At 44.0% G+C, this 70,876-nt stretch overlaps 3 protein-coding genes and 1 long non-coding RNA gene across 8 annotated transcripts in view; 2 read left to right on the top strand and 2 right to left on the bottom strand.

Moving 5' to 3' along the window:
• Positions 1–9,492: 9,492 nt before the first annotated feature.
• Positions 9,493–11,228, bottom strand: ASCL4 (achaete-scute family bHLH transcription factor 4). Its single transcript, XM_036019532.1, has one exon. It carries the CDS (start codon positions 10,416–10,418, stop codon positions 9,927–9,929), a length of 492 nt encoding a protein of 163 aa, XP_035875425.1. The 5' UTR covers positions 10,419–11,228; the 3' UTR covers positions 9,493–9,926.
• A 10,760-nt stretch (positions 11,229–21,988) lies between these two features.
• Positions 21,989–49,166, top strand: PRDM4 (PR/SET domain 4). 5 transcript variants are annotated; one of them, XM_028532535.2, is made up of 12 exons: positions 21,989–22,097; positions 22,446–22,712; positions 26,507–26,640; positions 29,953–30,138; positions 31,504–32,298; positions 36,504–36,653; positions 37,910–38,028; positions 38,908–38,993; positions 39,803–39,930; positions 40,574–40,888; positions 41,973–42,141; positions 47,524–48,462. In XM_028532535.2, exons 2-12 carry the CDS (start codon positions 22,702–22,704, stop codon positions 47,834–47,836), a joined length of 2,406 nt encoding a protein of 801 aa, XP_028388336.1. In that variant the 5' UTR covers positions 21,989–22,097; positions 22,446–22,701; the 3' UTR covers positions 47,837–48,462. The 5 variants fall into 5 exon arrangements, with proteins under 5 accessions (XP_028388336.1, XP_035875422.1, XP_035875421.1 ...); XM_036019529.1 differs by having other exon boundaries at positions 22,030–22,097; positions 37,889–38,028; positions 47,524–47,836; XM_036019528.1 differs by lacking the exon at positions 21,989–22,097 and adding an exon at positions 22,104–22,260 and having other exon boundaries at positions 37,889–38,028; positions 47,524–49,166.
• Positions 42,785–44,821, top strand: LOC118499177. Its single transcript, XR_004901703.1, has 2 exons — positions 42,785–42,920; positions 43,276–44,821. It is a non-coding gene; the product is annotated as an uncharacterized LOC118499177 (long non-coding RNA).
• Positions 49,167–58,986: 9,820 nt separating the features above from the next.
• Positions 58,987–70,876, bottom strand: part of PWP1 (PWP1 homolog, endonuclein) — a 19,443-nt gene continuing 7,553 nt past the window's right edge. The window contains exons 7-15 of the mRNA XM_028532100.2: positions 70,700–70,830; positions 69,635–69,696; positions 65,677–65,773; positions 65,061–65,122; positions 63,756–63,867; positions 61,668–61,758; positions 61,458–61,579; positions 60,462–60,567; positions 58,987–59,596 (exon numbers count right to left, since the gene is read on the bottom strand). Coding sequence (XP_028387901.1) covers positions 59,487–59,596; positions 60,462–60,567; positions 61,458–61,579; positions 61,668–61,758; positions 63,756–63,867; positions 65,061–65,122; positions 65,677–65,773; positions 69,635–69,696; positions 70,700–70,830 — 893 coding nt within the window. The 3' untranslated portion in view covers positions 58,987–59,486. The remainder of the gene's footprint in view (positions 59,597–60,461; positions 60,568–61,457; positions 61,580–61,667; positions 61,759–63,755; positions 63,868–65,060; positions 65,123–65,676; positions 65,774–69,634; positions 69,697–70,699; positions 70,831–70,876) is intronic.

The raw sequence follows: 70,876 nt of genomic DNA, 5'->3' as shown, positions 1-70,876 counted from the left end.
GAAAAGCAGGGACGTGCAGCCAAGATTGCTCTACCCAGCAAAGATATCAATCATTTAGAATCGAAGGGCAGATAAAGTGCTTCCCAGACAAGAAAAAAAAAGGAATTTATTATCACCAAACCATTATTATATGAAATGTTAAAGGGACTAACTTAAGAAAAAGATCAAATCTATGAACAATAAAATTACAAAAAATACATATCTATCAACAATTGAATCTAAAAAGCAGACTAAGCAAACAAGAAGAACAAAGAATCGTGGATACAGAGAACGTTTTGAAGGCTGCCAGATGGGAGGAGGTGGGGGAGAAGGGGTGAAGAGGTGCAGGGACTAAGAAGTACAGATAGGTAGGTACAGAATAGCCAGGGGAATGTAGAGTACAGTACAGGAAATGGAGCAGCCAAAGAACTTACACCCATGACCCATGGACATGAACAATGGTGTGGGGGTTGCCTAAGGGAGTGGGGGGTGCTGGATGGAGGGGGGCAAAGGGGAACAAATCAGGACAACTGTAATAGCATGATCAATAAAATATAATTTAAAAAAAAAGAAGCCCAGACCACCTTAAGTATGGAGGACCACAAGGAGAGAGACCACCTTAGACCATCCAGCAATTCTAATTATTTCTCAATTGTGAGAAATAATAAATCATGGTGGTTGTAAGTTTTGGAATGAGTCATTACACACATTAGAAAACCTAGCATGTTACTATTTCCATCATTATGCTGAAGAATTGAATCAACATCCACTGACTATGAAGAGAACATTTCCTCAGACTAAATAAAGTAGTTGGAGGCCTGGCTGGTGTGGCTCAGTGGACTGAACTCTAGCCTGTGAACCAAGAGGTTGCCGATTTGATTCCTGGCCAGGGCACATGCCTGGGTTGTGGGCTGGGTCTCCAGTGGGGGGCACATGAGAGGCAGCCGCACATTGGTGTTTCCCTCTCTTTCTCCCTCCCCTCTGTCTAAAAATAAATAAATATTTTTAAAATATAAATAAATAAAGAGTAGTTGTGGTTCTCTGCAAAGCTCTTCCTCTCTTCCATCAGAGAGGAAGAGATAGCACTCTCTTCCTGGATTGATAGTGAGATAGCACTTTCTAGTTTGTAGAGATCTTGCACCGATGTAGCCTCACGTCACCTTTACCATAGCCTGTGAGATGAAGTAGGTGCTACTATCTTTACTTGTAAGGATGAAGACACAGGTTCAGAGCAGCCATGGCACTTGTCCGAGGAAACACATCCCGGAGGTGCTGAAGTCAGGACCAGGATCCAGGTGGTTTCTGCCCTGTCAAAGGACAGCTGACGCCAGGGGCCTTCTGTGGAGAACACTTGCTCTCCCTCCAGATGTCAAACCAGTGTCACATCAGGAAGTGTTCCAATGTTCCCAATCAACCTTGGTCCCTGTGAATGCACATGGGGGCTGAGGGGGCTCCCCTAAACAGCCAGGACCCCGAATGCACTTACTCTACTTGTCCCTGGTTTTGTTTGTGTTGGTGTTTCTTATGTGGGTATTGAGCTGGGAGTATAGTCACCATGGGTCCCCAGAGCATGTACAGGGCAGACTTAATGTCAGTCTCCACAGACTTGTATGCTGTTAGAATCAAAAGTTATCCAGTCGTTTGAATCCGCACAGGGCTGCTTCAGAACCATGAAAGAAGAGATGGTCGAAAATAAGGGTGAAAAGTAATTGAATTACAAAAATCCTGCCTTTATTTTTCTTATTCATGATTACCACCCACAACATTATGTGTTTATGCTTGTTCGTTCACTCTCTTTCTAATATTAAACTCCACGTAGGCAGTCAGTAAATACTTGCCGACTGATGAATGTTTGAATGGACAGATGGCGGGATGGAGACCAACCGAACACAGTTTGCTGCCACTTCTCTGTATAAATTACTTCACCTCTAAGCTTCAGTTTCCTCGTCTTTAAAACAGAAGTGATATATAATACAGTACACACTTCACAGGAGTTTTGTGACGATCAGATGAGAATAATGCATTTAAGGGCCAGCCTGCCTTCTGGTGGGCCTTCGGGAAATGTTAGCTGGTGGACAATTTCCATCATTAGAGGTGTTTTCAGAGAAATGCTTCTGCCCCTTCATGGCTTAATCCTGCATTTCACCAACACCCCCAGGGTTGAGTCATTTCCCAAGGCGCTTTCCATCCCTATGACTCTGAGACAGGACTCCTTCCCCAGAGGTTTTTCCACCGTCAGGGAAATGAGAAGTGTCTTCAGGAGCGGCCCCCCGCAAGCCTCGCTCTGTAGGCAAAAACCAGTCCGGAGGGTTTCACCGTCTGCAGGCACCTCCTTCTGCAGCATCTGCGGTTTCACTGCGGCCACGGGTAATGACAGCGCGTTATACCCAACATGAAAAGGCGCTGCTGACAGGTTTTCACAAAGGGACGCAGCTAAATAGCCACGAAAGGATCAAAAACCCATCTCGCCACCCAGACAGCCTGGTGCGTCGAACGCGCACACAGCTCAGCGGCAATAATCAAAGAGCTGGAAATAGTTCTATGGCTTCATGGACCAAGAAAGAAAATATATAAAGCACCTTTAGGCCCTCTCCCAGCATCCCGTCGGCCTGATGGGATGAAAGGGTCGGCGATGGCTGACGGAGAAGGGTCGAGAGCCCTAGCCTCGGGGCAGAGCCTGCCTTTTTAGAGATCACTCTGCCAAGAAGGATGCCGCCACTTGGCCCACATTTCCATCAAAAGTCTCATTCCCAGGGTGACAAGTGGGCTTCTTCATCTATTTTTGCAGATGACAATGATAACTTGGGGAGCTTTGAAGAAAATCTTTGTCTAGACAGAAACCGCTCTGAAGTGTTTTGATATGTACCACCTGACAACGTGGTTGGCTTGCTCATAGCTGAGAAGCGAGCGCTGACGCATCCTAGGAAATGCTTTTCCAGTCTGATGGGACTTCGCTCTCAAATTCAGTTTCAGGCTGAGAGCACCTGGGGGCAGGAGAATGACAGTTCAGACCAACTGTCTGGGGTTCGAGGTATGCTACTGAGAGATCAGACATTGCGGCCAAAGGGGCAGACAGGAGCTAGATGAATAGGGAGCATCTCAATTCTACTCTCTTCCAGATGCCGTTCATTTTTCCCAGGTTATGTTACTGTGCTTCCCCTCCTGTCCCCAGAAATTCCACAAAGGGAAGAAAAGAAGGTACTGTTTTCTTTTTCTCTAGCCCTTGATCCTTACTCTGCCCTGGTTGCTCTGTTGAAGTTTTTCTACATGAGAAGAATATTTTTTTAACCTCAGAAGCCACAGACAAAAGGAAATTAATAAATTATTGAGCATCTATTATTTGCCTGACTCTTGGGCAAGATGCGTTGTGTTATTACCGTTATTTCATATAATAAATACTGGAGAACTTTCCAGAGTTCCCCATCATCATGAAACTATAAAATATGAAATAAGCATGACCATCATTTAAAATTGTGTCATCACAAGAGGAGACTTGTGCCAACTTTTTAACCCAAGTCATTAAAAACTGTTAATACTTTTGAAACTAGACATCACCTAAGGGACAGTACTAAACCCTGCCCATTACAGTCATACTGTTCATACAGCCTTCTTCTCGCTTTTTTTCCCTTCACCCATTTTTTTTAATTGGGCGGTAGCTTCTTATTTATTTATTTATTTATTTATTTATTTTTAGAGAGGGAAGGGAGGGAGAAAGAGAGAGAGAGAGAGAAACATCAATGTGCGGTTGCTAAGGACCGTGGCCTGCAACCCAAGCATGTGCTCTGACTGGGAATCGAACCTGCGATGCTTTGGTTCACAGCCCGCGCTCAATCCACTGAGCTATGCCAGCCAGGGCTCCTTCACCCATTTTTTAATCAGCTTTTTTTTTTTTTTTTTGCAGTTGAGTTGTAGAAGTTCTTTATTTTCTTACTTTTTTATTTTTCAATTTTTTTTCACTTACAGATGAAAAAAGTGAAGGGATGGAGACGTACAGACTGGTAGTTACAAAACAGTCATGGGGATGTAAACACAGGGAATGTAGTCGATAATGTTGTGATGATAACTGTGTGTGGTGCCAGGTGGGGGCTGGAAATGCAAGGGGGGACACTGTGTAAAGTATGTGACCGTGTAACCACTGTGCCCCACACCTGAAACTAACACGAAATAGTATCAAAGGTAAACCCTCTTCTCATTTTCATCGCTGTTTCCTGCCAGTGACAGACCCTGCCCCATCTTCTTCCCGACCTCAGCACCTACCTCGGTCTTTCCCCAAACCTGTGGCTCCCCACCCCAGTTACTAGGACCTTCAGCTCCACTTGACTTCAGACTCCTTGAAGCCTTGTCACCTATGAGTCTCTGAATCAACCAGAACTTTCACCTCTAAGGTCTTAGGCTCAGCCCTATCTTTAATATACTATCTTTTCCCCCAAATGGTTTCCCCTTAGATCATCTCAGCTCTCTTTCGTTATTCACCATGAAGCATCTTGAAAGGGCAGTCTTGCCTGGCTGGCGTAGCTCAGTGGATTGAGTGCGGGCTGTGAACCAAAGCATCTCAGGTTCGATTACCAGTCAGGGCACATGCCTGGGTTGCAGGCCATGACCCCCAGCAACCGCACATTGATGTTTCTCTCTCTCTCCGTTTCTCCGTCCCTTTCCTCTCTAAAAATAAATAAATAAAATCCCCCCCCACCAAAAAAAGAAAGGGCAGTCTTCACCCTACTTCTGCTTCCTCATCCCACCCCTTTGATGCTCTGACAAGTGCCTCCAAGTGACTTTTTATTGGCTAAGTCCAATGGGTCCCTCCCACACAAACTCCCTGACACATCTCCTTCATAGGATATTGTCACCCACTCCCTCCTTATAAAATGGTATCCACGTTTCATTGCCAGGATCTCATACCAGCTTGCTTCTCCTTCTAACTTCTTCGCCCTCGTGGAAGACACTTCTTCCCCTGCACTCCTGCAGAGCGGGCCTGCCCCAGCTCTTCTCCCTGGGAGAGCTCAGCCAGTCCTGTTTCTACCTAAACGTGTATGAGTCAAGTCTGCAGTTGTTCTCGACTTCCCTCCTGACCTTGACATCAGCATTTCCAATTGTTGTTGGAGAGGAGGGCCTATCGGTATTTCAAACCCGGCACCTCCAAAGCAACACTTGTACCCTTTAAATCTGCTTCTCTGTCCGTGTTCCCCATTTCACTTGATGGGAACTTACTGGAGTTGTCTTTAACGTCTCCCTCTTCCTCGCCCGCCTTCCCCGTCTTCTGAGTTGCCAAGACCGCTCAGTGCTACCCCCACGCGGTCTCCCAGTCCATCCGCTCCTTCCTGTTCCCGCAGCCCCGGGTCAGGCTTTCACTTCCTCTCCCAGCTACTGCAACATCCTGCTGGCCTGCTGCTGGAGTGGTCCTCAACCTCAGGACTGGACAGTTCGCCCTCTTTCCAAACACACAGAAAGATAGTTTTTTTTTTTCAACAGTTCCCCATTGTCTAAAACATCAAGTTCAAGATTTTTTAACCCGGCCTTCAGTGCCATCTAGACCCTTGGCTCGGCCATCCTGTTACTCAGCTTCTACCCTGTGAGCACAGTCCCTGCTTTGAGACATCTCTGTGCCCCGTGCACCCTCTGCCTGTAATTCTCACCCATGTGCACCCCTCAGTGCTGCAGCCCCGCAAGCTTCTCCTCCTAGTTCTCTACCCACTTGAAGCTGCTCTGTATCCTCGTAGCATTTTTCATTTTGGACATCAGTCATACCGCTTACACCTTTTTTCCTTGTGTCAGGGCAAAGCGGTCCATGCTTCCTCTAGATTGTAGGATTCTTTGAATTCTATTCAACAAAAAATTACAGAGCTTGTTTTTTCAAAAATGAGGCATTGTGACAGCAACTAGAAGAATAAGCTGCCGCTCTGGGACTGGATCTTTCTGGTAGGAAAGAGGTTTCAGAAAAAGAGAGCTGCTGTATTATGCGCAGGAAGTGGCCATGTGGGCACGTCTTCCTGACGTTTGTTTCCCCCAGTCTCGGAGTCTCGGACTTCACACGTGTCAGATGAATGGCATTTTCAAGCTGGAAGGCCTAAAACATGATGCAATCGAATCTTCACATGTCCTAGCCAGGGAACTGAGACTACAGAAGTTAGGGACTCTTCCAATGTCAGCAGGTCACTAAGTGGCAGAGCTAGGCCAGGGCACACTCTGCCACACCCCGACACTAAACCCTCCTTCTGTGTATGCTTGGGGCTGGGGTTGGGGTGTCACAGCAATTAATTAGGGAATGTTAGAAAAGCAATAAATTATCTTCAATGGCTATGTCTGGGCTGAGTGGCCCAAAAAACAGGGAAAATCTTGAAGGCCATGTAAATGTGTCTCTTTTCATGAATGCATCATTTCCATAGAACTCCCCTCTACTGCTGGTACCTAGCTTGTTGGTCATTAGTTTTGTGCATGCCTGGTATTTTCGCTGCAGCATCTTTGCCATGGATATCTGCCCCAAGCATTTTTACTGCAAACATGTTCACTGCCTAATTAATTGGCCATAAGCCAATTTTGCCATAAAAAGGATACAAGCACAAAAAGTAAAAGGGAGACATGAAAAAGGACATAACAAAATTTAAAAGTTTATTGAGAACTACAACATATGTAAATACATTAAAACGTGTGTAGATTCATGGTAATAGTGTGTCAATAACTGATTTTTATTTTGCAGGTCGCACCTAAGCTCTTGGCTTTGTTCTGTGGGAGATGTGGGCTGAACTCTCTTCTCCCTGCATAGCGGGTTTCAGAGTAAGAAACCAGCTCTCGGGGCAAATCATCCTCATCTGGGAGAAATGCTGTTGGCAGAGCATGGCCACCAGCACACCTGCTCGACACCGAATAGACCAGGATGAGGCCTAGGTGAAATTTACATGTAACATAGGGATGGGAGTCACTGTGGAAACTTATCAATGGAGAAATGAAACCAAACTGACGACTGGCTTAAATGCATTAAGCTCAGGGCTGAGCGTGGTTGATTCGTCAATGGGGAAATGAAACCAAATAAGCAAAAACCAAAAGTGTCAACCAGTTATTTTAGCTTGTTTACAGCAAAGTCGCCTTATGGCCAATTAGTTCTGCGGTGAAAATATTTACAGCAAAAAATGACTGTGGCAAGGATGCTGTGATGAAAGTACAGCACCTAGAACCAATTTTCTTCTTTTTGACAGTAAATGGTGCTATGGTTCATTAAGCGTTCATTCACAGGAAAAGGGAAGATCGAACATTTTAAAAGGCTTCATTCCTGGGTTGGTGCTCCTCCTGTGAGCCATCAGGAAGGTTCCAAAAAAAACTGCTTGATTTTTGTCTCCCTCTAAAAAGGTTATATAATTGAGCTGGGATTTTATTTTTATTAAAGGTTTCTCAAAATCATTGTCTTAGTCTCAATAGGGCTTCAAACAAAACCACATTAAAAGTCTCTCAAGGCATTTTATCCAAAATAAAGGTTTCTTTAAAAAAAATAAAATAAAATAAAATTGCCCTTGTCCTTCTCTTTATAAGTCACTTATCTCAGCAAAGTATATTTATTCACAGATTTTATACATTTATTTTAAAGAAGTAAATGAATAAAAAGTATTCATTTTTTTCCTGCAGTTAAAAAGTAATCACATGGTCTGTGTAGATGAAAGAAAATACACTCTTATTATTACTATTCCTACTTTGGAAGAGAGAGTAGAATAAAGGAATGGGAAGTGTGACTACTGCCCCACCAAGACCCCTAAAACAGTCTCTCAAGGTTCTTAGCAACTTGGTTAATTATCATTTCCTCCAACTCACCTAGGAGGGTAACATGGGTGTTCTCCCCCGCCCCCACCCCAACTTTTATTTTTCCTCATTAGTAAATGTATCTGACTTAGGCTTGCTCCACTGAAACCCCCACACGGAATAACAGCCTGCCTGGAGACCATAATGGACATATTCCAGGAGAGTGCAAGGCTGGAATTCAGTGACGAGTAGGAAAAACGGCTCTTACATTTTGTTCACTCAAACTGATAGGCTCTTTCCCTGTTCTTAAGAAAGAGGAAAGTCTGGTTGTGAATCATTGCACATCATTTATCCGTGCAGCTGAAAGCGATAGAATACCATTATAGTCATCGTTATACATATTAGTAATTATACTTTCTAACATGGGTTCAGCATCCCACGGGTCAAGTGACATTTGCTGGGAGAAAGGGAAGGCATGATAAAAGAGACAGCAAGTCTGGGCTTTGGGGTCAGACAGAGCCAGGACTGGCTCTCAGCTCAACTAATTGTAGCAACGCTAATCGGGGCAACGCAAGTAAATATCTTTGGGCTTCATTTTTTTTTTCAAACCACAAAGTATGTGTAACACTCATTTCACAGATTTATGAAAATTAAACAGAACAAATGTTTAAAAAAACCACTCAGTATAATTCCTGGCATGTAAAAGATGTTCACTGAATATTAGCTTCCCTCCATCGACACATCTGTAAAAAGCAGGTAATAAAACCGACCTCATAAGGCCGAAGTGGGGGTGAAGGGAAACAGATTTCTGCAAGGGCTCGCCCTTGACAGTTTTGCCCCCTTCTGTACTTCCTAACCCCACTCCCCAGCCCCGGACCAAAGCTGCCTGCATGATCAGCATGTTGGAAAATAACTTTAGAGAGAGGAAGTTTAACTTCTTGTGTCAGGTTTTTTTTTTAAGATTTTATTCATTTATTTTTAGAGAGAGGGCAAGGGAGAGAGAGAGGGAGAGAAGAAGCATCAGTGCGAGAAACACTGAGCCTCTCTAACTCACCCCCACCTGGACCAACTGCAGCCCAGGCCCAGGCCCCAACCGGTGCCCCCTCGCTTTGAGGGACAAGGCTCAGCCAACACAGCCACAACAATATGTCATATTTTTTTACTTATTTCTGGATTTATAATTGTTTCTCAGAGAAAAAAAAACGACCAGAGCTAAGTATTTTTAAAAGACTAGAACAAGCCACAATACGTCGCTAGATGATTCCAATACACTTGGAAGCTGTCCTTGTGATGAACGTTTGAGAACCGACCAACCCCAGTCCGCCCGTTCAACCATCTAAGCATTTACTTTTAAAAAAAGTCACAGTGTCACTTCAATTTAACCAAAAATTGAATAAGAACTACAAGGGACGATGCAAGGAAAAGGAAAAACAAAACAAAACAAAACCAAAAAGCCAGTGGAGAAAAACAACTGAAAGGAAAAATGTGTTCACGCAACTCTGAATCCTCTTCCAAAAAGATGATTGGCACTGACATCTGACCTGCTAAATTCTATGAAGTTTCCAAATAAACACTTCTTGATAAAACAGGATGTATCACATACAGAATGTCTGTGTCTTCTCTAGACCCACGGTTCACGTACTCCGTCAGCAGCGCAGACTGGTCTGGCAGCACACGCTGACAAAGGTGTTGTCTGGTGTCAGCTTCGAGTCCCCTTGACCCAATGCATGGTGCCGATTACATTTCTAAAATAACTCCCAAAGGAAGGACTGCAGGAAAACATTCCTCTCATCTTAACAACTGCCATTTACTTATTTATTTTTGGAAAGTTCTTCTTCGGTTAAGGTTGGGTTTATTTCAGTATTTATGTACATTAGTTACGCACCAATGACGGCGGGAAATTCCCACTGTCACTGCCCTTTGAGTTTTTAGAATGAGGTGCTCCGAATCTGGTGCAGTTTGCATTGGAGAAGTACAGAAGAGTTTCCTGAATAAGCACCTTTAAATTGCAGGCACACAGCCAATAAAATGGAAAAAATCCAACCAGAATGTCAGAATATCATTTTCCCCTTAAAGTACTAATTTCTTTTTCCTACGATTTTTCCCCCCTGGAGGAACAACCAGATTAAAAATGCAACCACCTTCAGAGAGACCCTTAGACCAGGCTGCAAAGGCGCGCAGTGCAACGGGCGCCCGGGACCCGGCGGGGGTGCCGGTGCTCGCTACCTGCCCCCTTCCTCGGGCTCGCTGCAGGGCGACGGCACCGAGGAGGCCTTGGACTCGCCGTCGCTGTTGCATTCGGGCCTGCGCGGAGGGCCGGCTGGGGCCTCCTGCCCCTGCGCATGGAGCTCCAGCAACTCCTGGAGGTGCTTGATGTAGCCGATGGCGGCGCGGAGTGTCTCCACCTTGCTGAGGCGCTTGCCGGCCAGCTCCCGCGGCAGGTGGTCTCGGAGGCGCGCGTACCCTTCATTCACGCAGCGCACGCGTTGCCGCTCGCGCTCGTTGCGCTTGCGGAGAAAGGCGGGCTCGAAGGCGCCGTCCAGCGGCAGGGGCAGGTAGGGTCGTCTCCGGGCGCAGCACGCGTCATCCACATGCAAGGGGACCCTGAAAGGGTCCCTCAGAGGGAGGCGGGACAGGGTCCCTGGCAGGCTCAGGGGCACCGGGTGGAGGTGGTACGGCAAGGTCAGCAGTCCGGCTGGTTTCCGTTTCTCCATCCTTCGCCGCCAAGCCAACAGATCACCCAAGAAGTTAGTCTGTCAACAGAGAATAAGGTTGCAAATCTTCAAAGCTGAGAAGACGGTCCATTCAGACTGCCTGGCGCAGAAGGTCTGTTTTGGGAGAAGTTTCTGGTCCAGAAGCTACGTTCCAGAACAGGCTTCAAGGAAACTTTGCATGATTTCGTAAATTCACTGCACTCCTCGATCTCTTTATAAAGTTCCAGACGGAGGTGCTAGGCGAAGATTGAGGAGCGCTAATCCACACTTCAAAACCCCGTCTTCCTCTCTGATCTTCTTCTTTCAAAAAATAACAAAAGGGGTTCCTCCGCTCCGTCCCCTAGCCTGGAAATGTGAGCGCACACCAAACAGAGTAATCTTCCGACGCCACCTAAGGTTTACAATTACTGTAATCCACTGATCTGGGTCTTCAAGAGCACAGGAATCTTCAAGGATTCAGAGGAGCTCCTCCCAGGAACCAACAGACCTCCTGGCGGCTGAGCGAAAGTTTACCAGAGGCTTTCTCCTTGAAAATCAAAACTTGAACTGCCCTTTGTGGTTTCCGGCGTCCAGCGCTAATGGAAAGGGCTTTTAGATTGTTTGCAAACTTACACTTGCTCTTTCATTTCTGGGGAGGTGGAGGGAAGACCTCATCAAAAGAAAGACTGCTCCCTTGTGGTTATAAAATGTGTCAAATCAAGGACAACCCAGGGGAAGAAGGCTCGAGAGTTTTCTTCTCCAAAACCAAATCTTTAGAAAACCCAATTAGGCATTGTTTGAAGGGAACAGGAATGAAATGCATTTTTTTGCAACAAATGTAAGGGCCTGCTTATTATGTTCCAAGTTATGGTACATGCAGGGTGCTTTAAGTATTTGTGCTCCTTTTCAGGAGCGAATCAAAAGACTGAAGAGGAACAAACACCTTTCGCCAGAGTTGTATCTCCCAGTGCTTACTGTAAACACAGTTTAAACACCGCTTTCCGACCTCTTCTAATCCCACCCAGGATATAAGGACATCATCTTTCCATAGTGTAAAGAGTATATATTTCTATTGTATTCTTTTTGTCTTAAAAAAAAAAAGATGCAATTCATTTTCTCCCTTAGGGGCAGGAAAGCAACATTTGAAAGGTGGCTAGCCCCCATTCCAAGGAGAAACGATGAGGCTTTGAAGAGTTTTCTTTTTAACACACAACCAAAAAAATGAATAATTAATCCACCAGGGTTGGTGAAGGGCTTTGAAGATAAAAGTGTCATTAAAAATCCGACTGTACTGGTTAATGTCAAAGGACGTGTTATCACACCGAAAAATCAGATTTCCTGTTCTGCGAACCAGCACATTAAAGGCAGCTTCTACTTGAAAAGTCCAACTTAAAAACAAGAGAAGCAAAAACCCCCTGCATTTATGATCAGACTTTGTACCTACTCCTCCGGGGCCAAGGTGTCGCCCTAACATGTTTTTTTTTTTGACAAGTCCTGTACTCCCCTGTTTACTCTAAGTGCTCTGCCCGCAGCAACTGGAAAAACACTTCCATCAAGGCAAATAAAATAGAAATAATTATTCCTTTCAGGCATACGTCAGTCGCATTTTTAAAGGCATAACTTTCCATGAGGCTTGTTCCAGCAAACAAGAGAATGTCATCTTCATTTCTCAGTCGAGTTAGATCTGGAGAAAGTCCTTCCCGTTGGGAGAAACACCTACCAGAGAGGCGGGTGGACGATTATATCACAAGGTGCTTTTTTGTTGTTGTTGTGTCAAAGATACTGACCTTTATTCTAAGAGTGACAGGAAATAAATGAGGTATTTGAGCAGGGAGTTGAAGTAGTAAATTTGTTTTACAAGAAGATCACTGTTTGCAGAGTGGAGGATAGATTGATTGGGGCGGGGAACAAAGGGAAGAACAGTTAGAAGATATTTTTCATCCTCAGATTGGCAAAATGAAAAAGGTTGCTAACATCCAGGGCAGGCAAAGATTTGGAGAAGGGGCAGAGGCATACATTACTACATGCTTTTGGGAATGTAATTATTGAAATTAATACTGCCCATCGCGTATTCTTTGACCCAGAGATCCCTACAGTTTTGTCCAAAATGCATGCACCAATATGGATTTCTAGTACACTAATATCTAGCGCAGCATTGTTTGCAGTGATTTTTTAAAAGAAAAAAAAAGAAAACAGCCTGAATGTCCATCAATAGGAAAAGAACCAATCCTTTTAGGATATTATGCTATTATTAAAAATAATAAGTTAGATCTACACATAAGAACTTGCAGGGATGTCCATAATGTGTTCAGGGAAAAAGAGCAAACTGCCAGGGTGATGTGTGCAGATTGAAGTCAGGACGAACTCACCTCCGTGACACATGTGTCCTTACACGTGTTGGCGTGAGCACGGACAGTGAAGTGGAAAGACAAACAGTGAACTTCTGCCATTGGTCACTTTAAAAGGGTGGCGTTGGGGATGGGGTGTGTTTATTTTTCCTTATGGGTGTCTCTACTCTTTCACTCATCACAAAAAAAAAAAAAAACATTATTTTTGTAGTTTTTCATGTAATGGGGTTTCAAATAGTAAGAGAAGGTATAGAAAAATGTAAGGGATGCCTTGATCTGACCCAAATCAACAGACTTATTATTATAATTGAAAGCTCTTGGATGAGGTTTCCTGGCTCTTTATAAACCTGTCTCAGAGAATAAATACCGAAAGAACTAAGTTCCTCCCCTCTGCCCCCACTAACACCACAATCTAAAATTGTCACATCCTGACCCAGGGTGGTCTTTGTGTAGGGTCCCGGCGGTGCCATGATGTATCTACACGGTCACAAAGAATACTGATAAAAGTTTTTCTTACGCGTTTTGAAGGCGTAAATGCATTGGAAATAAGTGGTGTTTCCAGTGAGGAGTGTTGTTTCACTCACACGCTGTGAACGTGGTGGTGGGGGGCTGCCTTCTTTAAGACAAAAGAGATCAAAACAGGGGATTCTCACTCCTAATCATTCTCCAGTCGGTTTTGACACAGACAAACGTTCTCCCCAACGTTAAAGATGTCTGCCATGAGACTGGCTACATCGATCTACAGGCGTGCTGCACCTCCAAGGACGCCGGGACTACGTTTGTGTAGTCCTGTGGGGATCTGCTTGTGAAAGGGGGAATGCGAGTCCCTCATGATCAGGTTCGGTGGATTTAAAGGTATCTCTAAGGCCAAGGAAAACTTCCACCCCTGAAACTCAGACCCGTCCCCCGTCACCTGCTTGAAACAGGGGAGGTGAAGACACTTGGATCCGCACTCATAAATACTTGATACCACGTTATAGACTGGGGTTTCCTAGGCTCACGGCACCGAGGCGTGCCTCCTCTTGGGGCCCCATGGCTGCAGTGTGCCTGGGCTGTCACGAGAGGGAACAGGGACGCATGCGCAGTAGTATGACCTCCTGAGAGCACTCAGATTTCCCACCGGTGTAGTTCACTACATCTCAAATCGATTATCAAACACAATTCTGTCCCATTAGTCTGTTTCTATGTAGCCCCCGTGTAAACTAGCCATATCACCATGTGCAACATCCACCAGGGGTCTTCTTAGGTACAACTAAACACCGAGGTTCGCTAAGACAACCACGGGCCACATGTAGCACCAGATGCACTTGGACGGATAAAGATCAGGGACAACAGCTGAGGAGCAGGGCCGAAGAGGCATTCCCCATCCCTGGGAGCACTTGTAACGATCACACAGCTGCTCCTTCCTAACCTGCCTGCAGCCTAGTGACAGCTCAGGGGCGAGGAAAGGAGACTTCCACCGGATCCCTGCGGCAGCTGCCCTGACTGGGAGCCAGCGTTTCCAGCACCCACCTCACAGACACGGCTTCCAGCGACCCACCAGGGCCCAACTACAGAGTCTTCCCGCTCAGGAAAGCCCACAGCTATGCTCTCCCATTGGGTAATTATAGTGTTGCCAGTCCAGATGCAATTTACCAATCAGGTAATTGGTCTCGTATAAGTAATGCTTGTTGGCCGAGGTAATAGTGGACAATTCTGACTTTATCAGGCTTCCGAGGGACAGGTAAGAGGAAGTAAACTGAAGGTTGAACTGCCCTGCAGAAGGGTGAAAGCTTATTAATCCTCTGCCCGCAGCACTACATTCTACTTTAAAGATAATATACTTTACAGCAAAATGTGAACAACGGCCCATATTTAGATACAATTTAGTACTGCTTATTGCTGTTCTTCTCAAACGCTGTTTGCATTTTAACCTTATCTGTGTGGTCTCTTTCATCATATAGAAATGTGAAATTTTGGTGTAGTCAAATACACTGTTTCCTTATGGTTTTTGTCTTTTCTTTCTTATTCAAGGTGACCTTCTCCAATGACAGGTTTCACAAGGCTTTTCCCTGGCCATGCGGCACCTCGGTGTGAATTAGAGAAAGGACCAAATTCAGGGCTTGGGGAATGGATGGCTGACTACAGTTCACCTGGAAGAACCACTGAGCAAGGATGCCCAAATTTGGGAAAGAAGAACAAAGAATGTCACCTGCTCTTTTAATATCCAGGAGAAACAAACAAACAAACAAACAAACTTAGGATTCTAATTGGAATTGTGTGAAATACACAGATTAATTTGGTGGGAATTGACTTGTTAAAAAACATTGAACTCTCTTCTATGAACATAGAACTCTTTTACTCAGATCCATTTTTCCCCTTTAATAAAGTTCCACAGATTTCTTCATATAGATCTTACATGTTTCATGTTATATTTATCTCAAGATGTCTCACAGGTTTGGTTGCTTTTGTGAATGGAATATTTTTATACTCTTCGAAGCTGTTGATTTATTTCACGTTAATCTTTAATCCAGTCAGACATTTCTATGATCTCTCTTATTAGTTCTAATGGTTTTTGAGGTAAAATCTACATACAGTTAAATGCACATATATCAAATATACAGTTCAATATGCTTTGTTAAAGGTATACACTTGTAAAACAACATCCCACTCAAGATAGTTCTAATCATTATTTTTGAAAGATGATTTTGCAGCATTTTAAACTATAATCATATTGTCTACTAATATACTAATACCGATAGTTTTGTTTCTTCCCTGCTAATATAACTCATTTATTTTTGTTATTAAATTTCACTGCCTAAGATCTTCAATCCAATGTTAATTGTAGTAATAGCTAGCATCCCAATATTTTTTTTTATGGGACAACTTCTAATGTTTCACCAAGTAGAAGATATTTTTTATCAGATTAAGGGAATTTTCTTCTACTCTGTGTTTGCTAAGAGTATTATCAGGAACGGCTATTAAATTTTATCAAGTGCACCTCTAAAGGCAATCACACATATTTTATTCTTCATTTTATCATTGCAGTACATTACAATAATAGCTTTGCTAATGTTAAGCCTTTTTACATTCCTGAGATTAAGCCCTATGGAGTCATAATTCTTTCAGTACACTGCTAGATTCAGTTTGTTAATATTTTATTGAGAGATTTTGTTCCTACAGTCTCAGGTTACACTGGCTCACAGTTTTATATTCTTGTGCTCTCCTTTTTGGGTTTAAGCATTATTTTAGACTCTTAAAAATAAGTTGAGTAGCTTCCCATCTATTCCTAGGCTCTGGAACCACTGGTAAAACATGGAAATTACCTATTCTCTGAAGGCTTGGTAAAACACATCCTAATAACCACATGGATGTTCTTGAGTGCTCAATTTTCAGTTTCTTTTTAATTTCTTTTACTGTTGGAGTTTTTACCCTTCTTCATTGGCTACTACTGTCATGTGCCATCCCAGAGTCATAGATGGGCAGTTTAGTTTTTGTCCCTTAAAATCTCTAAAATAGGTCAGAACAATACAGTAGTTAAATTAACCCCAAAGTCTAGTGGTCCCTAGGCCAAAAACTCATTCTTGGTTCTCTTCCTATCTCTGATGAAGATTCCAATATAAGCTGGCTAGAGGTTATACAATCAAATAAATTATTAATAGAGTAGTAGCCTAAATTTCTAATTACTCCCCCCATTATTAAATTACTAAGGGTATATTAAAACCCAGAGTTTAAGAAACCTTACCTTTGTAGGTTAAAATTTAAAGTTATCAACATCCAAATTTCTTTGTTTAAATTTTACAGATTGCCCTGGCCAGCGTAGCTCAGTGAATTGAGCGCAGGCTGTGAACCAAAGTGTCGCAGGTTCGATTCCCAGTCAGGGTACATGCCTGGGTTGTAGGCCATGGCCCCCAGCAACTGCACATTGATGTTTCTCTCTCTCTCTCTCTTTCTCCCTCCCTTCCCTCCCTAAAAATAAATAAATAAAATCTTTAAAAAAATTTTACAGATCATTCCCCCAATTTCCCTCCCTCCCTCCCTCCCTTCCTTCCTCCCTTCCTTCCTTCCTTCCTTCCTTCCTTCCTCTTTTTCTTTTTTCCCTTCCTCCCTCCTTTCCTTTTCCTCACCCGAGGAAATGCTTACTGATGAGAGAGAGAGAGAGGGGAAGGGAGACAGAAAAGGAGAACAACACCAATGTGAGAGAGAAACACCAACCTGTTGCCTCTTATATGCGTGAATGGGGACCGGACCCATAGCCTAGGCATGTGCCCTGACCGGGAATTGGGCCCATGATCCTTCGGTTTACCGGACAATGCTCCAACCAGCTGGGACACACCGCCCAGGGCTCCCCCAATTTCTGATTCCACTCAGTCCCAACTAGCAGGGTACTCCAAAGCCTGAGCAGAGTCAGGGTTCCTCAGAAGTTATAGCTTAGGCGGTCCTCCACCAAAATGACTATGATTCCTTCAGATCTGATAAATTGAATTAGTTTAACATCACCTGTGTTCCACTTTTTAAGTCCAAAGAGGTTACCAGAACACACAAGATTATCCCAGTTCCAGTCCCACAGCTACTCTGTTGAGAAGACAAGCCATTCTGCAGCCTTTAGAAGAGTTACCCCAGGGATTTGCAACATTAACCCGGGAGAAATAATGCTCCAAATACTTAATGCTTAACGTTCTGTACTCATGTAACAGTTTCCCAAGATCAGAGCAGAGAGCCAGTGGTATCCAGGACAAGGAAGGCAGCCTCCTCAGAATGGCCATCAGTCAAACCACCCTAAGACTCAGCAGCTTAATCCAAAAATCATGTATTTAGTTCGTGAGCCGGAGCAGGCAGTGATGGAGGCTGTGTTTGGCTGAGTTCGAGAACGTCTGGTGTGGCCAACTCAGAATCACGGGGGAGGAAAAAGGCTCCACCTCTTCCTGGGATGACCTGTAAAGTCACCTTGCAAAGGGCATGGTTACCAGGAAGAGTAAAGAACTGGGGCCGTTAACACAATCCCTCTATTTTACTCTCCACCCTAAGAGTCCCATACTTTGAACCATGCACATGTCAGGGCTCGGTGACCACATGTGGCTAGTGGCTAGAGGCTACCATATTGGACAGTACAGTTTAGTGTCACCGGCCTCCTTGCAATTCCTCAGGCATGTCAGCCATTCTCCTTCCCAGGGGCCTTTGCTCTTGTCCTTCTCTGGGACTGAAACACTCTTCTTCTAGATGTCCCCATGGATTACTCCCTCACGTCCTTCGGTTCAAATGTCACTTTTCTTTTTTTTTTAGATTTTATTTATTTATTTTTAGAGAGGGAAGGAAGGGAGAAAGAGAGAGAGAGAGAGAAACATCAATGTGCAGTTGCTGAGGGTCATGGCCTGCAACCCAGGCATGTACCCTGACTGGGAATCGAACCTGCGACACTTTGGTTCACAGCCCGTGCTCAATCCACTGAGCTACGCCAGCCAAGGCCAGATGTCACCTTTTCAATGAGGACTTCTCTGTCTATCCTACTTGAAATCACAGCCCCCATCCCCCAAGTGCTTTCTAACTATCCTCTCTGCCACATTTTTTCATGGTGTTTATCGCTATCTGGTATATTTTATATTTGAATTATTTCTTTGTTTATTATTTATCTTCTTCCACTATAATGTAAGCTCCACAAGGACTGGTATTTTTTTTTAGTCACTCTTGTATCCCCAGTGCCTAGAGCAATGCCTGGCACATAATAAGCACTTAACAAATATTTGTTGAATAAGCTCTACCCTTTTGATGCCTTTTCTGCAAATATTAAATAAAGAAATGAGTCAGAATCTCATACAATAAATTATAATAATATCAGGCTTATGGAAGAGAATCCAAAGAATGTCAAAGAACAGGCTTACCCACATGAAAAGTCCTATTTCCAGACCTTCCTTAAAATGAGCCATCGGAAGCAGGATTTGAAACCATAATTAGAGTCAATTGAAAGAAAGATATCCTAAGTGGGCCAATTTACCCATTCCTGTCCTTGTCTTGGGGCTATAACATTTAAAGATAGTTTGTTCTCTACATCTCTCTTTGCCACTCAGCAAAAATGTTAATGCTTGTTATCTGGTTTATCTCATCTACAGTTATCTCCAAGGTCTACCCTACCTCTTTGTTCCACAGTCTTCCTACTACTTGGGTTTTTAATATTAAAAGAGCAGCAACACTCTTTATTTCTACCTGTTTGATTGGTCAGTACTCCCACTGTTTTTGTTGTCTACTGGCACCTTGGTGTCTTTTTAAACTGGCAAGTCACCTAAATCAGCTCCCCAGGAACATTTTAGGCATCCATCTGCCATACATCTCCAAATAAATAGGTATGCGAGTCAGTAAGCACAGCTTACAACTATGCCAGTTTGGCCTGCATTTACTGAGCACCTTGTATATGCTAGGTGTTATGCTGTGTCATAGAGCGTTACATAAGATAGACATGGATCTTGTCCCCAAAAATTAAAATCTATTTGGCAAGACAGAAAAGTAAACAATTACTTAGGATAAACATAAGAGCAATGAGAGAGCATATGGTAGACCTAATGTAGTCTGGGGAATGGGGTTAGGATGCTTCCATTTTTCATGACCCTCATTTTTTTTAAGTTGACTTTCTGAGGTATGTTTACATATAACAAAACTCACCCACTTTGAGCGTACTGTGCATTCTGATAAAAATATACAATTGTGTAACCACCACCACAATCGACAGAATTCCCACCATTCCTGGGTTCCCTCATGCCCCTTAGCAGGCAGTCTCATCCCTCCCAGGCATCTGCAATTCCCGACAATCACTTAGCGCTTTCTCTTACTATAATTTTGCCTTTTCTACAATTTCATGTACATGACACACATACTATGTAGTCTTTTGTATGTGGTTTGTTTCACTTAGCTTAATGCTTTTGAGATTGATCTATGAATCAATAGCTTGTTCTTTTTTTTATTTCTGTAGTATTCCAATATGTGGATATACCCTAGAATTTGTTTGTTCATTCATTCACCGGGTGATGGGCTTTTGGATTGTTTCCAGTTTGTGTCTATTACAAATGAAGCTTTTATGAGCATTTGTCTGTAATATAGTTTTATTTTCTCTTAGGTAAATACCTAGGAGTGTAATTATTGAACTGCATGGTATAAGAAATTGCTAAGTTATTTTCTAAAATAGTTGTAGTGTTTTTGTGCTCCCACCAGCAACGTATGAGAGCTCCAGCTGCTTCATATCTGGACCAACACTTGTTATGGTTGGTACTTTTAAAAAAGGTTTTCTTTATTTATTTTTAGAGAGGGAAGGGAGGGAGATAGATAGAGAGAGAGAGAGAGAGAGAGAGAAACATCAATGTGTGGTTGCTGGGGGTCATGGCCTGCAACCCAGGCATGTGCCCTGACTGGGAATCGAACCTGCAATGCTTTGGTTCGCAGGCCGAGCTCAATACACTGAGCTATACCAGCCAGGGACATGGTTGGTATTTTTAATTTTGGTAATTCTAATAGGTAGGTAATGTCACCTTTTTGTGTTTTGATTTGCATTTCCCTAATTACTAATGGTGTTCCTCATCTTTTTGTATGCTTAATTGCCATCCACATATCTGATTGATGAAACAGCTATTCAGATATTTGGCCCATTTTAAATAGTGGGTTGTTTGCCTTTTTATTTTTTTTTAGTTTAAAGGGTTCTTTACAATGTTCCAGACAAAAGTCCTTTGCCAGATATGTGTCTTGCAAGTATTTTCTCCGTGTCGCTGGCTTGACTTTTCATTTTGTTGACAGTATCTTTTCAAGACCAAATTTTTAATTTTAATGAAGTTTGGTTCTCGATTTTTGTATCCTATAAAGTTTACAAAGATTTTCTTCTATATTTTGGACTATAAACATTATAGTTTTAGCTCTTAGGTTTATCTGACCTAATTTTAATATACACCTCTGATATTAATAAAATTGTTCAAAAAGAATGGTCATGGAAAGCCAGAGTGAACTCCTCAGCCTTTTATGAGACACATCATAATTCCCTTGACTCTAGGTTTGAAGTCTCATTTTAGGAAACACTCTCACTTACTTGTGATATGGTGACTTTCTTGATTTAGACTGACCTACCTTCCTTTCCTTCCTTCCTTCCTTCCTTCCTTCCTCCCTCCCTCTCTTCCTCTCCCTTTCTCTCTCTAACAAAAGAGACCTTAACTTACTTTAGAGGGGAAGGAGGAAGAAAGAAAAGGAGAGAAACAACAATGCATGAGAGAAACACATTGTTTGCCTCTAGCACGCCGCCAACTGGGGACCTGGCCCAGTAACACATGCCTATGCCCTGATCAGGAAATCGAGTGCCGACGCTCAATCTATTTAGCCACAGCAGCCGGGAAGATTTAGATTTCTATTTGTTGTCAACAAGAAAGCAAAACCAATGTGACCTACTAACGTTTAGTGATTAAGTTCCCTCATTTGGAATGTGCTTTCTCTTTATGAGAGGTAAAGGGAGAGAAACAGTAAGTTGGTCGACACCACTCCCCACCCTAGTCCAGAACGTTGTGTGTCTCTGCCCTGCTGCAGGAGACTGAATTCTCAGAACTCACCAGTCCCCACCTGACTGCAAGCTGTTGAAGGTCAAGACTTGTGTCTTATTTTGCACGTCTGTGTTTGAGATATAATTCAGTAAATGTTGTCTGAATGAAAGAAAGAACTCCTTGGTCGCTGCTATTCCGCTGGTGTATGAGAAGCTATCAGGTAGGTAGTGTGCTGTGGGTTTCAAAGTCCAATCCTCATGAACTTGGAACCATTTAAAGCCATCTCAGTGTCCCCAGGGCTTAGCACAGTGCCTGGCCTGCAATAGGGAACGAAGGACGAAGAGAGAAGGGAAAGGAAATTTGTATAAAATCCTGAACACCATTTATGACTTGAAACAGGGAATTTGGACAACCCTCATGGGTAGCATATGGTGAAAAATATTGGGAATACAATCCCAATGCTACGTGGGTAACACTGCCATCTCTGTGCTAAGTCCCTCATTTCGAATCTTCTGGGCTTGCGTGGACCCACGTTTCCTTAGCAGATGTAAGCCTTGAAGACGGAAACTCGGAGTCCGATGTACTTCGGGGGCTCAGGGGAACCTACTGCCTGCGCGCCCGTCAGCGCTGGTCGCCTAGCAACTGGGTAGCTCGCAGTGCTCTCGAGCGGAACCCGCCCGACAGAGACGCGCCCCGCCCCGTTCTGTCCCGCCTCCCCGCGGAGCGCACGCGCCGAAGGGACTCGGCTGGGGGAGGGTCGAGGCGGAGCGGCGGCGCTGCCGCCGGCCTCGGCGGGGAGGGGCGCACGCACAAGGGGCGGAGCGGCGGGCGCGGAGAGTGGCTGAGGATCCGGAAACGCGCCTCGGAGGGTGCGGCCCGGAGGAGACTGCGGGCTGGGCCCGGCGGGAAACGTTAGGCGAGCGGCCCCCGGGGCGCGGGGGGTCGAGCGGGCGGGGAGGGTCCCGAGGAGAGCGCCGCCTGGATGAGGAACAAAGCGGCGGGGCAGGCGCGCGCCCCGCGTACGGCCGGCAGGTGGGCTGCGCGCGGACCCGCCCGGGGGGCGGTGAGGACGCAGGCCCCCTGCCCGCGGGCAGGCGAGTGGGCGGCCCTTGGTAGGAGCTGTCCCCAGGCCTGGGCTCTGCTGTGATCGAGGGGCCGAGACTGCGTTCTCCCCGTGTTTGCTGACTGCTCTTGTCCCGCCCCCCACCCCTCCACAGGTTGGGCAGCACCGCTCCCGAAGCTCCTGGAGGAAACGCCCCGGGTGTCCCCCGGCATGTCCCCTCTCGCCACGGCGTGCGCGGCCGCCGGCTCTCGGGAGAAGTTGGGCGGCCCCGGGAGGCCCCGGGGACGAGTGTCCGCTTTTGTGCAGCGGTTGTAGGCAAGATGCGGTAGCACGTGACCCTGGAACGTAAACCCTGATGCGGGTTCCCTGGCCCCCCTGTGCTCTTTTCTCTGAAGCTCGACCCCAAGCAGATGCATCACAGGTAAGTCCTGAGCTGGGCTCAGCGCTGATGACGTCTTTGGAAAACATCTGGCACGAGAGTCCAGAATGCCTTGTGTTGGGTGCCATTGGGAAGGTTACAGGTGCGGTTTGCAAGTGAATCTGTGCACCAAAGCGAACAAGAATTCCACAAACTGGAGTGGGGTTGAATATACTCTCATTCAACCTAATTTACTCCACTTGTGAATAGTTGTTCCAAATAGCCATGCGTCGACTGTTTGGCTCGTTGACAGCTTTATTCTATGCCTTTGACTTATTTGAGCATTTAATAATATCGTCGTCTGGGTTCCGAAGTGTATTTTTAGCTCATCTCCATGCATCACCTTGAATTTTGCTGGTTACCCTCTGGCTGAGATGGTAAGGTGGAGAAATTAAGTTCTTAATTCTAAAAACTTACTGCTAACGCTTCAAGTTAGGTACTTTTCAGTACTATGTCAGTGCAGTACAGAAATAGTTACACTTGGCTGCTTACATGTCACTCTAAGTAAAGTTGTAAGATAAGCAACTGGCATACCGTTCACACATGCCTCGGTTAGAAACACAGGGCAGTAGAAGGAAATGATTTTGTAAGGTACCAGTAGGGAAGAAGAGAGTCCTTGGTGCCTTTGTCCCGAGATTGCTCGCTAAGATCTCATATGAGGAAGGTAGTTAGAATAGAATTGCACGTTAGGATGAGAGTCTTACGAGGGTCCTATTGTAAATTGAGGATGGAGCAGCCGTCCTCTGGGTGGACAAAAAGGGGCCACAGTCTGTGGCTGATGAGCTCAGGCGAGGCCTGCGCCAGGGCCTTGCAAACCCGGAGACCTGCAGTGTCCATGCAGGGGGTCTGGAGTTAAACACCTTCTGAGTGGAGGCAGGTCACGGCGGGCAGTCGTGTCCCATGCTGGAATCTTCCCTGACGAACGTCGACCTCTGCTTTCATTGAGCCTTGCTGTTGTGCTTCTGCATCCACGATAACATACCTTTATTGGGACCCCTCGCAGCACCAGCCACCGCACCGGAGGAAGACCACCAATTCGCTCATTGTTACTGCTGTCATGTTCACTGTCGACTGTTAACCATGCTGTCCCCACCCTTGTAGAGGAAGGGTGCGTCTGTCATTTCACTTTTTTGTTCAGTCCCCAAGGTTTCCCCGCTTTGCTTTGTCCCACCTCCCTAATCAATTGCCAGTGGATTTCATGGACCCACTTACTTTTGATTGTAGTGTATAAAATAAGGTAAAAAAACTGCCATTTTCCAGAGCATTTTCTCAGTTCCTTTCAGGTTTTGCCTTCCCATAATTGTCAGTTTGGCTCAAATAAACTCATAAAAAATTCTTACAGGTTTGGACCTTTCTGACGTTGACATCTGCTTTCTCTCTGTGGGATGCTGGTTACCTTCGGTTTATGGCTGCTGAAGTCATCACATTTTAGTGACTCACAGCAGCAGAAATCTGCTGAGCCTCTCACATTAAAGTCTGGTTGGAACTGGTTTGAGAAGGCCTAGAAGTTAACCTAGAAACACCATTTTGATTTTTATCTCAAGATTAGTACACAGATTAATGTTCGGGAATTTGAAGAATGGGATTCGAAGCGACAGACTTTCAATTATACTTTAAAAAATTATTGTAACCGATTTTTTTTGTAGGACATTACTTCTCCATTGATTGTAGAATTTTAACTAAAAACTTCGTAGCTATAAAAAGTTATAGGTAAAGTCTGTTTTAAACCAACCCAAGCCCAGAAACTTTCAAAATTAAGGTAGCCATAGTTTTTTTTTAGTCTGCAAGGAATTTTTGCATTTTTAATAGCATAATTACTGTTATGAAGGTGTTGTCCTTCATCAGGTGTACCTGATCTGTCATGTGCTTCTAGTTGCTTTTCCAATACGATGAGCTTACACTGCTTCATGCAGTCTCCGTCATTTCAGAGTGCCTGCTCTGGTGGCCTTGTGTACTTCAGCAATAATGTCTGGGAGCTTAGTTTATGAGTTACCTGGCCAGGGATATAAGGTCTGTGGATGGAATAATGCAGGAAACAGGTCTGTGCAGGCCTTGATGCGTGCCCCACTATGTAAACACAGGCCCTAATGTATTGGAACTGTGTAACAGGTGAAATGGTTCTTTTATTGTAACTGTCTTTTTCAATTTCAGTTAAGAGCTTGGTTCTATTCAATTAGACAGACCTGGATTTAGATCCCCACTCTGCAGTCTTGAGTTAAGTTTCTTAGTGTCTGAGTCTCAGTTTCCTTGTTTCTAAAATGGAATTAAGGATAGTACTTCCTGCACAGTAGTAATAAAGATTAGGTGAGATAATTACATGTAAATTACTTTGTCTTGTGCCTAACACTGTCGAATGAGAGTAATTAATAACTGTTAGCTGTTATTATTTTCAGGTTGATTGATAGCTGATACTGCCATTGTTCAGAATTAAAAACCTATTTAGATTTGTGTTCACGGCTAAGGAGCATGTAGACCAGGGGTGTCAAACTCATTTTCACCGGGGGCCACATCAGGCTCGTGGTTGCCTTCAAAGGGCCAAAATAATTTTAGGGCTCTACAAATGTAACTACTCCTTCACTGTTAAGGAGCTGAAATTACATTCGGCCCTTTGAAGGCAATCACCAGCCTGATGTGGCCCCTGGGGAACTTGAATTGGACACCCCTGATGTAGACTCATTTGGTTTCTCCTCCCACTCCTCATCCTTGCCATGTCTGTAAGCACAGAGAGAAGAATATGCATTACTGTGATACTATAAGGATCGAAGGTCATTAGTGACCTCCTTTGGGTAGTGTGGTGGCTAGCTTCTTGAAATATAGCACTTTTAAAATGACAGTCTATAATTCTGATACAGGATCTGATACTGATTGATAACAGCCTCTAATAACTATCTTATTCAAATCAGTATTACTCTTATTCTGGTGGCGTTGTTAATGCAAATGCAACAGGGATTGCATAGAAAATGTGATTCTCAGATTCTTCTGCCTGCCAAAAATGGTTTGTTGATAAAGTTGATGTGTTGAAAAAACTTTTTATCAGTATTTTGCAGCATAAGCTGTGCTCTTCCTCTTAATCGCTGTGTGATTTGGGGATTATGACATGCGCTCTTTGAGGCTCAGTTTCCTTATCTACCTTATTTTGAAGAATTGAGAGATATGAAGTAATTTTTTTAAAGCACCCAGCAAATCTTACATAACAAACCTTGATTGTGGAGGATGTTATTAATATTAATTAATTAAAATCTTGACACAGAATTTTAATAAAATGCTGATCCATGAGAAAATATGGTGCTTTTTCACACCATTGATAATCTAATTCAGATCCAGTATCACTTTAACTTCTGTCAAAAAGAACTAGCAAATATTCTTTGTGTAGATTAAAACAAACTGCTTATAAAGTCCTGGTTTAAAATAATAAGCCAATTAAAGAAAACAAATCTTGTGAAAGAAAAAACTTGGATGATTAAAAAACAACACAGCAAACCAGCTTCATTGCCGGTGTGCTCTTAGGAGTGCAAACTTTGCTTTAGGTAGTGCGCATAGGGTTTAGAACAAGGCACGCCTGGTTGAAACAGGGCACAGTCCTGTTTGTGCTATATGACATTGACTGACTTAGTTACTGTCTCTCGAATCCCAGTTCCCTTGTCAATAGAAAAAATGTGACACTAGCCATCTCAGTGCTGTGAGCACAAGAATGAAATGCCCGCTTCCCCACCCCTATAGGTCCAGGTTCTTCAGTACCTTGAACAGAGTCACTGAAGCAATTATTTCCATGACCAGTTATGTGTGCTCTTTCTTAGGATGAATGAAATGAACCTGAGTCCAGTGGGGATGGAGCAGCTGACTTCATCCTCTGTGAGCAATGCCTTGCCCGTCTCAGGGAGTCACCTGGGGTTGGCTGCCTCGCCTACTCACAATGCCATCCCTGCCCCAGGTGAGTGGTAAGGGACAGTGACTGAATTTCAACACTTACTGCATTATCAGTTCTAAATAGAGCCCAGTTGGGGGCAGAGCCTCTTTAGGAGCAGAAGGGAGAAGCCAAGCAGGTCTGAATGGCAGTTCACATGTGGCTGCACAGTGGGAGAACACATTTTTGTAGAGTATTGGATTCTGGTGGATGGGAGTAGCTGTTTTTCTGATAGCCGTCTTTAGCTGGTGGCCTTTCGTGTGGAGCTGCAATTGACTTGGCATTTCATCTCAGATCGCCTATTTGTCTGGTTCACATTCTCGGCACTCTTTCCCTGGGTTAGAGGATCATCAAAGTCACTCTAATAAATGTTCTTAGCATGACACATTGAACTTTATTTCTCCTGCATCTGAAGTTGACAGCTGCAGATACGCCTAGAATTACGGGCAAAGGGAAGCCAGCAGAGACGGAGCTCCTATGTGGAGCTCCCCACAACCCTCAGTAATCAGAGAGAATAATAGTATGGGAGAAGTTCATTTTTCCCTGTCACTGTGCTTTTAAAACCTTTTTTATCTGCCTAGACTAATTTTCTTTTTCTGTGACACAAGTAAGCTAGTGATTCTTAAGGATCTACGGCACTGTGACATATCGGACCTACTTTATCAAAGTAGGAGTTGATGTTTAAGAGTATTTAAATCTGTAAGTTGTTTAAGTAGTTCCCTATAGAGAATTACTTGCTTAATTACCAAAATGCAGCCGTTAAATAAGTTTCATCATAACTGTGGCCTCTTTATATTCCTTTAAGTGTCCATAAGAACTTTTAAAAAAAATTATTAGTTTTTACTTCATTTGGTTGTCTCTTAGGCATTCTTCCTTTTAGTGGACACTCTTGTTAAGGAGGAAAAGCCTACTAACAAACACTGCCACTGGCAAATACAATGCACACCAGCACTGCCTGAGTTGGTGAGTATTCATCATGATGCCTAGGCATGGTTGGAGTCACTTCACCGCTTTGCAGATAGATGTACTTCTAGGTGGATACAATCTCAGGGTTATGTTTTTTAACCATGAAGTACAGCACTCATGCAGAAGACTGTATGAAAGTATGTGTATACGGTTTTGCATCTAACTCTAACTAGGTTCTTTTCCAAGTAGAAGCATACCTATGAATTTTTAAAAGTGAAACATTCTGACTAGGAAATAGAAATTATAGTAAACTAAAAAAAAATCTTTTTTTTTTAAAAAACCCTGTAATATCACTACCCAGAGACCCTCTCTGTGAACTTTGGTATGTTTCTTCCCATTTTTGTATCTCTGTATAATTTGTTTACTTAAATTGTACTTATGCTAGGTTTTTAGTTGTAGTTAAATGTTTGGTACTTAAGAGCAATGTAGGGGAGTTGTGGCTAAGATGGAGGTGTAGGTAGAAGCACTTCACTTCCTCGCACAACCAGAAGGAGGATAACAACCAATCTAAAAGCAGTGAACAACCAGAAGTGCCAGAAAACCAAACTGCATGGAGCTGCGACAACCAAGGAGTTAAAGAAACATTCACCGAGACCGGCAGGTGGGCAGCCAAGCAGAAAGGACCCACGGCAAGGCGGTGAACCCAGGGGGTGAGCGGGGCTGGCTGAATGGGAAACTAAAGACTCAGAGACAGCTGTAAACTACCACGGGGGTTGCCACGGCGGGAGAAATTCCCAGTCTCACACGACAGAGTCCCTTGGAAAGGGGCTAGAGCTGAGCAAGTGAGCCACATTGTTCCCTCCCTGACCCTTCCCCCACAGACAGCGCCACAATGCAGCAGAGAGGGCTGCCCCACCCCGGTGAGTACCTAAGGCCCCGCCCCCTACAACAGAACAGAGACAGAGAACCATGGCCCAAATGAAAGAACAGAGCAAAGCTCCAGAAAGAGGGCTAAGTGACAAGATTGCCAACCTATCTGATGCAGAGTTCGAAACATTGATATTCAAAATGCTCACAGCACTGATCGAGCTTGGTTGCAAAATGAAAGAACAAACGAAGGATAACCAAAGTGAAATAAAGCAAATATACAGGGAACCAACAGTGAAGTGAAAGAAACTGGGATTCAAATCAACCATTTGGAACAAAAGGAAGAAGTAAACATCCAACTGGAACAGAATGAAGGAACAAGAGTTAAAAAAAGAGAGGCTTAGGAATCTCTAGGACAACTTGAAACACTCTAACATCAGAATTATAGGGGTGCCAGAAAGAGAAGAACAAGAGCAAGAAGTTGAAAACGTATTTGAACAAATAATGAAGGAAAACTTCCCCAATCTGGCAAAGGGAATAGACTTCCCAGAGAGTCCCAAAGAAATTGGACCCAAAGAGGAACACACCAAGGCACATCATCATTAAGTTACCCAAGATTAAAGATGAGGAGAGAATATTAAAAGCTGCAAGAAAAAAGGAGACATTACCTACAAAGGCGTTCCCATAAGACAATCAGCTGATTTCTCAAAAGAAACCTTACAGGCAAGAAGGGGCTGGAAAGAAGTATTCCAAGTTGTGAAAGGCAAGGACCTACATCCAAGATTACTCTATCCAGCAACACTATCATTTAGAATGGAACGACAGATAAAGTGCTTCCCAGATAAGGTCAAGTTAAAGGAGTTCATCATCACCAAGCCCTTATTATATGAAATGTTAAAGGGACCTACCTAAAAAATTGAAGATCAAAAACCATGAACAGTAAAATGACAACAAACACAACTATCCACAACAACCTAAAGTGGAAAAAACTAAGAAAACAACTAGAACAGGAACATAATCAGAGAAATGAACATTATATGAAAGGTTTTCAGTGGAGAGGTGGAGGGGAAGAATGGGGAAAAGTACAGGGAAGAAGAAGCATAATTGGTAGGCATAAAAATAGATGGGTAGAGGAAAAGAATGGTATAGGAGACAGAAGTCAGAGAATGTATATGTGCAACCCATGGACATGAGCTAAGGCGGGGAATGCTGGAGGGCTAGGAGGTGCAAGGTAGGGGGGGGAATTGGGAAAACTAATAGCATAATCAATAAATATACTTTTAAAAAAAGCAGTGTAGACGACCGAGGATCAGCACAGCATCTTAGAACTAACTTGAGAACTAACTCACTTTACTGCCTGTTTGTGGATGTGCCTGTCTGGGATGCGAAGGGCTACTAGGTGAAATTTCTGCCAACGTGCACCAGCCTAAGAATTTAGCCAGTCACTGTAGAGAGCCTTCTTAAGTACTTTTTAAAATTTTTATTTTGTTTTACTTTCAGACATATAGCATAGTGGTGAGACAGAATACTTATTTCCTTTTAATTGAGAAGAACATTTTCTCGCAGGCCTGCCAGTGGCAATTCCAAACCTGGGCCCCTCCCTGAGCTCTCTGCCTTCTGCTTTGTCTCTGATGCTTCCCATGGGTATTGGCGATCGAGGGGTGATGTGTGGGCTGCCCGAAAGAAACTACACCCTACCTCCACCACCGTACCCCCACCTGGAGAGCAGTTACTTCAGAACCATTCTACCTGGTAAGCTTTATAGTTCTTTGGGGAGTTAGAAGAAAAAATAGGGCTGACTCAACCTCGGTGCGTAAAGACTTGAATAACACTTTTGTTTGTCGCGATGAGACAAATACTCAGGTGGGGAAAAGCCATCCGTTTATATGTGTGTACTTTGCCTCTTAGAATGTACAGGGAACACATTATTAATACAGCAGTTTGACTAAGCTAAATTCCTGATGGCACGTAAACAGTTTTCTCCCCTCTCCTCCAGCATCTCCGTGGGTCAGTGTTTACAATTCTGCAGTTGTAATTCCTGCCGGCCACATGTCCTGCTACAGTGTCATGTTTATTATAAAGTTTATTGAGTTTTTATTCTGTTAAAAAAAAGCATTATTTACTCTTTCAGATAATTTAGCAGATAGGGGGACCACTCAGTTCCATAATCCATATTTTTGGTATATTTCCTTTCTATCTTTTATTTTTGGTGTACAGATTTTGCTGTTGTTTTTGTTGTTGTTATTAAGACTATATTTCCTATATAATTGTGTCTTTACTTTTTTCACTTAATATTTTTCTCTGTTTTTACCGTTATTTTCCCCAGTTGCTACACAGTTTTCATAATGTCCTTTTTAATGGTGCATTACATTGTACTGAATGGATATTTCATAGTTTATTATATCAGCCTTTACTTGTGGACAGTTTGGTTTTTCCATTCTTTATTACCATTATCCTTGTGTATAATCTTTACAAAATGCATTTAGGGAGTATTACCATAAGTGGAATTTCTTATGTAAGAGGGCATGAACGATTTTGAGGTTCTTAATGAGTGTCCTTTCCAGAGAGGTTCCAGCAAAGCACACTGCTGCCTGCAGCGCAGCAGGCGGCGCTCCACCGCACCCCCAGAAGCACGCTGTGTGGATGTTTCTTTCTGCTTTAATAAAGCAGGTGCAATTGGGGCGTGTTTTGAACAGAGCCCAGTGTGTTGTGATAGTTTATTAAGTTATATTTAATTAAATTTTATTTTTCCACACAGAAGATCTGCTTTTAAATCATTCTTTACCTTTTAACTCTGATAGAGCAAATTTCAGCATCTTAGGACTCTGGAATTCCAACCACATACACGGTAAAGGCAGTGTTTAAATGATTGATTTCCAGTGACTTCAAAGGAACATAGTTGATTTTTTATGATTTCTTAGTTTCACAGGAAAAACTGAACTATGGTATACGCATGTTGCTCTTTATAAGGTATATATATATATATATATATATATATATAGTAAACCAAAGAAGTAGCTGGGAGATTAGTTATATGTGTAGCTTCTAGCATTTGAAATTCTTTATTTTAGCAGTGTACTAAAATGTCTCTGTTATCTCATCTTTTCCTTTTCTCAGGCATTTTATCTTACTTAGCTGACAGACCGCCGCCTCAGTACATCCATCCCAACTCTATCAATGTGGATGGTAACACAGCATTATCTATCGCCAATAACCCTTCAGCGCTAGATCCCTATCAGTCCAATGGAAATGTTGGATTAGAACAAGGCATTGTTTCAATAGACTCTCGCTCGGTGAACACGCATGGTGCCCAGAGTCTTCATCCCAGTGATGGCCATGAAGTGGCCTTGGACACAACAATCACCATGGAGAACGTGTCTAGGGTTACCAGCCCCATCTCCACAGATGGAATGGCAGAAGAGCTTACGATGGACGGTGTTGCGGGCGAGCATGCTCAAATCCCAGCTGGCTCCAGAAGTCATGAACCTCTGTCTGTGGATTCTGTGAGCAACAACCTTGCAGCAGATGCTGTGGGACACGGTGGTGTGATTCCCATTCATGGGAACGGCCTGGAGCTCCCTGTGGTCATGGAAACAGACCACATTGCAAGTCGGGTCAACGGGATGTCTGACAGTGCCCTCAGTGACTCCATCCACACCGTGGCCATGAGCACCAACTCTGTAAGCGTGGCACTCTCTACCTCACACAACCTCGCCTCCCTAGAATCTGTTTCCCTCCATGAAGTTGGCCTAAGCCTAGAACCTGTGGCTGTCTCCTCCATCACCCAGGAGGTTGCTATGGGGACAGGTCATGTAGATGTATCTTCAGACAGTCTTTCTTTTGTACCACCTTCACTGCAAATGGAAGACTCCAATTCAAACAAGGAAAATATGGCAACCTTGTTTACTATTTGTGAGTGTGCTTAGCCTTTTTCTTTTGGAAATATTGGTGGAAAGGGCCATCATCCCCAATAGGCTTAGTCACACAGTCAGGTGTTAAAGGAGTATAGAAAGTAGCTAGGCTGCGTAATTTTTCTTTGCCTTTGTAGTGTCCTTTATATTAATGTGCCTTTCCCTGAAGTAAGCCAAATGATACATAGACATTTCATCAGTTTTTCAACTTCCTCCCAAAGGAAGGAGACATAGTCATTTCTGTAGTTTACAGATGAGCTGAGCTCAATAATATGTAAGGTAGTTCAGAAGGTTTCAGTAATAGAGAATTCATTATAGGAATAAACTTTAGTAAGGTATCCTGTGTGACTTGCCTTATGCTCTTTCAACATAAGGCAAAATTTATTACATCATAAGTACTTTTTTATCCCCATGGAGAAATGTAGGCAGTTACAAATGCAATTTTGTTTTTGCTCCCAATGCCTCTAAATTGCCATAGTTGGGCATATAAAAGTTATTTTTATGGGAAAACAAAACCAAAAAATACAAAAACAGCCAGCTTGTTGGTTTCAGTGCATGCTTCATTACACGGAAGCATGATTGTATATTATATACCAGCCTCTGTGCTAGATGCTGGAGAGGAAATGGTCTAAGGAGTCAGCACAAGCCTTTAAGGAGCTTGTAGTCTGGTGGGAAGGATAGGCAAGGAAACAGGCCGTTGCAGTACAGTGTGATAAGTGCAAGATGGGATCAAGGGCAAGGTGCTAAAGGAGACCCCTGAGGAGAGGGGCATGAAGGGGCAGGAAAACTTACGGGGGGAGGTAACGTGCATGTTGGCACAGACCTGAAGGACAAGAAAGATGTTGGCAGTCGAGAATCAGGAGTTGGCATCCCTTGGGTGCCTAGAACTGAAAGAATCCTGAGCGGTTCAGAATTGCTGAAGTGTAAAACGGGGGGTGAGAAGAGGGGCATGTGCCGAAAGAAGTAGGAGCCAGAATACGAAGGACTGTTAGGAGTGAGGGATGGGGTAATGTGAGGATGACTAGTTGGTTAGAGGCAAGTCGGTAAGGAAGATGATGCCGTAATTTAAGTGAAACATGATTTTCCAGCCTGGAGTAGAAAATGTAGGATATTTACAAGAACTCGCCAGACCTTGAATGGATGAAGCTGGAGGAGGAAAGGGTTAAGGAGAAAACCCTAGTTTTTGTCACGGAAAACTGGGTGGATAGTGGTACCATGCCTTAGGATAATGGTTGGTGAAGCAGGAGTAGATTTTTTTTTTTGAGCAGTGATGGTGAGTTCAGTGTTAGATATACTGATTTTACAGTGTCCGTAAGATACCCAGAAGAGATGTCCGATGAGAAGCTGAGTCTGGAGCTAAGGGATGTGTCTCTCTGGAAATACTTAGGGATCCTTAGCAGGAAGGTGTTACTCATGGCCATGCAAGTGGGGTGAGGTCATCCAGCAAGAGCATGGAATGACGGGAGGGCTGGGGATGGTAAGGTACAGCAGCAGAGGAAGAGCTTCTACAGGAGACTGAGTGGGAGAGTCAGAAGAGTAGGGTGAAACTTCTGGTGTTGCAGAAGCCAAGCAATGGGCAAACCTTTGTATTAACCTTTCCAATCTCAAATTTATAACTTTAAATATTTTAATCTGGGACTGTAATGCAGGCTCGTTAATTGGTAAGAGATGGTGTCAAGTAGCCTATTGACCCTTTTTATTAATTTATTTTTAATTTTTAAGAAATATTTGTTTTTAGACAGAGGGGAAAGGAGGAAGAGAAGCATCAGTGTGTGGTTGCCTCTTGCGCACCCCCTAGTGGGGACCTGGCGGCAACCCAAGCATGTACCCTGACTGGAAATTGAACCAGTGACTCTTTGGTTCACAGGCCAGCGCTCAATCCACTGAGCCACACCAGCCAGTGCTCTGTTGATCCTTTTTAAAGTGGCAAGCAAAACCTCTTGCTTCTAAATGTGTTTTTATAAAATGAGATATAATTTACCATACACATTTTAAAGGGTACAGTTTAGTGGTTTTTAGGATATTGACAAGGTTGTATAACCGTTACCACTACCTAATCCCCAAACATACTCATCACCCCAGGAAGAAACCCCATTAGCAGTCACTCATTACCCAGTCCCTCCTTCCGCCCACAGTGCTCAGGTAATCATTGGTCTACTTTCCATCCCCATGGATTTGCTTACTGACATTTCGTATAAATGGAATCACGCAGTATGTGGCTTTCTGCGTCTGGCTTTTCCTTAGCATAATGTTGTCATGGCTCATCTATTTTGTGGCAGGTGTCGGTACTTCATTCCTTTCTGTGAGTGAGTGAGTAAGAGTCCATTGTATGCATATACCACATCTTATTTACCATTCATGGACATTCGGGTTGTTTCTCCTTTTTGGCTGTTAGGAATAATGCTGCTATGAACTTCTATGTACAGGGTGGGGCCAAAATAGGTTTATAGTTGTTTGTATGGAAAATAATATAATCATAAATAATAATGTAAGAATAAACTCTCTTTTGTGTACTCAAAACTGTAAACCTTTTGCCCCAACCTATACAAGTTTCTGTATGAACATGTTTTACATTCTCTTGGGTATATAGGGTGTGGCAAAAGTAGGTTTATGGTTTGTGTGGAAAATAATGCAATAATAAATACTATAAGAATAAACTCCATCTTTCGTGTACTTACAGCTTTAAACCTACTTTTGCCCCATCCGTGTATCTAAAAAGAAAATTGCTCCATGTTTAACTTTTGGGGGAATTGCCAGAGTTTCTCAGCATGGCTTCACCAGTTTGTATTTCCAGCTCTGGTGTATCAGGAGGGTTCCAGCTTCTCCCCATCTTTGTCAGTGCTTTCTTTCTGTTTCATTGTAACCATCCTGTGGAAGGAAAGTGGCACCTCATTCTGGTTTTGGTTTGCATTTTCCTAATGACTAATGATGTTGAATGTCTTTACATGATTTATTGGCCATCTGTATGTTGGGAGGAACCTCTGGGCATTTTTTTGCTATATGAAACCTGAATTCCCTCTGTTTGGAAGTGGTTCCCGTCTTGTTGAGAATCAGTTCTCATCAAGGATAGGGAATCTCTAATCTGATACTCAAATTTTTAATCAATCAGTAGTTGAAGTGATAGGTTATTACCGTTCTGGCTAACTATGAAAGCTTACTGATACCTTATTCTATTCAGTAGAAACTACTAATGGATTGCTTGCTTGAAGAAAAGGCAGTTGGATGGCTGTGGCTCTGAGGTTTACAGATTCCACTTAATCTGTGAACAAATTGGGAAAGCGTGAACTCAGTCACTGGCTAATAGGGTCGTGAATACTACTCCTTTACAGAGAGAAGGAAAGGTAAAAGAATGCAGCAACCGATTTGTGGAGAAGGACGCTGAAGAGCTTGTAGAAGCGAGGTGGTAAGCGCAGGCGGCAGTGTGCACAGGAAGCACCTTCTCTGACAGTGCAGAAAGAAAGGCCCTGTAAAAGATTGTAAGAATTTTAAGCAAATTTGTCTGCTGCAAGAATATATTCCACCTGCTGTCCCAAAGAGCAGGTTGTAAATATTTTTTTTTTGGCTTAAGAGTCTGCCATCAAAATCTGGTTGACCAGTCTGTTTATAGCAAAGCAAAAGAGGACGCAGTGGTGTGGCTGCCTATTTATTAGGTATTAAAAATAATACATTGTATTAGGTATTGTAAGTAATCTAGAGATAATTTAAAATACATGGGAGGATGTGCCCAGGGATGACTCAGTTTGATTCTTGAGCTAATGTAGTGTTATTTTTTGATGTCTTTCTGTTATGCACTGAAGAAGATCAAAAGGAAAAAAATCTCATCTTGCTAAAGAGAGACATAAGAGTGGATATATATTTTAGTGTAAGAGAGAGGTTTTTTTTTAAATTTATTTATTTTTAGAGAAGGAAGGGAGGGAGAAAGAGAGAGAGAAACATCAATGTGCGGTTGCTGGGGGCCGTGGTCTGCAACCCAGGTATGTACCCTGACTGGGAATCGAACCTGGGACACTTTGGTTCACAGCCCGCGCTCAATCCACTGAGCTACGCCAGCCAGGGCAAGAGAGGTGTTTTCGATTAGAGTATTTCTACTAGAACCTTGCTTCTTACTGGTTACAGTTTAGTAGTTAGTGTTAACTAGAAAAGCAGGTGGTAATTCAGCCTGCTTGAAGTAAACGCATTTGTGTTTCTCACATTTTCCATCTGCAGGGTGCACACTCTGTGACCGAGCCTATCCCTCAGACTGCCCTGATCACGGACCGGTGACTTTTGTTCCTGACACTCCCATAGAGAGCAGAGCGAGGCTTTCTCTCCCCAAGCAGCTAGTTCTCCGCCAGTCAATCGTGGGAGCAGAAGTTGGTAAGACCCATGGAGCCGTACAGCCTCACCCAGTCCCTCCTCTCTCTGTGAGGTCGAGTTGTAAAAGTGGACGCGTATAATTCAGCGATGATTTGGTTGACCAGAAGTCAATCTATGGCTTAAGATTTATTCTTTTAGGGAGTGTTTTCCTTGTCCAGTGGTGATAGGAATAAATCAAGTGGAGAACTTTATTGGAAATGTTCCCCTTTCTTAACAGTCAGAATTGAATAGAGAAGAGAATCCTGGTCTGAGTCTTTGAAGACTCCACTTCTGTTCTTGGCTGTGTCATCCATGAGCAATTGCCTTGACAATACACTCCTTGAACTTCTTTCTCTTACAGAAACAAGGGAAATTCACCACTGATTACCACGTATAACAAAATATTTTTAGATCAAATGTGTGTACATTGTCTAATACTCCCTGGGAACAAGGAATGTAGACTGCCCGAGTGTGCTTACCTGCATTTGACTTTTTAACATGGGTTTTGAAGTACTGTGCCATTTCTTTGAAAGACTGAGTCAGAGTTCATTGTTCTTTCAGCTGTAGCTTGGGCATGATGTCAGTTGAAAGCACTAAACAGCTTAGATAATATACAGCAGTGCCTTAAGCACAGTTTTAGAAGTTTGATTTGTTTTGTAGCAGTTGCTTTATTTATTTATATAATTTTTTTAATCCTCGCAGAGGACATGTTTATTGATTTTAGAGAGAGGGGAAGGGAGGGAGGGAGAGGAGAAGAGAAACATCAGTGTGAGAGAGAAACATCAACCAGTTGCCTCTCGTACACACCCCGACCAGGGACTGAACCCTCAGTGTGGGCATGTGCCCTGACCAGGAATTCAACCTGTGACCTTTTGGTTTATGGGACAACCCTCCAACCACCTGAACCACACCACCCAGGGCTGCTTTATACTTTTATAATAATAATATTCTCTAGTCTTTTCATGTAATTACTCCAAAATAACATATTTGGAGGGACATGGTTTGGCTCCTTATGTATAAAACTGGGTTCAGGAATTTCTGATACCACTTCTTACTCTGCGTATTTCTTCTGAGCCCCACTTAATCCGTTCACTAAATTTTCCGTAGTTACAGGATATACCCATAAGACTTAGCTACCTCTCAGGAGTTCTGGAATATCAGAATTTCTTAGCCTCACTGAAAATAAGATTCTTTGCATGAGTTAAGCTACTCTCTCTTCTGTATCCCCTGAGATGTGTAAATCACTGATTGTGTAGGTGGTGTCCTTCTACTGACAGGTGTGTGGGCTGGTGAAACCATTCCTGTGCGGACTTGCTTTGGGCCTCTCATTGGCCAGCAGAGTCACTCCATGGAAGTAGCGGAGTGGACAGACAAGGCGGTTAACCACGTCTGGAAGGTCAGTGTTCATGGAACTTGGGTGTGGAGGTAGCTAAAAGTGATGTAGAAGCCAGCACGTACAGTGCACTCTCAGTCATTTATTTAACATGACATCCTTTCTGCTCTTGGCATTCCAGCTACGTATATCACATAGCAGAACACCAGCTGTTGAATAGAGAGGGTGAACTGTTTTCGTCTCCATTTTGTTAGATAATCAGATGAGTCTGCTTTTTAATTACCTGTGACAGCCGAGGCTGTAGGCTTTGTTTATATGATCAAAGTCTTGTTTTATAATTGACTAAAATATCCCTTAATGTTTTAGCATGGGAAGCAATTCTGGAATTAGAAGCTAAGGTGGTTTCTCTGGTTTTCTAAAGGGAGGGCTAGAAACACAAGGTTTTGATATAACATGTCCTGTAAACATGTTTATGTTGAATTTTAGTAGATTGGGAATGATGCTTTAATATTGAAGTGAGGGAAGGTGGGTCTTGTGATAACTGGAAAGTAAGGAGCCACTGGTATCGGGGCCCTTGAGTCTGGAACCCAAAGGGGAACAAAGGAGAATGCTAGGTCCACTGGAGAAATAATGCAAAGAGGGGGTTCTCTCACCTCACAGTTCAGTCAGTGCCGTGTAGGTCATACAAACAAGTCGACTGTTCTTTTGTTTTTTTCCAGTCAAGCAAAAATGTGAATAATCAAGAATACTGTCTGTCTACACACCGAACATTAATTGTAGATCTCTGATGGTCTTTATCCGACTGCTGGAAGTAGGGGGACGGGTGAAATGACAAACGTCTAGTCCCCACTCCAAAGTACAGGAGGACGCTAGCCTTAACTTAGGAGCATTGTGTGTCACTTGTCAGCTCATTTGATGTGTTCGTTTGCCTTCTGTTGGCAGATATACCACAATGGCGTCCTTGAATTCTGCATCATTACCACTGACGAAAATGAATGTAATTGGATGATGTTTGTGCGCAAGGCCAGGTAAGAGTAGCCCTGGATGGAAGAAACTGTTACGAGTCAGATGTTGTCTAGTAGGAAGCTTGGTGACGCGCGGGGAGTGACGAAGAATACAGCTTACACTGCTAGCTGCCCTTACTGCAAGGCCGAAGGCCTTTCACCTTCTGTACTCCCATAGTTGTTGCTAACTGACGGTAACTATAAATGAAAACACAAGAAACTATCCTTTTTCCCAACTGTTCACGCTACCAGTGCAATAAGGAATGATACTTTTACCGCTGAATTTTCCAGGGAATGCCTTCTCATTCTGTTGACCACTAGTTGTGATTAATGTTCAGCTATCTATCTCCTGTGTCTCTGTCATATTGTTTTTTAAAATTTTTTATTTTTTATGTTTATTGCATTGATTAGGGTGGCATTATTACTAAAATTATACAGGTGTTGGGTGTACAGTTTCATAATACACCATCTGTGCATTGTACTGTGTGCTCAGCACTTCAAGTAAGGTCTCCTCCCATCACCCTTTATCTCCCCTGTACCAGCTTCTCCCCGACCCTCCTGTCATATTGTTTTTTGTAGAGACTTAATTTATTTCCTTTTCTTGCTTTCAGTAGCAGATTCTAGTGTTTCTAACTGTAAAGGGCAATAAACTGATATACTGAAGAAGGAATTCTGTTTATATACAGATACCTCATGGGTAGGACATGGAATTAGAAAAACAGCACAGAGCAATTATAGCTAAGTTTTCGTAGAGGATGTTGCTATTGGGATACGATGTGTTTAGTATATATTTCCTAATTAATATTCTTGATATATTCAATGTGATAACTTAGGAACCGGGAAGAGCAGAATTTGGTGGCTTATCCCCATGATGGAAAAATTTACTTCTGCACCTCACAAGACATCCCTCCCGAAAGTGAACTGCTCTTTTATTACAGCCGGGATTATGCTCAGCAGATTGGTAAGCAGATGTAAGACTTGTTTGTTATGAATCAAGGATAGTGAAAACAAGGGCCAAAAATAAAGTTTCGGTAATGATTTAAATATCAGCGGAAACAAATCACATAACCTTTGTGTATACAAAGGCAGGGTATTTACCCCTCTGTTAAAAGTGTTAAAACCTGTGAGGTTCTTCACAAGCTGAATGTTACTGACCAAACGGTATTTAACGAAGTGAACTTTTGTGTTAGGACTTTGATTTGGGGAATTTGAAGTTCCGTAGGCTGCCTTTTGAGCCAGTACCATTGTGACTGAAGTTCATAGAGGACAGCAAAGTTCCTTGAATGGATTCAACTTCCATGGGCTTTTTCGGTGCACTGTGTCATGGTGATGCGTGATGACAAGGGATGGTTATGAGTTTGCATGTGCTACAGAATCTTAATTTTTTTTTTTTTTGCCTAGGAAATATGTCTTATAGTCCAGTATTTACTAAGTGCTTCCTGTGTGCCTGGCACTATTTGAGAGGCTGAGAATAGAGCACCGAACAGACGTTTTATTTTCATAGATAGTGGGCAAGAAGGAAAAAATTGTAAGCAATAATTAATATCAAGAGTAAGCTTTAAAATTTAAGTATCTGGACATACGGAGTGACTTTTTTTTTAAAGGTGTTCCTGAACACCCAGATGTGCACCTCTGCAACTGTGGCAAGGAGTGCAATTCCTATTCAGAATTCAAAGCCCACCTGACCAGCCACATCCACAACCACCTTCCTAGCCAGGGCCACGGCAGCAGCCACGGGCCCGGCCACAGCAAAGAAAGGAAGTGGAAGTGCTCCATGTGCCCCCAGGCTTTCATCTCTCCGTCCAAACTTCATGTCCACTTCATGGGTCACATGGGCATGAAGCCCCACAAGTGTGATTTCTGTAGCAAGGCTTTTAGTGACCCCAGCAACCTGCGGACCCACCTCAAGATACATACAGGTAAGTGCATTGGACCATCAAAGTGGGGTTTTGCAGCAGTGAGAAACTGCAGTAGTTACGGCTTTGCAGTGAGATAGTCTCGCAGGTGGAGCTGAGGGGAGATGTTAGGAACCAGTCCCGCTGGCAGTCAGCAGGACGCTGAGCGTGGTGGAACTTGGTGGGACAGTTGTGCTTCCTCCGAGGGAGTTACCACTGAGGAAACTCCACTTGCCAGGTGTCCAGGTGACCAGGAAAGTGCAGTTGGTAACCAGGACGTTGATCCATTTGTTTGAACTGAAGGGGATTCTATGGGAGTAGCCTGAGCCTCCCGTCAGAGCTCCGCCTGCTCACCAGCCAGAGCCAGGTTTTCTCCCTTGGGCGCTGGCAGTGAGCACCGTCAGAGCTTTGGTTCCGCGTTTCCATTTTCTAGACTGCACGCAAACCAACCTCCGTATTCGTAGCCCTTTTTTTCCCGTACATACCACAAAGTAACTGATGAAGTTTTAGTTTTCTTGGCTGGGTAATTTGCTCTCCAAATCTGTGAAAGTAATATTCTTCCTCATCCTTTCGCATTAAGACTGAGTAGTCACCATAGAGACTGTATTGCCCACAAAGCTTAAAATACTGACTCGTCTTTGAGAAAAGGTTTGCCACCCCCTGACTTAGCATAGTCTTATTTCTGCATTCTAAGCAGAATTTTATACTTCATCCCTGGCTTATGAAGTCATGTTGTATGTTTAAAAAGAGAAAACTATAAATTTAGGTTGTAAAAATATGTTTACCTATAGACTTGCCCCTAGGATTATGTGATTTTTTTTTCAGGTTTTATATCATGTCTACTATAAACATTTTTTAAAGTACGTATATGTTAGCAGTCCTAGAAGGGATCAGATTGACTCACTTCACTAGCGCTGGCTGCAGAATGTACATTCAGTGGCTCTGAGTGGTTCTAGGTAGTAGATGGCCCTAGAAAGTGAAGTTCCAGCTGCCAGTCAGTTCTCTTTTATTCCTGCCTCTGCCACACACTCGTATGTGTGTGCCTGTTTGTCTTGAGAGTGCTCACGGTGGTTTTGTTCCCAGTGTGATGACTTGGGTTCATGTGCAGGTCAGAAGAACTACAGGTGTACTTTGTGTGACAAGTCCTTCACCCAGAAGGCGCACCTGGAGTCGCACATGGTTATCCACACGGGCGAGAAGAATCTCAAGTGTGATTATTGCGACAAGCTGTTTATGCGGAGGCAGGACCTCAAGCAGCACGTGCTCATCCATACACAGTAAGTTACCCCGCAGCCAGCATACCCCTCGAGGCGAGCCCAGGGCTGACCTGTCTTCTGTCTCCTGCCTGGGCCCCTCACAGGTGTCGCCCATGTCCCACCTAGCGAAGCAGAGGTCAGAAAACTGGGGGTTGGGGTTTATTCTGGAAGGCTGCGCTTGTTTGCTTTGTTTTTCTTGTTTTTCACTTTTACTCTCTGTTTACTTTTATTCATATTTTTAAAACAAAATCTTATTTACTTAATTTAACAAAAATTTTAAGTACCTCCTTGGTGACCAGCATTGTGCCAGGTGGTGGAATACGGAGATGAGAGTCACAGCCCTTGTCTTTAAAGAGCTCAGAGTCCAGGGAGAGAAACACAGCTGTAGAATCGCCGTGCCGCGTTGCACTTGGTAATACAGCGCTGCGTTCTGGGAGACACTAGCAGGGGGCCGCCTGACTCAGCCTGGGCTGTCCCGGGGAGGGTTTCTGGCAGTTTGAGTGACGTGTTAGGGAAGGTAAGTCAGAATTATTCAGGGAGGCAGAGAAGGGTAAGGGATGGGAATAGTACTCTAGACAGAGGGAACGGCCTGTTTAGAAACACAGGCGCAGGGGCCTGTGGGAGCAAGTGGCACTTGACCGTCGGAGCGCAGCGTGCCTGTGAGAGGTGTGGAGAGAGGCGGCAGCCACGCCGTGAAGGACCTTTCACCCAGCTAAGAAAATGAAGTTTTATTCTGCAAATAATGGGGATCCACCGAAGGAGTTTTCCTCCCTATGTACTGGGCTCTGCTGTGTGTTGAGGTGTGGGTGCGTGCTTGTGTTTTAATTACGAAAAAAAAAACAGGAAATGCACTATTACTTTCAGATGTGCAGTTGAGCGATGTTAAGTGTACTCATTGCCCGGAACACTGAAGGGTCTGAAGGAAGAGGATGCCGTGGTGAGGCGTCTGCCTGCGAAGGCTGCTCTGGCTGCGTGGCAGGATGACTGAAAGGGGGGGTGTCCACGTTTCAGGAGGGATTCACGGCATGAACCCCAGTGTGACCAAATGGCTAGCCTGCATTAGCCACAGGAGTTGTAGGGAGAAGAGGTTTTGTGGCCTTGAGCCTTTAGCAAGTGTCAGAAGAGGGAGAAAATAGTAACTTTTATGTTATGGAGGTGCTCTTTAGAAATCTATCTTCAATGAAAACTTGATATTCTTACTGTCGGGTTCAGATAGATACTTGGCTTCCATATCCGCTCCTTTGTCTGATTCCCGATCGCATTGCAACCCGAAACACTAAAACATCCAAAGAGTCTAGATCCACATTTCTAACTCTCCAAGTGACCTTTTACAACACTCTTATTAAGTAGTTTAATTACTAGTGTAAAATTTTAGAAACTCGACACACTATCAAACGTAGGTAGAATTGTACAGCACTAGAGCCGAGAGAGCTATCTCTGGGACCACTTAGTCTTGCTCCTGACATGAGTCAGCTCACGCTGCCATAGCTCAATACCTTAGACTGGCTGGCGTAAGCAACCAGTTGGTTTTCTTACGCTTCTGGAGGCTGCAAATCTGAGGGCAGGGTGTCAGCTGGGTGGCTCCTGGTGGGGGCCCTCTCCCTGGCTTGCAGATGGTTGCCTTTGGCTGTGTCCTCACGTAGTGGAGAGGGTGAGCCCGTGCTAATCTGTTCCTCGTGTAAGGAAATGAATCCCATCATGGGGGTCCCACCTTCACGGCCTCATCTAAATCCAGTTACCTCTCGTGGGCCCCATCCCCGAATGCCCACCCACATTGCAGCTTCCGCCTTCCACAAGTACATTTGGAGGCGGAGGCACAGCATTTAACCCGTAACACTGCTCCTAATCATCACCCAGGGACTGTGAGAAACAACAGTTGGTGTCAGGGCCCCGCCTGGTTTAGCTGGTCCGGGGTAGAACCCTGGCCTTGAGGTTTTTTTGTTTTTAAAGCTTCCTGAGTGACGCTGATGTCCAGCCAGGATTGAGCGCTCCTGAGTTCATCCAAAGGCAGGGCCTGTTTCCACAGTATCTTTGGCAACTAGTTGTATTGTTTCCTCTTGAATATCACATCGTTCCTTTAGTCTTGAAGGAGAGTTTTATTTCAGTCAAGTTCGTATCAGCGTCCGTCCATTTATTCTACATCTGCCCTTTGGAATAATACCAATTTATATAAATGATATAAATTTAGTATTTCTTTGCATTGACAGCCTTTCATACTTATAATCACTGTATCACGGTTCCTTTAAACCTTGTTTTCATCAGGCCAAATGTTCCTAATTTCTACAACTTTTTCTCTTACCACTTGCTTTTAAATTCGGTGCTCTGAACACAGAATTCTGGATATGTACTGTTTGGGATATAATAAAGTAGTTATTTTCTTCTTTGACATTGACTTTCTGTTCTTCCAAGTTCTTCCTAAATTTGCACTTTTTTCTCTAGCCATTGCACAGCATAATGCCATATAAATTATTTTGTATTTTGTATAACTGTTTTCTCACCATTTGGGTTGGGGTTGGCTTTATCAGGTATTGACCAATGAAAACAATTCTATTAAATGTGAATCTGGACTCTCTTTGTCAGGATGATGAAATATAATAAGCCTCTTTGCCCAACTCCCATGGAATAGAAAGAGGTTTTGGGACTGTCAGAAGTTTAAACCAGTGTAAGTCATTCCTAAAAGAAACACCATTCACTCAAGATATAGTGGAATGAGGCATTAGACTTCCTATACAGAGAGATCCTTGGAGACATTTCAGGTGTTCGTAGTTTTACTTTTAGGCATTTCAAAATGGATATAGTAGTGTTGGAATTCATCCTATGTATCTGCTCAGAAAAGAAAATAGCTGCAGTCCTAAGGCCAGGTGCAGCGGGGAGCGGCTCCTCTCTGACAGTGTTCCTCTGGGAGCACGGGCGTGGGGCAGAAGCTGGCTTTGCCCTTCTTGTGAGAAAGAGGAACTAGAGAGCAGAAGTGACACTTACTCCCTAGGTCACCTCCTTAGTCCCCTGGCTTTGGATTCCATTTGTTTTCATTTTCTTTTCTTTCTTTCTTTTTTTTTTTTTTACTGATTTTAGAGGAGGGGGGTGAGAGAGAGAGAAAGAACATCAATTTGTCGTTCCACTTATTTATGTCCTTATTGGTTGATTCTTGTATGTGCCCTGAGTGGGGATTGAACCTGCAACCTTGGCAGATCAGGGCACTCTAACCAACTGAGCTTTCCAGCCAGGGCCTAGATTTCATCTTTGTCATTTATATTTCCAGTCCTACATATCTAACCATTGACTCAGCATTTCTGAGGTTTGGATGTCCACTAGGCAACTCAAACCTGGTTTGTCCAAAACTCAACTCTTAATATTATCCCTACAAACTTGACTTTCCCCAGTGCTTACCAGCTCAGTACACGGCACCACCTTTCATCCCAGGGGCTCAAGCCTCCTCCTTGGAGTCCTCTTTCATTCAGTCTCCCATTTAATTCGCCTCGTCCAGACCGCCAGCGTGTTTTGAACAGACCACTTCAGTGGTCTCCCAGCTGACCTTCCTGCTTCTGCACTTCTCTCGCCTCATCCCTTCCCCAGCACACCTGCACAGATGCACACACACGCACAGAACCTGCTTCCTGTCCATGGTGGCCAGAGCACCCCATTGAAAACAAATCTGATTGTGCGCATAGCTACTGATAAGTCTCCTCTGGGCTTCCTGGCATTGCCTTTTATCCGTTTCACGCATCGGGTGGGAAGGTCTTCACCGTAGCCCAGGCGCCCCTGCCTGATGTGGCAGAAGTACTTGGCTGCCTCCCCCAATCCATCTTTTATTCCTTTTCTCCTCACATTCTGCGTTAGCCACACCGGCCCTCTCCTTGCTGCTACTTCAGCCTACTGAACACTCGTCAGTCTCGGGACTGTGTACTACGCTCCACTGCCTAGAAACTTCTTTCCCTGGATGATATCTTACTGCCTCAGTCCCTCACTTCGTTCAGGTCTCTGTGCAAATATCATCTCAGAGTGGCCTTCCTCGACTAAATTACCTAAAATAGGATTCCGTCTTTCTTAACTGGCTTCATTTTTTTTTTTCACAGTACTTATTACTATCCGATACCACACTGTATATTTGTTTGTTTATGGTGTAGCTTCTCCACTAGCACATAAGCTCCATGAGGCAGGGACTTAGTTTCCACATCCTGTAGCTCCCCAGAACCCGCCAGCGCCGTCTCCTGCGGGGAGGAGCTGGTGGAAATGCCAGCAGCAGCCAGACCTCAGAACTTCCCACCACCCCTTGCCACTCCTTCAAGGATTTTAACCCCCTTCTATCTGTTTCACATATTGGGCTTTCATTAAGACATACAGTTCAGATGCTCAAAAAACAAAAGTTAAAAAAATCCTAGTATATGTGCTCTCCAAGGTTCTTTTCAGCTCTCAAATGTCTGAGTAAGGATTACTCAAACCTTGGCGCTACTGGCATTTTGAGCTGGATAATTTTTGCTGTAGGGTTACCGCTGACACCATAGTGAGATGCAGTTACGGACTGACTGGCCAACTGGCAAACATTTTCAGACTTGAGTCCTCCACTTGCTGGTGAGAATGTAGGCAACAGGGACTCTCTAGTGGCTGTTGATGGACCTGTATGTTAATACAATGAAGTTGTAAAATGCTTTAGCTTCATCTGGTAGAGTTGAAGATGTACGTATGTTTTGATCTAACTCTACGGCTCCTGAGTATAGATATGTATGCCCTAGAGAAACCCATTCGTATGCAAACTAACGCAAGTATATAAATATTGATAGCAGCCTTGCCTGTGGTAATAAAAACTGGAAACCACCAAAATATCCATTAACAAAAGATAAATTGTGTGTTTGTAAGTAGTAAACAGCAATGGAAAGGAACAAACTACTGATAACCCGCAGCAACTTGAATGGATTCACAAATGCCATATTGAATGCAAGAAGCAAAAGATAAAAAAGATACAGTATGATCCTGTTTACATAGAATTTCAAAATAGGCAAAATCAGTCCATGCTGTTTAAACCGTACAGGTGTTGTGTGACTTATCTGTATGATATCCCTCATGCAAAAAGGTATGATTCTAGACCAGGGGTGTCACACTCATTTTCGAGGGGGCCACATCAGCCTCGCGGCTGCCTTCAAAGGGCCGGATGTAATGTTAGGACTGTACAAATGTAACTCCTCCTTAACTAGGGGCAAGGAGCTTGGTGCTGCTGCCGGGTAGAGACAAGGTGCCAGGATGGATAAAACAAGGTGGAGGGCTGGATCTGGCCCGCGGGCCTTGTGTTTGCCACCCGTGTTCTAGACGGCAGAGCTCTGACAAAGGCCAGAGATTATGAAAGATAAGAGTGTGCCTCAGTCATCATTTGTAACCCCAAATCAAAGGTTTCTTCTTGTGTTTTTTTAGAGAACGCCAGATCAAGTGTCCCAAGTGTGATAAGCTGTTCTTGAGAACAAATCACTTAAAGAAACATCTTAATTCACACGAAGGAAAACGGGATTATGTGTGTGAAAAATGTACAAAGGCTTATTTAACCAAATACCATCTCACGCGCCACCTGAAAACCTGCAAAGGGCCCACCTCCAGCTCATCAGCGCAAGAGGAGGAAGAGGAGGAGGACTCGGAGGAGGAGGAACCAGCAGACCCCGTGGGGACGGAAGACTGCCGGGTGAACAGCGCCGTGTATGCAGCGGATGAGCCTCTGTCGGCACATAAATAAAGAAGACGCCAGCTGTTTTCGGACAGAGAATGCAAAGGGAGAAACACACGTGACAGGCGTGCACTACAGTGGCTTTTATATAAAACGGTTTCTGGTTCCCTTCCAGCCGGTGGTCCAAGCAGACTGAGTGGGAGTGGATAAAGCACTTAGGGGAATATCCTAATGAAAACAAACACTCTAACCCAGGTGGGGAAAAGAGAGCGTGTGTCCTATTTTTGAGCGATGTGTGGGGAGGAAAGTGTCGACTTTGGAGGTCCGCCCTTCATTCACCTGCTAATCTGTGTGCACATTCATGCCTGAGCAGCGCTGCCCTCTGCCCACACAAAGCAGGTTGATTTTAAATTACTCCACTATCCCCTTTTCTTCTAAGTCCTGTGACTTAGTAATGCTCTAAACTTGGTCCCAGTTGCTGATTGTGGTTCTAGTTTTTTATCTCACGTGGACGGCTGTGACTTACATTCACCCCAGAGCAGGCTGAAATGCGGTAGTGTAAGCTGCTTTGCAGCTAACAAGTTTAAAGCGCCACCTGCCTTAATCTCTACTTGGGAATTGAGGGTGGACCTTGCTTCCCAAAGTTTCAGCAGGTGCCTGGAGGGCAGATGAAAAAGCAGCCAGGCAGTAGGCCACAAGGGAGAGAAGAAAAGGGGAGAGGCCCGGGCCACTGCCCAGGAAACTAGCTTTGACAGAAGCCAGGGCAAGGCACCTGCTTGTTCCTTAGTCTCCAGTAAAGCTTCCAGCCCCTAGTCAAAGGGGACTGGGAGGTGGAGAGCCAGATAATGCCTACCGGGTTATCTCCTGGCAACAAGCACACGTGGACTCGGCTGGCAAAGCGGTACCTCGGCCCATGGAAGGAAGGAGGGAATGATTCTTTATATCAGGCTTCACCTCTGAAAAGGATCAAGACACAATCAAAATGTTGCCAACTCAGAATGTCACATGCGTCCAGACACATTGGTGTATTTGCAGGGTTAGTCCTACCCAGTTGTCTGGTGAGGGACCAACCGGTTAAGTGTGGATACCAAAGGATTTGGAAGGTGGAAGGCTTCTTAAGGTCACCACATGGGTGTGATTTCAGGGTCCCAGCTTAGTTCTTGCATCCGTCTGGTCTCTCACCTGGTTTCACGGGCACACCCTCCTCTCAGCAAGAAGCAGGCGTCCTCAAGTTGATGGTCGATAGAACACACCCTCCGGAGCCGGGGCACCACCTCCGGGCTGGACTAGCAGGACTCTGGTGGGAAGGTTTTGCTGCTAATGTATTTATAGAATGAATGCATTTCATTCAAATCTGTATTCCTCTAGGAAGGATTAAAATAAAAACTTTTTAAAAATACAGGATTCCTCTCGTAATGTCATTTTGGGGAAGAAGGAGGAGAATGGGCCTTCAGGAGAACATCAGGAACAACTGGAGTTCTTTTCGCGTTGGAAGTGGAGAGAGCATTTCCTGAGTCCTGTGGCTTTGAGATCCTGTTCAGACGTGTGTGTGATCAGAGAAACTGCTTCCCGTGTTCCAGCTCACCCCTGCCCTCCCCCTAAGGTGGTGCGTGCCTTTGCTCTGCTGCCTTCCCGCAGGGCTGTGGCCTGTCTGCAGGTGAGAGAGGAGGCCAGGTGCTGGTAGTTAGAGGTGGCAGCTGTCCCTGGGTCCTGAGGCCTCTGTCAGGTCAGGACACCGGTGAGGTGACACGGGCAGCTCCACGTTTACTACCCTTTCACTAACGGCGTCCTGGTGGCAGGCCAGCCCTGCTCCCCGGCGCTGGAACTGTAGTTTCCTCTCTCCCTCTGTCTCAGCGGCTCATGCTGGGGTAAATGCTACCCTGCCTGATGTTCAAAACAAAACAGAATAGGGGATAATAGTTTTAAGTGAGTATGTAACTTACTGATTTTTTTTTACCACTGTCCCCTTTTTTTTTCCTTTTAGACTTAAAAGGTATATTCTAAGTCCTTCTCACAAGATGAATAAATCAGTAACTGGCCTTTTGACAAGATTCCACTCAGCCTTCTCCGGCTGTTGCAGGTGGCAGCACCTGCTGCTGCTGCTGCTGGGTAAACGGTCGTGTTGAGAGGCGAGAGGCGGGATGTGAGTGTGGGCCCGGGGGCCCGGCCGGCTGTTCTCCAGGCTGGACTTTGCTGCACGACAGCTTGTAACCTTGGTCAAGTTCTGTGACCTCCACGCCTCTGTTGACTGTAAACAGACAACAGTCGGAGTTCCCATTTCATAACACCGTTTGATGTTAGTTAACATGCATAGAGAAAGGGCCACCGCAGTGCTTGATGTACAGTAAACATGAACCAGTAGTCTTCCGTTTTAGGTTAGCGTAGTTTCTACCCTAAAAGTAATGGCTATAGATGGCCCACGAAGCCCTGGATTTTGGTGATACACGTACAGCTGGGCATAGTTTGAGTTTCCAAGGCCAAAACCTAGAGACTAGTTTGTCCTGTTCTTGTAGGTCAGTGTGTGTACCCTTTGTGTTTCCTTCCTTAGAAGAGGTGTTCTTTAGAATTCCAGCCAAGGTGGAGGCGTAGGTGGAAACCCTTTGCTTCCTTGCACAGCCAAGAGGAGGATTACAACCAATCCAAAAACAATAAACAACCAGAAGCGCCAGAAAACCAAACTGCGTGGAACTCAGACAACCAAGGAGCTGAAACATTTCATCGGACTGGTAGGAGGGACAGAGACAGGCAGCAAAGTGGGCAGAGAGGACTCGAGGCCCGGCGGCAGACTGCCCTGAGCGAGGCCAGCCTGGCTGAACGGGAAACCAAAGACTCAAAGACAGCTGTAAACTACTGCAGGGGTTGCCACCGCGGGAGAATTCCCACTCTCACACGACAGAGTCCCTTGGAAAGGGGCTAGAGCTGAGCAAGTGAGCCACATTGTTCCCTCTCTGACCCTTCCCCCCCAGACAGCGCCACTGCAGCAGAGAGGGCTGCCCCACCCGGGTGAGTACCTAAGGCCCCGCCCCCTACAACAGAACAGGTGCGCGGAGACAAAGAAAGAACCATGGTCCAAATGAAAGAACAGAGCAAAGCTCCAGAAAGAGGGCTAAGTGACGAGATATTCAACCTATCTGATCTTGCAGGCAAAAAGGGGCTGGAAAGAAGTATTCCAAGTCATGAAAGGCAAGGACCTACATCCAAGATGACTCCAGCAAAGCTATCATTTAGAATGGAAGGGCAGATAAAGTGTTCCCCAGATAAGGTCAAGTTAAAGGGGTTCATCATCACCAAGCCCTTATTATATGAAATGTTAAAGGGACTTATCTAAGAAATTAAAGAAAATCAAAAACTAAGCAAACAACTAGAACAGGAACAGAATCAGAGAAATGGAGATCACATGGAGGGTTATCAGTGGGGAGGGGGAGGGGAAAAGGGGGGAGAAGGTACAGGGAAGAAGAAGCATAGATGGTAGGTACAAAATGGACAGGGGGAGGTTAAGAACAGTATGGGAAATGGAGAAGCCAAAGAACTTACATGTACGACCCGTGGATATGAACTAAGTGGGGGAATACTAGAGGGTGAGGTGGTATACAGGATGAAGGGGGAAGAGGGGGTCAAAATGGGGAAAACTAATAGCATAATCAATAAAATACACTTTAAAAAAGAGGGTGGTGTTTATAACCTTGCACGTGTGCTAGGCTGAGGCCCTCAGTGCCTCAGACGGCACAGAGGTGACGGGAACTAGCCTTCCGCCTTTTCAGGCCGTCGGCTTGTGCACACACTTCCTAGTAAACACGTTTAACTGTGTGTTGCACGTCAGCTGTCAGCCCCTCGTCAAGTATGACAACTTCAGCTTCCAGTATCTGATCACCGGGCTACATCTCCGTCACTCAAAAACAACTTATCTGCAGGTATACAAGCAGTTACCACCTGTTATGGGTTGGATGGTGCCCCCCGCCATCATATATTAAAGTTCTAACCCCCCAGTACCTCAGAATGTGGCCATATTTGGAGGCAAGGTCTTCAAAAAGTTAAGGTAGAAATTAATTTCTTGCCCTGGCTGGCATAGCTCAGTGGATTGGGCATGGGCTGCAAACCAAAGTGTCGCAGGTTCAATTCCCAGTCAGGGTACATGCCTGGGTTGCAGGCCACGGCCCCCAGCAACCGCACATTGATGTTTCTCTCTATCTCCCTCCCTTCTCTCTCTAAAAATAAATAAATAAAATCTTTAAAAAAAAGTTCTCATCCCAAGAAAAGAAATAAAAAAAATGAGTTTCTTAGGGCAGGCTTAATGCAGTACGACTGGTGTCCTTCTAAGAGGAAACTTGGACCCAGACAAGTGCAGAGGGAAGACCACACGAAGACGTGTAGAAGATCGCTGCCTACAAGCCAAGGAGAGAGCCCTCGGGAGAAACAACTCTGACGTCCTGATCTCAGACTTTGGGTCTCTGAACTGAGACGAGTAATTTTTGTAATCGGCATACAGTTACACAGCCAGAAGGGACGGTCTATGCCTAGCCCACCGAGTTGCGTTGATTCTTTAACAGTGGCCTGGCTCAAATTGGGATCTCATCATGGCTGCCAGTCTTTAAAGCTCACAGAGAAAATCTATTCCATCCAGACAAAACATAACTTATGTATATAGAGGGACTAGGGAGCTCAGAGGAAGCATGCTGTGTGGTCTTTGTGTTTTCTGCTCCCCTGTACCCGCTCCCCACCCACCCCACCCCCTTTTGTGCTGCTATGGACTTGCTGAGGCCCAGGCTGGAGGTGGGCTTTGGGACAGGATGAAGATCAAGATCGTTATGGCCAGAATGTGGGAAGAAAATCACTTAAAACAGACAGGTGCCGACTTGGGGAAAGTGTACTTGAATGACCTACCATTGGTCAACAGTTTTCTGCCTTTGTTAGGTAACATGGCCTAGGTTATGTGTGCCCTGTATTTGCAGATATTGTCTGCAATAGCAGTAGTATGCTTCTGTTTACTGTTTGTTTAGTCTTTGTGGGGCATTACAAGAGTAGGTGTCACCCCCATTTGATAGATGCTGAAGTTAAGAAAATTTAAGAGTTCCTACCTTTCATATTTGGTGATTTGCCACCTTTGGAGTACTTGTTAAAATGTATATATTTCTCCTCTCAGGTTCTCTCCCACATTAATCTACATGCTGCTGTTCTGACACCCTATTTAAGGTGCATCACACTGCATATTTGTACTGAAGTTGTGAAATGCATCTTTATAGGCAGAACACATCTTTATGGGCCATTGTTCTTAATTGGTTAGAGGCAACTGGCATTTGTCTCTGAAAAAAAGAATTATTAAAAAGCGTGAGAGATGACATATTCTGTTAGGGCCTTTTTCAGGATGCCTGATCTGGATGTGCTGTGTCGGAAAAAGAAAGTGTGTCAGGCTACTTTGGGTGTGAAATTCCCAAAATGCAAATAGTGTTCCACGGCAAGAGGAAAAAAGCAGGATGATTCATTCATTCAGCGTATATTGTCTCGAGGGAAATAACACATTGCACTTTAAGGGGGGTAGCGTAGGGAGGTACATATATAAAGAAAAACAATGGCTTGTGATCAGGAAATTCAGTTTCAAGTCCAGAAGCACACACATATGGGGGGGAAGGTATGTGTAGGATCCTATTCCTTTCTCACAGGTGTGGAAGGAGGAAGGAATACATGCAAGACGGAAGAAACCTAAGTGTCCTCCAGAAGAAAGTGGTGAATTACGACACATCCATACGAACACAATGCTATCAAAAAGGAGGCAATCTCTATGTTAACACGGAAGCATCTACAAGGCATCTTGTTAAGTGAAAAAGCTTGTTGTCTGATTGATCATGTTGCCTATATGTGTGTCCACATGACGTATGCAAAGACAGTTCAGATTGTCAATCCCTTTCTATCATGCTTTCCTGTGCTGTAGTCTGGAAAGCTAAAAACCACTTCCCAGACTCCTTAGAGCTCAGGTTCCAAACAAAAGCAATGTTCTTCTGATCAGAAGCGCTGGGGTGAGAGTTTGATTCAGAAATGAGTTATGTAGAGAGACAAGCGGGGCTTGGGCTTTGGTTTATTACGCAGGCTCGGATGCACCAAGCGTGATGCGGTTTTGGAGCTGATGGCTGCGGGCGATGCTTTCTGATTTGGCAGGTAGCTTCCTGATGATAGGAACAGTGACTCTGTCTTGCAAGCTCATGTCTGTGGCATAGGACTGGGACTCATTCGCAGCATTCAGCCTAGACTTCATTTCAAGCCTTTTTAAGTAGTTCTATGGGCTGTCTCTACTGCTTTATGAATTCCTTTTGCTTAAACTAGCTTGAGGGGATTCTGCTGTCTGATCAAGTTATCTTGATTAATTTTCTGGCCTGGCTAGGGTTTAAGGCAGTGAGGATCCGGCTACTGTTAAAGAATGGGACAAGAATTGTACCTGGCACCCAGGGCTGGAACATGGGTTAGACACCTGTGATCACTTGCAATGGAATGTACTCATACCAATAAATCCAGCTCGACCTAAACTGTTTCTTCTACCCTGGTATAGCACCCTTGGAATCTTTTGGCACATATTACCCAAGAGTTAGGAAATTTTCACAATTCTGTTAATTTGTAAGCCTTATTTTTCCAGTTTTGACTTTGGAATTACAGAGAATCTCAGGGTTTGGCTTAGTCATAGATCAGAGGCGGTAAGCCATGGGAAGCGTGGTAAATGAAGAGAACTGGAATTTTATCATGGGTGGTCATTACAGGGTATCGAGAATCATTCTCACTAGGTAGTGGGGGAGGAGTTCCTTCTGTTGAAGAGGGAGATCTTTGGGGTTTGGGGTACTTGGCTACTTCTCATTGATGACCATTCCACTTTTCAAGGGTTTGTATTCTTTCTCCCCAAATAGTTTTCTTTTTTAGGATTTTATTTATTTATTTTTAGAGGGAAGGGAGGGAGAAAGAGAGAGAGAGAGAGAGAAACATTAATATGCGGTTGCTGGGGGTTATGGCCTGCAACCCAGGCATGTACCCCGACTGGGAATCGAACCTGCGACGCTTTGGTTCGAAGCCCAAGCTCAATCCACTGAGCTACACCAGCCAGGCTCCCCAAATAGTTTTATTTAAGAAATCTGCCAAAGCTGTGAATTCAACCTGTGTTGTAAATCAGTAACCTGCAGGGTCAGACTCTCCATCTGGTTTATCACTGTTATCAGCTTTATGGCTACACATGGGAAGAAATTATTTTAGGGTAGTCATGGCAACTCCCTGGTTCTCTGACCTAGTTTGTGCCTGTCAGTGTGTTTGCTTTTGATGTCAAATCCAAAGCAATCATTGCTAAGACCAATTCAAGAAGCTTAGCACCTGCCCCCCGACCCCTCAGGAGTTTCAGTTTCTGGTTTTATGGTGAAGTCTTTAATCCACTCAAGTTATTTTTTTGTGTGTATTGTGTAAGGTAGTGGTCCAGTTTCCCCAACATTATTATTGAAGAAACTGTCCTTTCCCCCCGTTGTATATTCTTGATTCCTTTGTTGTAAATTGACCATAAATGTGTGGATTTACATCTAGCCTCTATTCTGTTCCAATGATCTGTTCTATGTCTATTTTTGTGCCAGTACCATACTGATTTGATAACTATAGATTTGCAATATAGTCTGCATTCAGGGAGAGTGATGCCTCTAGCTTTGTTCTTTCTCAAGACTGGTTTGGTTATTCAGGGTCTCTTGTGGTTCCACACAAATGTTAGGATTGCTGTGTTTTTGATGTGTGTATGTGTGAAAAATGCCACTGGAATTTTGATGGGGATTGCACCGAATTTGTAGATTGCTTTGGGTAGTATGGACATTTTAACAGTATTAATTCCAATCCATGAGCAGGTAATATCTTTCTTTTGTCTTCATTTTATCAGTGTCTTCGAGTTTTCAGTGTATAGGTCACTCACCTCATTGGTCAACTTTATCCCTAGGGATTTGATTTGGTACGATCGTAAATGGGGTTGCTTTCATCATTTCTCTTTCTGGTGATTATTATTACATAGAAATACAACGGATTTCTCTATGACTTTGTATCCTGCACTCACTGAATTTCAGTTCCAGCAGTTTTTGGTGGCACCTTTAGGGTTCTCTATGTATGTCATTTGCAATAGTTAACAGTTTTACTTCTTCCTTTCTGCTTTGAATGCTTCTTTCTCTCGTCTAACTGGTTTAACTAGGGCTTCCAATACTATGTTGAATAAAAACTCCCAAGAGTGGGATGTTATGACCTTAGAAGAAAAAACAAACACAACTTTTAAGCTTTCACCATTGAGTATGGTTAGGTTTATAGTTATTTGTATGGAAACATATCAATTAATAAACAATAACACAATAATAAACTTTCACACACATACAACTGTAAACCTTTTGCCCACCCACTCTGTATATGGACTTTGTTGATGTTCCCTCTCTACCCACTTTGTTGCGAGTTTTATCGTAAGTGGGTGTTGAATTTGGTCAATTTTTTCTGCATCTTTTGAGATGGTCCTATGATTTGTGTCCTTTATTTGATAATATTGTACCACATTGATTTCCAGATGTTGAACCACACTTGCATCTCTGGAAAAAACCTTGTTCATGGATTATGATCTCTTTAGTAATGTATTGTTGAATTTGGTTTGCTAACATTTCACTGAGGATTCATACATTTATGTTCATCAGAAATATTGGCCAGTAATTTTCTTTGCTCATGGTACCCTTGTCTGATTTTGGCATAATTTGGAATAGTAATACTGGGCCTCATGAGTTTGGAAGTATTTGCACTTTTTTTTTTTTTTTTTTTTGCAAGAGTTTGAGGAGGCTTGGAATTAGTTATGTAGATGTTTGGCAGAACTCACCGTGAGGCCACATGGTCCTGGGCTTTTGTTGGGAGGTGGTTGGTGTTGTTTTTAAAAATATTTACTGATTTTTAGAGAGGGGAAAGGAAGGAGAGAGGGTGAGAAGCATCGGTGTGTGAAGAGAAACATTGATTTGCTGCCTCTTGCACACCAGCTGGAGACCTGGCCTACAACCCAGGCATGTGCCCTGACTGGGAGTCAAAACCAGTGATGTTTTGGTCCACTCAGTCCACTGAGCTACACCAGCCAGGGCGAGAGGTTGATTCCTGATTTAACCTCACTAGTAATCACTCAATTCAGATTTTTCTATTATAATCCTTTCTGTGGTGTAAGATGTAAAGTTTCTACTTTTTGATTTTTGAGTCCCGGGTAAAGATTTGTCAGTTTTATCTTTTAAAAGACCCAGCTCTTGGTTTCACTGATCTTCTCTATTGTTTTTTTAGTCTTTATTTTATTTCCACTGGAATCTTCAATTTCCTTTCTTCTAACTTTGGGCTTCGTTTGTTCTGTTCTTGTTCTTTGAGGTGTAACAGTAGGATGAGATACTGCTTTCTGAGGTAGTTACTGCTACGCACTCCCCTCTTAGAACTGCCCTTGCTGCATGCGTTAAGTTTGGTGTGTTTTATTTCCATTTTCATGTCTGAAGGTATTTTCTCTTTAGTTGGTTGTTCAGTACCTGTTGTTTAGTCTCCACATATTTGTAAATTTTCCAGTTTTCTTTTTGGAAATGGTTTCTAGTTTCATACTGTTGTGGTTGGAAAATGTTTGATATTGCTTTCAATCTTAAGACAGCCATCAGAGGGGAGGGGATTGGGTGGTTGGGTGAAAAAGGTGAAGGAATTAAGCAAAACCCACCCCCAGGCCTCATAGACACAGACAACAGTATGGTGATTGTCAGAGGGAAAGGGGGGCAGGGGGAGGTACAAGAGGGTAAAAAGAAAAGCTAAAACAAATTACTAAGACTTGTTTTGTGGTATAACATGACCTATGTTGGAGAATTTTCCATGTGTGCCTAAGAACGTGTATTTCATTCTTTTGGGTGGAATGTTCTGTATGTCCACTCCACCTGGTCTAATGAGCTGTTTAAGGCCACCAGTTTGTCTGCATGAAGGACCTAGCCAATGGTGAAGGTGGAGTATTAAAGTCCCCTTCTCTTATCATATTGCTATTTCTCTCCTTAGGTCTGTTGGGAGCCACCCTGCCTGGTTTCAGGAGCTGCAACCCCCCATGGCTAAGGCTGAGTGAGCAACCTTCAGACCAGAAGCCACTGAGGAGACAAGCTTATCTCCCTGGCAGGAGTGCAGCTTCTGCTCCTTTTACTTCATCCATAACTGGCCCCCAATGCTTGGTTGGTTAGCCAATGACAGGTAAGATTCCCCAAGGTAGGGAATGATCTAAGACAGGCATGATCACGTGGAAGCCCCAGGGAAGGACTTGGGGGGCTACAGCAAATGGGGGTGATGGGCCCTCATCCCTCGGCTTTTGACGAAGCTTGAGTCCTCATCTCTTGGCTGCCTTACTTCCCCTGCCTGGCTTAAGCCTGAAACAATGACAGAGGGCAGTGCAGCCCTGTGCTGGAAAGGGTGGGTTCCCCAGGTGATCAGGCCTGAGAAAGAATACATAAGCTCCTGTGAAACCTGCTTTGCTAAGAATGCACTCAGTTAAATGATAAAGGTCCAAGCAGGAAATGAGTTTGTTTCCCCAAGTTTTGTAGCCCTTTAGCTAACAGACTGTGACTCAGAACAAGCCCTCATAGTTCTTTGTATGCTATCTATTGTTTGATCCTTACTGCTTGACAATGATTAATGAACTTTACCTGTATTCCTGTACAAATTAAAAGCCAATAAGAAACCAGTGAAGGCAAGGATCGGCACGCTGTCCTTGAGAGAGTGGCCAGGCTGCTCTGAGGCACCTTCCCCTTGAGGGTAGCTGTGCCGTCCCTTTTCCTCCGCAGGACTTGGTAGTTTGTGTGAACGTCACGTATCTCATCATCCATAACGCTGCAGACACTGCAGGCCGGTGTCCATGTCATAGGCCTATTAACATTTGCTTATGTATTTATGTGCTATGCAGGGTATATAAAACTTATGAATGTTACGTCCTCTCGTTGGACTGACACTCATGGAATGTCTCTTTTCCTTGATAACACTGAATGCCTTGCTAGGGAATAAAAAGGCATGCCACTTTTTTTTAAAGATGTTTAAAATTTATTTTGAGAGAGAGTAAGAGAGGGAGATAGAGAGGGGGAGAAACATTGATCGGTTGCCTGTCGCACGTCCGCAACTGAGGATCTGGCCTGTGACCCAGGCATGTGCTCTGACCAGGAATCAAACCAGTGACCTTTCAGTTCACAAGCCAGAGCGCCACTTTGAATTCAGTTACCAAACAGCAGCACCGAGAGCACGTCTGAGTCAGGAGTACTAGCTGCAGCGGTCCGTTTGGAACGCGCACCCTCTGGGGCCCCGCCTCTGTGCGTGGCCTGCCGTGCGGTCTTGGCCAAGCCGCAGTCCTTCCTCCCCTGGGTTCACCCGTCTGTTATGATTACAGGATTTTCCTCCTTTTAAAAATTCTACAAATTACTGGGTATTTTACAAATTCAGATGGCCTGTGACAGATGCGAAAGTTAAGGATTCTTTTTTAATACCCCCTCCCAGGAGACCTGCAACAGGAACCCGACACACGGCACACTCGAACACGGACACGGACACGAACACGGAGAGGGGCCCTGCTTCCCTGCCACCGCGGATGCAGAGAGGGGCGCTGGGGGAGGAAGTGAACTCTGTTTCTGTCTCTAATACACCGGACACTTCTGGGCCAGCTTTTTAAAACGTAGAGGTAAGGTGAACGACACAGGAGACTGTACGACCTTCATTAAGACTCCATGGGTGTCTCCGAGTGCCTGCTCCCAAAAGGGCCACTAATAGACGAATTTCTTGTGTTACCAAGAACAAGCCTCTCTCGTCTTCCAAACGCTTCATTTACTAAAACACAAATAAATAGGTAAGAAATTACCAGATCAGAAAGTTAAGACAATAATATAAAAAGACTAAAATGTGTAAGTGAGCAATAAGTTTCTTTACCCTAGGGTAGAAATTTTGTTTATGAAAATATATTGAACAGTTAATGGGAAAGTATGTAACCAACTCAGAAGTTCAAGGTAATGTTCTCAATGAGCTTCATCATGTTTTAAATCAGTCTACCTTTTTTTATACATTCTGTGCCTTATCCTGGAATGCACTAATCTACCTTGATAACAAACTTCTCATCTGGTATAACAATGACTCCATCGTTCCGTTGTTCTACTCCTGAGAGTTCCTATTTTCTTTCTTCTCTCTGTCTGTGTATCGTGTCTACACAGAGCGTTTTGGGATTTAGGGCTCGTTTTCTACCTGGGAGGGAAGATTCAGGCATCAGATGGCAGGGCTCCATTGCACAGGACAAACCTGACTACCTCAACGTAATAAATGAGCAGCCAGGCTCCCTGGGAGGGAGGGGAGCAGATTCTGGAGAAATAGTTGAAAAAGGCAGATTTATTCACGCTGGAAAAGGGAGGCCCGTTCTTTGAGACCTGCTGCATTTCCTTCCAGCCTTCCCATTAAGACCTTTCAATTTTAAAATTTAAATTTTGCATAAATATATCCTTTTAAATGACCTACATTTAAAGTGTGAAGACAAAATTATTTGTGAACATGAACATTTCCCAATTACATCTGATCCTATCCTATTTCCTAAGCAAACCGCTCTACAGGTGAACGCAAGACCAACTCTGCTATCTACCTAATGCATCTGAGCCACACACTGTGTTACAGAGCTCGTTCAGAAAAAGCAGGAAAGTAGGGCTCTTACCTGAAGAGACTGTGCTTATATCCCAGACCCGAAGCCCTTCTCTTTGGCCTCCGAAGGCATAAATAAATGGGAAATCAGGACAGCAGGCAGAACAGAAGAGAACTCCCTGAGAGACGAGGACAGAGGGTCAGTGGTTTCAATCTTTATGAGAACCCTAACGTGGATCCCTACTCCCATCTACAGGAACCCGTGGTCTGAATGGTCACTCAAAACCAGCTCACCAGCATCTCTTTTAAGCCTCCCGCAAAGGCGGAAAGAACGTTACAACAACAGGAAGCCAGACAAGTGCAGCCTGATGGCTGTTCTGAGGGTGTGTGTACAGCAGGTAAGTACATCCGGGTCTCTCATCTCCACTGTCATTCTGTCTGTCTCAGATTACTTAATAAACCTAAATGGCTAATTATTTTTAATTCTTTTAAAGCAATGATGGTACTATAAAAATTCCTAACCTCCCTTTCCACAAATATTTACATACACACACTATATTCAACTTTAAACAGCTGCACAGTGTTCCATGCCTACAATTTCATTTATGTAACTCAGTGTCTGGCATGTACCAGGTGTGCAATAAATACTTGTGGAAAGCATTCATTATTTCTAAATGTTCTGCCACTACTTAGTAATCGATCCCAGTGTGATCAGAACTGGTTACGCAAAGAGGTGGTACACTACCCAAACAGCTACGGTGTCCTAAAGGGTTGAGATTTCCTGGGGTGGTGATGTTAGCGTAAAAAAACGTGGCCGCTCCACCGGTGCCCTAGAAACCCTCTCCCACACCTCTTGTTCTTACCGAGCATGTGTAAGGCACGTGAGTTGGAGAAGGAACCAGACAGTAACTGGTTTCCTCTCAAACTATCCTAAGTCATAAAACCCTCACCAAATTTGGCTAAGATTGAAATGAACTTCCCCAACAAACCATATTTAATGCAGCGATTCCTGAAGAAAGACAAACAAGGCGGGTCAGAAGCAGAGAACAAAGACGCCCGAGGGTCTCACCATTTTCATGTCCCTGGAGTGAACCAGACTTGGCCTGTCTCCCAGTATGTCCCAGATCTTCACATACTTGTCTGCCGACGCAGTCACAAGACAGCCCTTGATCTGACTGCTGAGGTCAAGACCTACAGGAAAATCGGTTCAGAGACTCTGAAATGCAGATTTACTTCATAATAATTTAATAGAAATGAAAGAAACACTGTTCTTGCTCACCGGAGATTTCGTCATTGTGTGCATTAAGTGTAAAAATTGGCTTATCTGAACGTGCATCCAAATTATATACAAAGCCATCATCTGTACTGGCCTGGAAAGAGTAAAAGATAAGCAAGATCGTGCTATATGACAATGAATTTTAACAATGGATAAACAGTACAGATTATAGAGAAAATCAGCCATATACCTAACTCACCAGAGGGACTTATTACAAGTTAATGTGGACGGAAAGAATTTACTTATGGGAAGGCCGAGTTTGCTCTTCCATGGACTGATTCAGCAGGCAGCCTGTCAGGGAGCTGGGTTTGAGGGGAAGCCACGGGAGCGGTCTGGACTAGGGTCAGAGAGGCGAAAGCACAGAGGGGGCGCGCCCTGGGGATGTAGAATTAAAAGAGCAGTGTGTTGAGGACAGAGGCCTGGAGAATACGGCCACTTAAGGGACAGGCTAAGGATGAGCTCACAGAGGAATCAGGGAGGGAGGAGGGAGTAACGAAGAATGTCAGGGAAGCCAAGGAAATAGGGCTTCTGAAGACATGATCAACGCTGCTATTTTGCTGTAGTTAACCAGGTAAGGATTGAAAAGCAGATTACAGTGGGTCATGACACTTGCAAGACAGAGTTAGGCCCTGGCTGGTGTGGCTCAGTGAACTGAGCACTGGCCTGCGAACCAAGGGGTCCCCAGTTTGATTCCCAGTCAGAGCACATGCTTGGGTTGCAGGCCAGGTCCCCAGTAGGGGACACGCAAGAGGCAACCACACAATGATGTTTCTTTCCCTCTTTCTTCCTCCCTTCCCCTGTCTAAAAATACATCAATAAAATCTTAAAAAAACAAAAAACAAACCAGACTTAGTTAAGGAAGGGGGAGAGACTTGAGCCTACACACCAGCCAAGAGCGACAGTCAGTCCAGGAAAAAGGGAGGGAAGAAAGGACCCCGACGCAGTCTTGAAGACCCGACTGTGGATGGGGACGAAAACAAGAGGGAGGAGTTCTCACCTTCCAAGATGAAACCATTTTATTTTGATCACTTTCCCATTTCCCCAAATCTTTGTGATTTGAGTGCCGATGACCATTTATTAGCAAATAACCTCAGTAAATATGTCTGTTTGACTGTTGAGAGCCAAAGTACAACACAACATTCAAATACAGCCGGGACTTCACTGCTCATCTGGCGTAGGGTGGCTCAGCTGGGAGCTGTACGCATCTCTGTGCACAGAGCTGAGAGCCAGTGTTACATTTCAGGAACCCTTTGAGGTTGTCCACCTTTTAAGAAAGCTGTTTCATAAAGAACTCTTTCGCCCTGGCTGGCGTAGCTCAGTGGATTGAGCGCAGGCTGCGAACCAGTGTTGCAGGTTCGATTCCCAGTCAGGGTACATGCCTGGGTTGCAGGACATGACCCCCAGCAACCGCACATTGATGTTTCTCTCTTTCTCTCTCCCTTCCCTCTCTAAAATAAGTAAAATCTTAAAAAAAAAAAACAACAAAACTCTTTCCTTCATTTACAAAGCACTACATGTCTACTTTAGGAAAATTGGGAAATACACGGATGTGTCACAATTCCTTTAATTACTCGTCCCTTCTGAATGAAAGCTGGGATTTCATCTCTCCATAGATTGCAGTGTCGATGGAATAGCTGGATACTACAGAGAAAACTGCCATCCCACACATGGCCAGGGCATTTGCAGCAAGATCCTATACCTCTGTCCTGTCTGGGAGACAGTGCTGTATTCATTAAATGGGCTGGTGTTCTCAGTACTGGGCTTTCACTTAAGTACTAGGACTTAAAACTTAAAAAACATAAAAGAATATTAACCATGTTAAGTATTTAAAAAAACAATAAAATGATCAAAATAAAATGTGTCATACTTTGGAATGGTTGGAAATTAGAAAAATCATTTACATGTTTATTGTTTTTTGTGGCTGATCCACTGTTGTTGAAAAATACCTTTTTTTTTTTTTTAACCCTAAAATCCAAATGCTTCACATTACTAACACAGAAAAAGCTTTTCAGAGAGTCTCTCTACAACGGAGTTAAAGAAAGTAACTATTAGTAACCCGGGTAAGCAGCACGGTAGTATGCACAGTCTTACCAAGAAATGGCAAGGTGAAAAGTGGTTCCAGGTCAGTCTCTCAATCTGCCCACTGAACCGCCACATGCGATGGCTGTCATCTGGACTCCGGCAATCGTACAAAGCCACTGACCTACACAGTAAAGGCAGAGAGGGTTTCAAGAGTTCTGATTCTCCCATATGTTTTAAGTTTATTTTCAATGACACGGTAATAAACCACTATGAAGTCAGGGTCTAACCATGTAAAGCCTACTTTGAGGTTCCAAAATACAGTAGAAAAGATGAGCTTTCACTAATTAGTGGACTCTGTCACTTGAAGGGACTAGTGACTCTGGATGTCCTAGTGACCTTGACCTTTTCCAGGCCGAATCCTCCCCGTACAGGATGAATGGTCTCTCCAAAAGGCCAGGACAGTTTCTAACTCCCCTTCCTCAGTGGTGCTCAGAGCCAGACACCCATGTCTTGGTCGCATGGACTCTCCACAGCAGGGTACTGTGCTGGGGGAACCAGTGGAGGATACTTTTCTAATTTTGCATGAATCCCAAATACAAACGTGAACATATCACTCTGAAAGGGCAAGAAATCAAAATAAAGAGCAGGTCTCTGCTTCCACTAGCTATCTCTCCCATTCGCCAGACCCAGCCTGTGTAAAGCAGCACATGTGTCTGGAAACTCCCTGTAGCAGACCAGTGGGACCAAGTCTTCAGCGCTCCCTGTACCCGTGACCCCTGTCAGTGATGTGGGAGTTCTTCCCATAAAAGGCAGAGTTCACTTCTCACTCCATGACATCTGCGTTGGCCAAGAGAGTAAGACACAGATGTACTAGCGCTCAGCCTAGGTCTCAAGAAGACTTGGCATCTCTGCTTGAGCCTTCGGCCTCACCACGATCAAGCCCACTGGTCCCAGGAGGACACGCCACACGGGGAGAGCGCCAGGTCTCCACGGCCCGGCCTAAGAAACCAAGACCGGCAGAGCTACCAGCTGAATACAGAATAGGCTGACTCAACCTCGCGGAGTCATGACATAAAAGTTTATTACTTTAAGCCACTGAGTTTTGGGATGGCTTGTTTCGCAGCCATGGTTAACTTATAAACCCTCTAAAAAATCAAAGTAGTTGCTAGTTACGAACTACCTTAGTACGACAGAACCACATTCCCTTGCAGAGTGAGAGGACCACAACTGATGAGGACACATGAGTATTACTGAAGATTTAAACACACAGGTGCCTCAATGCTACATCTTCTGAGCATCAGTGAGATTGTATCCTTTCTCAATCAGTTCAAGAGGATAAAACCAGTAGCAATAATTCCCGAGAGGCTTTCTTACTTATCATATGAGCCAGAAATCAGAGTCTGTGCTTCAAATGGATGAAACTGAAGTGTCTGGACCTAAAATGAAGAAACAGAAATGAACAGATCTGTTTGTCTGGTGAGAGTCAATGTGGCAGTGTGTTTCTAAATGTTTCTCTTTGAAATGCGGTATTATTTAAAGGAACAAAGGTGAACTGCATAATCAAAAGGACAAGCATGTTTCTAAATAAAGGCTGACACTTAAGACATAATACAGCATGCCTCAAACTGTGTTTACCGAAGTATTTATGTGCCTGAAATGTCGATGTACTGAGAAACAAGGGGAGAGGTGGACCGTGTCTGGGTGACAGTCCGTGCTCCCGAAGCCCCACAGCGCGTTTTTGGGAGCCCTTGTGCACGTGTTACAAGGCACCAATGTTCCCAGTCACTCCACCTTTCTACACCCGTTCTCGCAGCTTTTGAGATGGGCAGTTACAACCATTACACAGGACTCTGTAAAGGACCCAAGGAGACGCAATGTCGAAGTGCTGTGTAATTCACAAAAACCCATCTATAAATATTAGGAGCTATTTGGAATAACCAATGTTTGTCTTAGACCTCTCAGAACCCCTGTCCCCACTAACTCATCATACCTTGTCTGTGTGCACAGCGAGGCTGGCTGCCGGCTTCCCCAAGGACATGTCCCACAGAATCACAGTGTTGTCAGCTGATGCACTTGCCAGCACATTTCTCAGAAAGGGAGAAACAAGTAAGGCAATCTTTTGAAGGTCAAGAGCATTAAATGTAATAAGAATTCCATTTACAGTAGCATAAAAAATACTTTGGAATAAATTTAATAAAAGAAATTCGACACATGTCAAAAACTATACAAGACAGATTACGAAAGAAAGAGTATCTAAATTGACAGGAAGCTATTCCACGTTCGTGGACTAGAAGACAATGTTAAGACAGAAACACTGCCACCTACAGACAGACCTACAGATTAAACCAATCCCTTTCAAAATCCCAGCTGACATTTTCGCACAAAACTGACAAGCTGGATTTAAAATTCATATGGAAATGCAAGAGATCCAAAATAGCTAAAATAATCTTGAAAGGAGAGCAAAGTTGGGTAAAATCTGTTTCTGATTTCAAAGCTTCCTGAAAAGCCACAGGGTAATTGTGACGACGTGGTGCTGGCCTCCGAGTAACGGAACGGAGTGAAGAGAAACGCTCAGGGAAAAGAGGTGGGTGCCCCTGGCTAAACAGTCAGATACTGCACGTTTGAAAAATTACTGTGGCAGTGTCGCAGCATAGTGGTTGAAAATCGCCGATCTAGACTATGCGAAGATTTTTCAACCAAATAATGGAAAGAAATAAAACAAATTAGAAGATGGGCAAAGGATCTGAATAGGTATTTCTCTACAGAACATCAAAATGGCCAACGAGCACGTGAAAAGATGCTCAACACCACTGGTCTTCAGGGGAATGAAGCTTAAAAGTGGGTACCACCTCCTACTCACAGGATGCCTATAATGAAAAAGACCGTAAGGAGCGCTAGTTACCGAGACGTAGAGAAACCGGAAGCCCCCTACAGTGCAGCGGGAAGAGCACTGGGGACATAAACAACACAGACACTACGCTGTATAACCCAGCAATTACACTCTTACACATACACTCAAGAGAAGGCAAACATACGTCCACGCAAAAACATGTTCATGAATGGTCACAAGAGCATTATTCATAACAGGTAAAAAGTAAAGCCAAACTAAATGTCCATGAACTGGTAACGGATACACACAGTGTGGCATATCCACACAAGGGAACACCATTCAGCGATACAGAGAGGCACCACAACATACGACAGCCCAGAGGGACCCTGAACACACTATGCTGAGAGACAGAAGCCAGACACAGATGCCCGAGTCCTGTGTGATTCCATTTCTAGGCAATGCCCAGAACAGGCAAACCTACAGAGCCAGGAGCCAGACTAGTGGTACCCAAGGCGGGAGGACAATGAGCAGTGACTGCTAATGCGTGTGGACTGCTTTCTGGACTGATAAAAGTCTGGAATTAGCTGGTGGTGATGGTTGCACAACTTTGTGAATATACTAAAAACCACAGAATTGTATGACCTGAGAATTTATATCAACTTTAAAAAAAAAAACATTAAATGCTATTAATAGGAAAAATTCAGTAGTTTACTTTTTAGGGGTCAAGTGCTAATAATGTAGTCTTATAACACAACGAAGCCCAGAAAACCTGAAGTCAATTCCTGGTGCTGCCACTTCCTAGCTGTGAGGCTCCAAAACAAGTCCCACTTCTCCGCCTGCCAGCGAGAACGACACAACCCACCCGGCTCGGGGGGCTGCACGTACCGGAATGACTGAGAGGCAGCAGACCCCTGATGAGTGTTTTAAGGCCTTGGCATTTCAGAGATTAAACATTAGCTTAAATTCCCAATAACCAGTTTACTTACATACAATGCCTGCCAAGAGCAAAAGCTACAATTTCACAGTACATTTTTCAATCCTAGTCACTCCAAAAACATCTGGCTGAGGTTCCTCTCACACTGAAGTTCTTATTGTATGAAGCTTAAAAACAAATGAAGCTTGAAAATAAACAACTTAAAAACCCCCAAACTTATGGATACTACCCCCCAAGAAGAGCACCCCAACAAGAGTGTGAATTAGCAGAGAACGTGCACTTTGCTCCTGGAAGCATTTCACCAGAAACCAAGGTCCTCCCAGGTACCAGTGCCGACACGCTATTTCTTGCCGCAACCCCAAACTCCATGCACCACAGCATGGGAAGTATTTCAAAGCACTCTGCACCTTTTCAGTAAGGAAAGGGGAGAGGAGAATGCAGGGCGAAACAGAGAAAGAAGAGTTAAGGAACAAAGAAATGCATGGCACTGGAGTCAGAGGTGAGGGCAGATGCAGCAGGACGGTGCTCCTAAGGGTCTGAATGAAACCAGGGAGCCGAGGCCAGGAAAGGAAACGATGAATCAGCTGGAACACTGAAAGGGGGTCCATGGAGGACGAACTCTCGGTTACTCAAAGTAATAGCTGCTGTAAGAACTGAGTATACGTCATTCGTGTGACAGTTCAGGTTTGTAAATAAGAGTGGGTCCCTAAAGGCACAGCGCACTCACTGTTAGATCTCTTGTTTATCTGCCACGCAGTCGGGTCCAGGCCCAATTCCGACAAAGCCCTAACACCGGCTTTTAGCTCGGCAGCACCAGACTCGCCTGTGGAAGCTTACAAACAAAACAAAAGAAGAAAACCCCAACAGGTGCTAGTCCCCTGCTCTAGATCTGCTGACTCAGCCTTGCAGATTTGAGCCAGGAACCTACCCTAAAGGTTTACCCAGAGGATTCTGATTTGCAGCTAAGTCTGGGAACCACTAACCTGAACAACTTTCTCAGGTCCATTTCCCCAGATGGCTGTAACTCTGAAGAAGTCTGAACACAAACAAGAAGGCAGGATATCCTTTGGTAAACTGGCACCCAGGGTCCCCAGAATACAATTACGAAGTGTCCAGTGTCATAAAAATGCTCAGTAAATGTCTGGGGTGATCCAGTTTGTTCCTACCCCGCAAGTAAGCTGTACTCGCCCTAATGCTCACCTTTCCCGCCTCCCCTCAAACCCACTGTGCTGTGAGGGGAATGGCCTTGGGGAGGACTGTTGTTTAAGGGTCGGTATAAAGACTGCGGCCGCCACGTGAGGAAGAGCGGAGCTGAACCCTTATCTTATGCCACATACAAAAGTTCTCTCAAAATGGGCCAAAGACCTAAGAGCTAACACTATACAACTCTAGGGGGAAAAGCTCCATGACAATGAATTTGGCAATAATTTCTTGGATGTAACACAAAAAGCACAGGCAATAAATTGGACTACATCAAAATTAAAAAATTTTGTGCAAAGGACACCATCAATAGTTAAAGGCAACCCACTGAATGGGGGAAAATATTTGTAAATCTGATAAGGGAAAGGATTAATACCTAAGAATACATTAAAAACTACAACTCAATAACAAAAACACAGACAACCCAATTTAAAATGGGCAAAGAACTTCATCAGCATTTTCCCAAAGAAGACACACAAATGGCCAATGAGCACTTGAAAAGATGCTCAGTATCACTGATCATTAAGGAACTGCAAATCAAAACCACAACGAAATACCACTTCACAACCATAAGGACGGCTACTGTGAAACCGAGCAGAAACAGAAGGGACGCGTGCCGGCGAGAGTGCGGAGGAACGGGACCCATGCCAGAATGGAAAAGGGTGCAGCTGCTACAGAAAACTGTGCGGTGGCTCTGCAAAAAGGTAAATGCTGAATTCCGACCCAGCAATTTCGCTTCTGGGTGCGTTTATTCAAAAGACCTGAAGGCAGAGACTCGAACGCATACTCGTACACCCTCGCTGCTCACGTCTGTGTGAACAGCAGCAGCATTCTTCACACACGACCCAGAAGCAACGTGAGTGTGCGCTGCAGCAGAGGAAAGACAGACACGGACACAAGGATGTGCAAGGCACAACGCGGGCATGAGGTCAGATCACAGGGGTCACAGCCCTGGACAAATCCGCCCGTGTTCATTCTCTTTACCTGATCAGCCTATTCCAAGAAAGGTCCAGGACAGCGTCGGTATGCCCTTCTGCTGAAGAACTCTGTAATGATCGTTTAATTTTACTACTTTGTGTATTAAATTCCCCCAAAATAAAAACGATGTTAATTTGAAAGATTCTTTGAATCTTAAGATTACTGTTCTAATCTTTTTTTTTTTAAATTCTCAGTCAAGAATATGTTTACTGATTTTGAGAAAAAGAGAGAAACATCAATCAGTTGCCTTCAGTATGCACCCCAACTGGGGATCGAACCCACAACCTTTTGGTGTATGGGATGATGTTCCAACCAACTGAGCCACCTGACCAGGGTTTACTGTTCTGATCTTAAGAAAATCTGAAAACTAAGAAAAGGAAACATCTCATCTTCTTATTACTTTACAGAGCAATAATAAATATTCTTTAAAGAAGAAACTACAATTGTTCTTAATCTATATGCTATAATTCTACAAATCAACTCCCCTCTGCAAAACTTACCAGTTTAAAAGCTACAGAAATTAGCTCTGGCTGGCACAGCTCAGTGGATTGAGCACAGGCCGTGAACCAAAAGATCACAGGTTCGATTCCCAGTCAGGGCACATGCCTTGGTTGCAGGCTAGGTCCCCAGTGGGGGGCCACACCACACATTGATGTTTCTCTCTTTTTCTCCCTCCCTTCCCCTATCTAAAATAAATAAATAAAATCATTTAAAAAAGCTAGAGGAATTAATACATGGATTTTAGAATTCAACATAGTCAGGGTTACATAGGAATTTTTAAAAGTTCAAATCAAGCATATTAGTGTGAACAGTTACTAGAAATGAAGTACCTGAGAGTAAACTGTTTTGTATAAGAATGAATAATGTGTCAACAGGTTTTATGGAGAAATCAATTTTTTCCTTTGATGGACATTTTGAAACTAAAAACTGTCACTTTTAAATTATCTGGACTGTTCTCTTAGACACCAAAAGTGTATAACCGAAAAGGTGTGTGATCTTGTCCCTCTTCCCCCTAACCCCAGGACACTTATCTGTTTGTCACTGGAGATGAAATATCATTAACTTGCTTACCTTTTTTCCCTTCTTTTTCTTCTTTTTGGATAGCTTACTTCCAAGCGTGAAGACTGGCTCTAAAGAGTCCACTATATCAAGGTCCCACACTTCAATAACGGGGGTCATGTTGCCCACAGCAATGTAATTTCCTACAGGAGGAAGTGATGTGTTCGTGACTTGTAACACAATTACTCC

Source organism: Phyllostomus discolor, chromosome 2, assembly GCF_004126475.2.
Source record: "Phyllostomus discolor isolate MPI-MPIP mPhyDis1 chromosome 2, mPhyDis1.pri.v3, whole genome shotgun sequence".
NCBI classification, from domain to species: domain Eukaryota; kingdom Metazoa; phylum Chordata; class Mammalia; order Chiroptera; family Phyllostomidae; genus Phyllostomus; species Phyllostomus discolor.
This window is presented reverse-complemented; position numbering and strand designations above follow the sequence as displayed.

Coding starts and splice junctions, on each gene's coding strand:
- PRDM4 (XM_036019528.1), top strand. Junction 39,931..40,573: donor GGATTATGCTCAGCAGATTG/GTAAGCAGATGT, acceptor TTTTTTTTAAAG/GTGTTCCTGAACACCCAGAT. Junction 42,142..47,523: donor CACGTGCTCATCCATACACA/GTAAGTTACCCC, acceptor GTGTTTTTTTAG/AGAACGCCAGATCAAGTGTC.
- ASCL4 (XM_036019532.1), bottom strand. CDS start 10,418: ATGGAGAAACGGAAACCAGCCGGACTGCTGACCTTGCCGTACCACCTC.